Genomic DNA, 72,089 nt, shown 5'->3' on the forward strand with positions numbered 1-72,089 from the left:
CCATCTAGAAATTACCGGTGGTTTGAAAAATGATGGTTTTTTTCAGCTTGGCAGCATCCAAGAGCAGCGTGGTGGAGTTCAGTCCACTACTCAATCTCCACCTAACGTTAGCCTGATGAGAACTCGTATTGCATATGGTACATAAAGTTGTAAGCAAAATATGTCTAGTGCCAGTGGCTAATTTAACCTTTGTTCGCTATCATTTGATTTTTCCCACTAATGTTTACTTTCAAGCACAAAGACGCCTCTATTAAAACTAGTGAAAGGGCTGAAAGATGGAATTCATAGAATACAAAACGAAGAGAAGGTTGTGGGGGAAATCTCAGTATGCTCAGCCAATGTTTCGGCGGAAGAACTTGTCTTTATCTGTGCAGTGCTCTGTAGGTATTCAGAGTTGCTGCTAAAATATTTTGAGTCGAATAGTTTTGCGGCCTCCTGGAGGTGAATGATGTTTTCTTCATTGTACTCGTGCTTGCTTCACAAGAGTACAAATATTCTGTGTTTGCACGTGCCTTACTTTAGGAACCAGCGCACACTTGCACATGCTCTGCTGCCAAACTTACACCGGCAACACAGACCACGAAAGAGAGCCTGCGTGCAAGCGAAAGAACAAAGGAATGCCAGTCTGTTGGTAAGTAAAAAAAATATAAATAAAGCAAGCAGTTTGTTGAGCTAAAGTATTCCGGTACTTTATAGATGTCTGTACAGCTTTAAGGAAAATAATGCCAGCCCAAAGAAGATTGACACAGGAGAGTGGGATTACCAGAGCAAAGAGGTTGTTGTCTTTCGTGTCATCATCCCAGTTGTCTGTGTGCGTCTGCTTTTGGCTGGTGTTATCTTCCTTGACGCAATGCACAAACTAGCCCAACAACGTGTTTTATTTGTATAACTGCACAACTGTACGCAGTAATAATTGTTTTACACTGTGGCAGTTACACAGGTACCTTTGGTCCTGAATGTGCTGGTTTCGGCCGTGACCCAAACTGATCCGCGTGCCCTCCAGGAGGCTGCAGCAGAGAAATTTGTCTGCAACCAAGCCAATAAGCACACTGAGGCACTCTTGCTATCGCCTGCCAGCTTCAGGTCTCGTGGTGCCTGAACACCACTGCCGACCATTGCCTCAGCTACTCAACTGACACCGCTGTCCCCAATTGACTCGGTGCCTGTGCCACTACAGCTTGAGGAATCTTTCTGCGACTGGCAGGAAGATGATGATGAGGAAGAACAGCCGGCAGAGCACGACACGACGTACAGTCTTTGTCAAAAGTATCCAGGCTGCACGTTTTTTTTCTCAGTCGTATATAACAGTGAGCAAGAGTGGGCACGGGAACAGTGACATCGGCATACCTCCAATGCTTCGCTTCTTTACCTTGCAGGCCGTGCTGGCGCTCGCCATATCAACTTCGCCGGCTGCAGGCATTTTACTCGACGTTTTTCCATAGAGAAAGATATTGGTAAAGAGCGGACACTCGGCGAAATCTGGCCCCAGGAAATGACGCGAAATCCTCCTCCTCCAATAGATAATCTGCCGCCTCCAGGATGGCGCCACCAGTTTCTAAACGCGCGCGCGCGCGCGGGCGGGTAGCCGGCGCGGCGGCTCAGACCCATCCGAGCAGCAGACAACGGAGCATCGTGGGGGCAGTTTTGTGCGCGTGAAAGCGTGCGGCGTATTTGTTCGTGCGGACAGACCGCAATTTTTTTCGTCTCTCTTGCCCTTCGACGAAGAACTCCGCCTGTTTATGACGGCGGCAAGGTGAGAAATGTTTATTTGTGGAAGTACGCTGTATTGCATGCAAATTTAGGCGGCCGCGCCGGCCGCCGTTGCCTGTCTGCAGTTCGTGAAGCGGCGCGCTCGCTCTGTGGCCAGCCGGCTGTTCTTCACGGCTTTCTTGCAGTTTGTGACGACGTCAAGGAAGGAATGTTTTGTTTTTGCAGAAGTACGCTACATTTCAAGCACTTCATGCAAAATTACGCTCCATTTCGAGCACTCTAGCTTAGTACGCCGGCGCAGTTGTGAAGGGCGCGCGCACGCTGTGTCATGCTACGCCGTGGGCGGGAGCGGCGGGAGGAATGATGCTGCATGATGCAGCCTCGCCGGTCGGTGCGTAGAAACAAAAAAAACCTGCCCACGGCCTGTGGCCCGACGCGCTGTGCCTAGCGGTTAGTTTTGCTTGGTTTCGCGCTTTCTCGGGACGTCACGTTTTTGTATGGCCCCCGTCAATATGTAACTTCTTTCGGGTGACATTTGTCGGTGTAAGGTTAAAATGTGCTTTTTTGAAAGTGGGCGAACGGCGAAGACGACCGTTCTCGCGCTGCAAGTACGGGACCGTAGTTTTCAAGACTGGTGGAAAAAAAAAGACGCACGAAAAGCTCAAAAACCTTACTCTTGTAGTACGTATGTATGTACTACTTGTGAAAGACTCAGTTATCTGCGCTCGTGAAAACGCACATTTCACCCGTGCATTGACAACACAGGAATGCGCTTTTGAAAACCGGCAAAAAAAGGCAACGCGTCGGGCTTTCTAAACTCTAAAGAGCTTGAAAACCAAGAACTGTTGCGCCGATAGTTTAATTTTCTATGCTTCTTAAAAAATACGTTGCACCCGTGTATTTCTCAGTGCTCCTAACACATTGTGTGCTTCTGGTTCGTAGTCCGCCGTGTTGTGGCCGTCTTTGTACGAAATATTCTCGAACAAACCGCGTACTCTGCTGTCCACCTAGGTTTTAGAAGGTAGACAATAACGTCAGGGAATGTAGAAATGCTTGCAAAAACTTAATTGGTATCTGCCGTGTAGTAGGGTATGTGTATTGTACTTTGCCCAACGACGTTCAGCACGCGAGGTTCGCAAGAACATGTTGACTCCGCTCGTAATTTCTTTCCCTCGCCGCTTTCGCACCTTTTCACTGTTTACAGAGTTACAATAAGGAGACTGAGAATGACCACACTTGCGAATTTTTCAGGTGATGCCACCCGTCGGCAACACCTGCTGTGTGCCGTGGTGCCGAAACAGGATCACCTTGAGCAGGAGGCCAGGAACCATCTTCTTCCGCATCCCACGGCTTTGTTTATGTTGCACAAAATAAATGTTCTCATTTCACACAACACCTGGTGTCTTTTGTGGAGTGCTATTATTTGGCAAAGGCTGTGATGCAGCTGCGTTCACGGCTTGTCAAAAGCACTCGAAATCTATTTAATTATACGCTGCCAATGGCGCAGCGGGGCGCGGAGTATGCTAACATTCAAACCGCGCGCCCCTGAAACCGGAACCGGAAGTCGCCCCAGGCAGCGAGGCGCAGCGCATGCAGACATTCAAACTGCGCGCGCCTGAAACCGAAACCGGACGTTATGAGACTCCAGCCGCTTGGTGCGCTGCAGTCAAATGGGCCGCTGGGCCCTATGGGAGTGTCCGCTCTTTACCAATATGTTTATGACGGCGAAGATTTCTCTATGGTTTTTCCTTGGTATGGTGGTTGCAAGATCTGGGCTTCGTTTGACGGACAACTTCAGCTTTCCACCCGGCCAGGCTTTCCTGCTCATCGAATCCCTCGTCTACACCCGTCCAGCGTCATCGACGATGGCATCACCACCCACACCGGATTTAAAGAGACGACACCATGGAGGAAGAAAAACTAGGAGGGACAATGACGTCACAATTTTGAAGCCTAGTCATAAAAAATATAATGGAAAGCATCATGGGAAATAGGCCCTCACGTGACAAGGCAGTGGTAGCTCTTAGCTGGATTTCGGTTTCGGTTTCGCTCTCTCGCTGTACGAGCAACTAGGCGACCATCTGCTTGCGTTCACTGACGGCTCCGTGGTGAGCGCAAACTGCTCGCTCGCCGCAGCGGCCACCATCCCCGAGCGACGCGTGCGCTGACTGCGGCGCAGTGGAGACACTTGGAGCACATGCTCCTTCGCTGTGCCGCTTCTGCAGTGCCGCGTCGCGAGATTCTCGCGGCCTGCAGGGCGCTGGGAATCATCCCGGACAGTCTCGAAGCGCTCCTGTGGCCGCGCGGCACTGCGCGGACCCGTGATATTCTAGCCTCTATACCCGTGACAGCACAGTGGTGAGCCTCTGTGCGTTCATCGAACAGGCGGGCTTGACTTCCCGCTCGCTCTTCGCCAGGTAGTGCACGCGTGACACGAACGCTCCGTGGGTGCTACCTCCGACGGTATACGCGGCCGGGCGCCCCACCCCGGCCGCTAGTGCAGTATGCCGCGCGCGCGATTAGTCCGAGACAGGACGCTACGAGCGCGCGGCTATGTATACATACAGTTTACTTCTTTTTGTAAGTGATTGTGCGCAGTGGCCGGGAGACCCCGCGCAGGGGCAGACGTAAAGCCGCCGGCACTCTCTCTCGACAGCGAGAGAGAGAGAAATACTTCACTGCTGAATTTCACGTCGGAACCGCCTATGTGCGCGCGCGTATTCGGCACGACTTGTGCCTTGAGAATAGCGGAGAACGGAGGGCCCATGGGCGGGACGAAGTCCGCCTGCCCGAGAAATAGAATCTTGCTCAGCGCGCCGGAGCGCTCGTTCAACGCGTCCGTCCGCCGTGAGCGCTCTGGAAGCCGCTGCGCCCTTTTTCTAGAGGCTCGTTACTTCGCCTACTCTCGAGTTCTCCGCTCATAGCATGCGCTGAAATAAACGCTCCGTATGCGTGTATAACGACGAAAGGAATTCCTCTCCATTCTCTTTATGAACCACAGTTGAACAGTGACGAGGTCGCGGCCGCACCCTTTGATGAAAAGTTTACCCGCAGTTTTCTACAGTGCACCCAAAAACTCAAGAGTGTAATCAACAGAGACGCAGAGCCTGCAGACAACCTCGAGCTCGGTACGCATTCCGCCAAAGCGCTGCGCTGCGCTACTTCGGAGCACGGATGTTCACTAAAAAGCACCGCTGGCTGGCAGTCTGGTAACTGTGGAGGAGGGCCTATTTCCCATGAGTCAGTGCGCAAAAGGGCCCTCGGCAGCGGCGTCAGAGGAGGATGGCTTGCAAAGGCTGAGCGCCCTCCCTCCTAGTTTTTTTACCTCCATGGACGACACGCTGGCTTTCCCTTCAGTGGGCACGGGAACAGTGACATCGGTATACCTCCAATGCTTCGCTTCTTTACCGTGCAGGCCGTGCTGGCGCTCGCCATATCAACTTCGCCGGCTGCAGGCATTGACTCGACGTTTTTCCCTGGTATGGTGGTTGCAAGATCTGGGCTTCGTTTCACCGACAACTTCAGCTTTCCACCCGGCCAGGCTTTCCTGCTCATCGAATCCCTCGTCCACACCCGTCCAGCGTCATCGACGATGGCATCACCACCCACACCGGATTTAAAGCGACGACACGCTGGCTTTCCCTTCAGTGGGCACGGGAACAGTGACATCGGCATACCTCCAATGCTTCGCTTCTTTACCGTGCAGGTTTGTACGCACTATTCTTTGCACGCTAGAAAATGCGACGATCGCTGTTTACTTCTGTTCCCGTGCCCGCGGGTGTGCTTTGATGTTGCTTGTGAATGCTTTTCAATGATTTCTCTGCTTTTGCGCTCTGGCGACATTGAATCTAACCCGGGTCCTATGACTCGCTCCCTTGACATAGACAACCTGCCAGACAATCCGTCTGAACAAATGAAAGTTATGTTTAAGCTGCTTAAGGATGTACATTCTCGTACGTTGCAAAGCTCTAAAGATCAGGCCGAATTAGCAGCTGATATTAACGACATTAGGAGTAGTCAGAAGAACATTGAATCAAAGTTAGCTGGCATGCACAAGAGGCTTGATGAACTCGAGGAAAAGGGAAAGAAAATCGACGACATGGATCAGGAGCTCTCATCTTTAAAGAAATGTGTAGAAGACCAACGTACTCGAAATGATTTGCTGCAGTCTCGCCTTGATGAAGCCGAAGATAGATCCTGACGTGAAAATCTAATATTTAGAGGTATACCCGATAAGGAAGAGACTTGGGCAGACACTGAATCTAAACTCCTGGAAGCCTTGACTAAGATTGTCGAAGTATGCCCCTCGAGTTCAATTCAACGTGCACATCGCCTGGGCGTTTTTTCAGATCAGAAGTGTCCACCAATCATAGCTAAATTTTCTGACACTAAAATGAAAGATAAGATATTAACCCTTCGTAACCAATTTAAAACGGATAACATTACAATCAGTGAAGATTTCTCACCGGCTACGCGCCAGTCTCGGAAAAAACTTTTTGAATTCGGAAATATTCACGCTCGCCCTCGCTCTTTTAAGATACGCTATAACAAGCTGCATATCAATAAAAATGCTTCATGTATAACCCTACCAAGGACACTGTTGAAGAAATCGTGGCACGTGGCGAATCGTCTAGATTGGATTCTGTGGCTGGATCTTCCGCTTCACCGTAGGGAATCGCGAGGGGTAGTGTACAGTTGCCATCGTCGATATCTGTTCTCTATACTAACGTCAGGAGCCTACTTAACAAGCATACTTCTTTATCTTCTGCCATAGACACATGCTCAGCTGACATTATAGCGCTAACCGAAACCTGGCTCCCAACGCATGTATCGGATTCCGAAATCTTCCAAAACGCTCATCGCTACTCGGTATATCGTTTAGCCGAACGTGGCGGCGGTGCTTTACTTGCTATTTCTAAAGACATTCCATCTTCATGTATCCAAGTCTTCAGCGAATTATAACTAATATTTGCGTCAATAGTGATAGGTCATCTTAAACTGATTATTGGCGTCTGTTACCGTTCTCCTTCTTATTCGTCTACATTCACTAACGAACTTCACGATGCTATCAATCTTGTTCGCGCACGATTTCCTTCATCACCATCTTTTTTTACTTGGGGACTTTAATTTTCCAACTATTTCATGGACTGCTCAGCCGCCTTCTTCATCTTCCCCTTCGTATCAAGCTAAAGAATTCTTAGAACTATGCACCATGTTTTCGCTAACTCAGTTAGTAACAAAAGCCACAAGGACAGTAAATAACGCTTCGAACACTCTTGATCTAATTCTAGCAACTAATCCAGAGTTAGCTACTGATATAACATATCTTGTAGGCATCAGTGATCACGTTCTGCTCAATTTTTGCATTAATATATCACGTCCAAAACCGAGCAAAATAAAAAAAAATCATTCTAGATTACAAACGCGCCAACTTTGCCGCTATTAACAATGAACTGGGCATGTTTGTTGATTATTTTATTGCTAACTCTGACTACTACTCTGTCGAAGAAAATTGGATATCATTCAAAACGAAGGTTCACGAAGTAACTGATAAGTATATTCCTAAGCGCATCATCACCTCTAATCCACAAGCACCTTGGCACAACTCTCACATCAAATGATTATATAACAAAAAGAAACGTTCAAACCGCCGCGCGAAGCTTTCACCATCTAACGCGTGATGGGCGAAGTACAAGTCTGCTTCCGACGCTTACGTCAACGCGATTAAACGAACAAAGAATACCTTTTTGTCTGCCACATTACCAGCTATTTTGAAAACGAGTGTTAAGAAATTCTGGCGCGTTATACAACCTGAGAACGACCCATTAATTAGACTACAAGATGCCTCCGGTAACCTTATCCCCAGTAATCTTTGTGCTTCCGTGCTGAATAACACATTCGTTGAAAGCTTTTCCTCCGTTTCAAGCGTTAATTTGCCTCACATACAGTACCACAGGTTCCCGACAATATCACCTATAACTATCGATCCACCTGACAAAGCCAAATTAATTGAATCTTTGAAAAATGATTCTTCACCTGGTTCTGATGCGATTAGCGCTAAATTTCTAAAAAATACTTGTGCTTATAGTTCAGTTATACTAACCAAACTTTTTCAACAGTCACTCGACACAGCAAGCCTTCCTAACGACTGGAAAATTGGGAAGGTGGTTCCACTTCACAAGTCCGGTGGTAAGCACTCCCCTCAAAACTTTCGTCCCATTTCGCTCACTAGCACATGCTGCAAATTACTACAACATATCATTTTCAAGCATGTCGTTACCTTTCTCGATGAGAATTCATTTTTCGCACCTGCGCAACATGGTTTTCGTCAAACATACTCGTGTGAAACTCAATTACTTGCCTTTACTGATAAGCTATACCCCATACTTGACACGCATCTTGTGCTGACTGCATTTTCTTGGATTTTTCCAAAGCTTTTGTTAAAGTATGTCATAAATTGCTGCTACATAAATTGAGCCATCTTAATCTCAATCCTAACGTCTTCGACTGGATTAAATCTTTCCTTCTTAACCGTTGGCAATTTGTGCATGCTAATAACTAGAGGCCGGATTTTCAGGCACTAAAAAGCCCGTTTTAGGCGCCATAAATAGGCGGCTAAAATTGCAATTTAGGCACCTAACGGAGAAAAATAGGCACTATAAACTTTAAACAAATGTGCACACAGTTCCGAACTTCAGCGCGCAATATCTGCCGTAAAATAAAACAAAAACACAGCAGGAATGATTTGGGACCTTAAGCAAGGTGTGAACATTAGAAGCCGTTTTTTAAGGCTGTCGCGCAACGTTTCGTACAATACACATGCTTCAAAAGAGCAAAAGGGACGGTTACCAACCCTTTTAAAACACTTTGGTATACATCGAAACAAACAATTCGCTTGTGTACAAAAGTAGAAACAATGAACACCTTAACTGGAGGCCATGTATTTAGAAATTGATTGAAACATTTTCAATTCAAAGCATCTGACAAATGAGTCCACTCTTCGCTCACACAGGAATTGAACTTATTTATTGCAGGCATGCACGATGCTTCAACATTAATAAATATGTTTTCATTTGTGTAAACAGTGGTTTATAGTTTGTGGCTTCGCGTGTCTGGAGCCACGCGACTATCAAATGGTGCTTGCCATTAGAAGGGTCTGGAACCCATAAATACGAGATGCTAGAAAATGTCACACACTGCTGCTTGATGCGGAATATGCCGAAAAGAATCGTAGTTCTGCACGGGCCTACGTACACCCAGGTGGATCCATGGCAAAATAAACATCAACCAAATAGAAATCACTGTTAAAGCTATGGAAGCAGTAGCAGACAAGCACCTTCTTCAGGTTGATGGACTCAAATTTATGCCTCTTATCAGTAAGAACAAGCTTGTATGCTGAAAAGGAACGCTCAACATCAATGGATGTTACAGGAGCGTGCCTGTACTTAGGAACATTTGATGGCTTTACACTGTTCGGTATCATAGAATGTTCACCGGTATAAGTACTCCTGAAATTTGCTTGAGGACTGAGAGCACTTCGTTTATATCCAAGACGGACTGCAACTTTGCGCGGATTTTCTAGGCAACTTCTCCGTGAGAAGAGCAGCGATTCGTTGCTGCCACGATAAAATGGCAGAAAATAGGAAAAAGGTTGCTTCGATATTCTCGGCTGAAGTGGTTGTTCTTGTGTACACAGCCGGCGTAGGTGCTGTGTTCACCACAGCCAACTGACGAGGTCATCTAATGTTGTCACGTGTGTGTTCTACTCAGAACCGAAATCGATTCGAAAGCAAACAGAATCTGAAAGCAAAACCACAGCGTATTTCAGGCCCCTTTTCTGTAAAATAGGACATTTTAGGCACCGACGTCGGAAATAGGCATTTATAGGCACTGACACCCGAAATAGGCATTTATAGGCACTATAAAAAGAGTATTAAGCATATTGTAAACACCTAATTCGTGCTCATATGTAATAATGGTGCGCCTACGCAGAGTTGAAAAAAATAGGCATTTGCCTAAAATCCGGTCTCTACTAATAACACTAATTCACCGATTGCTAACGTACTATCTGGTGTTCCACAGGGATCGGTCGTTAGACCACTCCTATTCTTAATCTATATTAATGACCTTCCTTCTGCCATGTCTTCCAAAATTCACCTTTTTGCTGACGATTGTGTAATATTTCGGGAAATAAATAACGTTAATGATACTGACACTCTCCAGTCAGACCTCAATTTTGTGTCAGACTGGTGCACTACATGGAATAATGAATTAAACATTAATAAATGTAAAGCTTTGCGTGTTTCCCGTGCACCTAACGCTCTTCCTTCATATTATCTTAACGGCACTCCTCTTGATTGGGTAAAAACATACAAGTACCTAGGTATTCACATCACTCAAAATTTAACATGGTCTATTCATATTGACTACGTTATTAATAATGCTAACCGCATGTTAGAGTACTTACGTCCCAATTTCTCAGCCGCTCCCTCATCTCTTAAGCTTATACTCTATAAAACACTTATACGTCCTAAACTAGAATACGCAGCATCAATATGGGACCCTACACATGGTAACCTTGTATATTCCTTGGAACTAGTTCAAAATAATTCCGTTCGCTTCATTCTTTCAAATTACAACCGTACGGCAATCATCACAGCCATGAAATCTAACGTGTCACTCCCACCGTTACAATCTCGCCGTAAAATTGGTCGCCTAACACTGTTTCACAAGCTATATCATCACGTTACGCTTCACGACTATTTCATATCACCCCCAGAATACAATTCACGCCGCATCGATCACCGCCACAAGGTTGGCATCCTAACATGCCACACCAAATCTTCTTTTCAGTCATATCTTCCTCGCACATCTGTGGAATGGAACCGCCTTCCCCCCGATATTGCAGCCATTGCAGATAACAAAACCTTTCACGACGCAATAGCTAACATTGTTTATTCTGAAAGAAGTTGATCATGTGTTATATCTGTTTCCACTGTGTTATGTACATTGATTTTATGTTATTTACGCTTTGTGAATGTTGTTTGTTTTAATCTGGAGAAAACTTATTTTCTATTACCTGTTTTCACTGTGTTATATTCATTGTTCTTTATCCTAATTAACCCACTCCCCTCTGTAATGCCTTTGGCCCTGAGGGTACAATAAATAAAAAAAAACTATTATTCCAGCCTTGAAGGTCGAAATCTCTGTATGGTAAGAATAGCCCCTGTTCTTACCTTCAAAAAACTTTTTTATCTTTGGGGAAGCCGTGCGGTCTCTGTTATACGAATAAGAAGCAAACCATGGAGCCTGGTCTGGATACTTTGGCAAAGACTGTACATGCCATCGTTTAGTGACACCTTCAGCAGGTATGCAAACAGTGCCGCTGCTAACCCAAACTACGAGGGGGTACCCAAAAGAAACCGGACTTATTTTTGTTTGAACTTATTTCTTCACATTTTAAGCACAGACCTTCAATCTCCTTCAAAGTATTCCCCACTTGCAATGATACGCTTGTCGAATCTTTCATTCCATTTTTCAAAACATTGTTTAAATTCATCTTTTGTGATGCTTCACAGTGCCTCCGTCGTTTTTTTCTTCACCTCAGCAACATCAGCGAAACGCTTTCCATTCACCTATTTTTTCATTCTAGGAAACAAAGAAAGTAGCACGGGGCAAGGTCGGGAGAGTATGAAGGTTGAGGAATAGGGGTCATGTCATTTTTGGTCCAAAATTGTCGTAGAGACAGGGCGGTGTGAGCAGGGGCATTGCCATGATGGAAAAACCAGTCACCCGACCGCCACAAATCTGGCCGCTTCCACCGCACACTGTTGCCCAATCTTTTCAAAACATCCAAGTAGAAAGCCTGGCTAACTGTCTGACCCTGCGGAACAAATTCTCAATGGACGACTCCTCTCACGTCGAAAAAACAAATCAGCATTGTTTTGAGGTTTGGTTTAACCTGACGAGCTTTCTTGAGGCGAGGTGAATTTGAAGTTTTCCATTGGCATGATTGTTGCTTTGATTCAGGATTCGATTCAGGAACACTTGAGTTGTCCCCATAGCATCGTCCTTGTACGTCTTTCTTAATATTTCAAGAGTTTCCATTCAACTTTTTCCGAGCAAAAATCGTAATTTCACCGGCGCACGCTGTTCACGAAAATCAGCCATTGCAAAAACGACGTTCACACAAAACAGTCGTCACTCTAAAACTCTGCCTAAGCTAGTCTGACCTCCTTCAACGACGGCACTCGGCTTACTGACTCTGGAATGTTCGTTCTATGCGCTCCTAGTGGCAAAACGCGGTACCACAGAAGCGTTGCCGAGCAAAAAATTTAGTCCGGTTTCTTTTGGGTACCCCCTCGTATATCACCTGCTCAGGCAGTCAGAGTATGCTTGTAGTTAACATAAAGGAGCACTACCTTCTATACAAAATCACATTAGCCATTAGATCTCACTGCATTTGACGATATATTATATTGCCAACTGAACACGAGGCCTGCACTAAGACTGAGACCTCCAACAAGACTTCTGATGTGGTGCTGAATGCAGCACGTTACACTGAGGAATTATGCAGAGTGTTCTCATGACATATTCATGAGCTGAAGCGTTTGTTAATACTCAAGACAGATAACGTGACGTGCTTAGAAGCGCAACATGCCTGGTAGCCTCTTTCCCACTCTTGACGAGTCTTCCTGATCGGCATTGCGAAATAAGCAAAGGCTTATTTTCATGTATTAGTTCCCTTTAGTGTTAAACACCATGACCTACTCTCAGCTTTCATGACTGCGATAAAGGAGATATAAGTCCATACCAAGTTATATGTACATAAGAAAGCCTAGGTGAGCGAAAGGAATGTGCTGCGAAATGAAATGTAGTGTATTTTATTTGCAGTGAACAAGGAATGGATGTCCAGGCACCCGTCCACACTGACCGGAAGTTTATTGTATTTGAGAGCTGTCTGAGAGAGTTCATGAGCATGTGTCGCGTGTGCAGCCAAGTGTGCTGTTGTGACTTCATTGTAAGGGGCACCCTACTGATTTATTTATTTATTTATTTAGAACATACTGCAGGCCTACAGTAGGCCCAAGCAGGAGGGGCGAATACATAATATATGCAAAAAAGAACAGGTTTAGCAAAATTGAAAAATGTTAAATACAAGTTGTCACACAAAATACAGCAATAAATACAAGGCTCAGATGCAAAATACAAAAAGTAAACGTAGAAATAAATGGCTCTCAAATTAAATGCTGTGAAGAAAACATAGAGTCAAAAGAATCAGCTCTGGTTAAGAGATCTGGCGGACACCTGTTCCACTCCTCAATGGTGCGTGGAAAAAATGAGTATTTAAAGGCGTTAATCCTAGCACTGTAAGGGGTTAATGATTGTGTATGATGATTTCGTGTTTGGCGCGTAGTGTTAGGTTTGAGGAAGGGGTCTGCATTCATAGACAGTTTATGGTTTTTTAGTAAGAAAAGTAGTTTCAGTCTTTGAATTTTCCGCCGCAGCTGTAATGTTTCAATACCGTGAGTTCGCATGAGGGTCGTTGGTGAGTCAGTTACACGATACTTTGAAAAAATAAAACGGACGGCTTTGCGTTGAATCATTTCAAGGGCCTCGATGTTACGTTTAGTGTAGGGATCCCAGACGGTGCACGCATATTCTAGTAATGGTCTTATTATCGAAAAGTAGGTTAATTTTTTAAGTTCAGGTGGGGCAAGTTTTAGTTTATGTCTAAGAAAGCAGAGTTTACGAAATGCTGAGGAGCATACGTTTGATACATGTTTATTCCAGCTAAGGTTTTTTGTTATTGTAACTCCTAGATACTTGTACTCGCTCACTTCGGTCAGAAGGTGAGATGAAATATTATAAGGAAATGAGAAGGAAGCCTTTTTGTTAGTTATCGTCATGTATACTGTTTTCTCTAAATTTAGCTTCATGTCCTATTTATTACACCATGTATGTATGTTCTGAAGATTGGAGTTTAGTAAAACTTGATCATCTTGGCTAGTAATTTGGTGAAATAAAACGCAGTCATCTGCAAATAATCTAATTTCAACAGGGGTAGTTATAACGTTAATAATGTCATTGATATATATTAAAAAGAGGAGAGGTCCGAGGACGCTTCCCTGTGGGACGCCTGAAGTGACCGGCAGGTGGTTTGAATAGCAATCATCAATACAAACAAATTGTGTGCGGTGAGAAAGGTATGAGGAAATCCAACGAATTATGAAATTAGGGAGACCAATAAGTTCAAGTTTGTAAATTAGTTTGGCATGAGAAATAACATCAAAGGCTTTGCTGAAGTCTAAAAATATAACATCCATTTGACCAGCGCTATTTAGTACACTTGCAAAAGCATGAATGACAGAAGTTAGCTGAGTGACAGTGGAAAAGCCTTTTCGAAACCCGTGCTGATGGGAGGTAAGTACCTTGTTATCGTTTAGAAATGTAGTAATGTAGTTAGCTATGATATGCTCAGCAAGTTTGCAACATGTGGAAGTTATTGATATGGGACGATAATTAGCAATCAAGGCAGGATCACCCTTTTTCAGCACGGGCACAATCCGCGCTTTCCTCCAGTCGGAGGGAATGTTTCCTGTTTCAAATGATTTGCGGAAAATAACAACCAGGAACTCTGTGATGGCTTCTGCATAACGGCGCAAAAAAAAAAAAATATTTGGTATCCCGTCAGGTCCAGCGGACGCTTTAGGTGTGAGGTTAAGTAGCATGGAGAATACGCCAGATGAAGAAACAATGTCGGGGGTCGAGTTGGGAGACATGGTACTGGGTTGAACAAATAAACTATGATGGGAAAACACACTCTGAAAATACTTATTGAATGCCTCAGAGATTTGCGATTTATCAGCAAGCTGCACACCTTGACATGAAATGCGCGTAATTGCTTTTTTCTTTTTCGATAAAAATTTCCAGAACTTATCTGGTGAGTCACGAAGAAAATTTGGCAGGCTATGCTGAAAGTAATTTTGTTTAGCCTGGCGCAAAGCGCTTGTGAAGTTAGCCTGATGTATTTTAACTATATTTCGACAGGCACCCCCACGCTTCAGACGTTTGATTTTTCTTTTCAAATGTATTATTTCTCGCGTGATCCAAGGAGTTTTTTTACACGTTTTCTTTGTTCTATTAGGAATGTAGTTATCAATGCAGTACGTACAGATTTCTTTAAATTTATTCCAGAGCTCATCAACATTAGTTCCTCGAAACATGTCAAGGTGTAAGCTGAAGTAGTCTAACACACTTTCATCATTAGCTCTGGAGAAGTTTTTCACGGAAATAATTTTTGCAGGTTCACTGTCGACATATTGTTGAATGGGACAAGTAAAAACCACCATGCAGTGATCAGATAACCCAGTTTCAACTGAAACAGTAAAACGTTCTGTTTCTTGGCTGAGAAAGACGAGGTCGAGAATAGATGCAGCTTCACCGTGTATGCGCGTTGGGTGCTTAACTCCCTGTTGCAAATTATGAGTCAGCATAATATCACACATGTATGAGGCATTTATGTCATTGTTTGTACTAGGGAAGGGACTATTCCAGTCAATATTTTGGAGATTAAAATCACCGACAAGGTATATTTTATCACGGCGAAATTTAGACATGTGATCGGCCAGATCACATAAATATTGAGGTGGTGAATCAGGTGGTCTGTATACAGCAAAAAGCACGAACGATCTACCCCCGTACGACAGTTTTAAAGTCACACTTTCATGGTTAGCTATTTGCTGCAACGAGTGTGCCTCTGTGTTTTGATTCACCAGGACCGCTACTCCCCCTCCACGTGTTGCTCTATCACGGCGAAAAACTTGATAAGAGCGGGGGAAAACAGTTTCATCATCAATATCATCTCTCAGCCAAGTCTCAGTTATAACTACGGCGTGTGGATTGTGAATCAACAAGATAGCCTCCAAAGCCTCCGATTTATTTACAATACTACGTGCATTGATATTAAGTAAGCGAAATTCCTTAACACGAGGTTGAGAATGTCAGTCTCTGCTTTGATAACTGTTTTTATCACCGAGTTGAACTCTGCTGTTATCGCTGTCATCCCAGGTGTAAAGCATTTTTTCGATTCGCAGCTTGTCATTTATCAAGGTAACTTTTTTTCCTTCATCCCTTTCTGTTTTCGCGCTGTCCCACAGTAATTTACGCTTCCTAAGTGTGTTTCGTGAATAATCGTTCTGTATTGAAACATTACTGCCTTTTAGTTTCGAGCAGTTTTTAAAGAGTTCTTGCTTTTCGTTATAGTCCTGGAAGAACACAATTACAGGGCGGTTTGTTGCCTTTTTGCCCAGCCTGTGTATTCTGCCCACAGAACTGCAAGATACATTAAGCTTTTCTGCAAAAACTTCAGTTAGAACCTTCTTTTTCAAGTCAGCCTCAGATTCCCCGGGTTCCTCTTTTACTCCAAAAACAATAAGGTTTGAGCGGCGGCTCCTGTCTTCTAAATCAGTTATTTTCGCCTGGAGTTCATATAATGTTTGTTCTAGAGTGTCAATCCTGTTTATCTGCTTCTCCAAGGCTGTAAACCTTAGTCTCATATCATTCATGAGTTTTTCCATATTGCTCTGTTGCTCTCTCAAAGCAGTTACTTCAGTGGCTAGGCCTTTTTGCCCTTTAAGTAATTCTTTCAGCATTTCACTAGTATCCGGACCGGGATTAGTTTCAACGTCTCCACATAGGAGCAGTTTGCACATACAAAAAGCATTGTAGGCAATTTCAACGAACTGCTGTGGGCACGGCAGGACCAGAAGACAGCGGCAATCACTTTTAACAGAACAGTAATCGGTACTAACCTGCACAAGGCAGAAGAGAAGCTTGTGAGATCACATGCCTACGCTGGTTCCGCCGCGCCCACTGAAGACAAATTCTTGTTGACGTTCTTTTAAAGGCGATTCGGACAAGGTCACGTGGTGGATAGGTGGCGTTTCAGGCTTGATGTCACGCGGGAATGGACAATCAAAAGGAAGAGGCTCCAAAGGTGACGGTGCAGCCAGAGAACACGTGTCGGTTGCTGATCCATTTACTGCAGTCGTTGATGCGGCAGAACTGGGCAAGAAAACCTGCACAAGGCAGAAGAGAAGCTTGTGAGACCACATGCCTACGCTGGTTCCGCCGCGCCCACTGAAGACAAATTCTTGTTGACGTTCTTTTAAAGGCGATTCGGACAAGGTCACGTGGTGGATAGGTGGCGTTTCAGGCTTGATGTCACGCGGGAATGGACAATCAAAAGGTAGAGGCTCCAAAGGTGACGGTGCAGCCAGAGAACACGTGTCGGTTGCTGATCCATTTACTGCAGTCGTTGATGCGGCAGAACTGGGCAAGAAAACCTGCACAAGGCAGAAGAGAAGCTTCTGAGACCACATGCCTACGCTGGTTCCGCCGCGCCCACTCTGCACAAGGCAGGGTGCTTGTCCGTAAGGCCACCACTTAAAGTAGAGAAGCCAGCCACTTCTAGGTGGTAACCCAGCTGGCAACCTTTTCTTGGCTGCTGAAATCCTGTTTCCCGGATGTCCAGTGGCGGCAATGTGCAAGTGATATCACATCGCACTTTCTGCAATTACTAGCGGGGATTCCTTCTGCCAGCTATCAGTGAGGTCTGGGTTTTTTCCCACTTAGGCGCTTTCAAATTTAAGCAGTGTCACAAGCACCCCCGTCTGTAAACTGGCATTGCAAAGGGCGATATGTTGTTGTATATGCATAATGGAAACTTCACCTGTTAAGAAAATGTGCCAGCAAATGAACACAACAGCGCATGAACATAAGTAACACACGTATTATAGCAAATCTCTATGCCTGTCTTTTTTACAGACTACATGCAAACAGGCATGCATGCACCTACACTGCTCTAACTGCGGGATCGAAATATGGAGCATGTGATAAATGTAAATATTAATGATATATTGATGTTACGAAATACCTTTTAATAAATTGATTACTTTTGTATTTTGTAAATAGTGTAGAAAGCTCTCCCCTGTCCTTTCTTGCTGTCGCTCCCCTCTATACTTCTCCTCCCTTTCCTCTCCTTTTCCCTTTAATTTCTGCCGGCTCCAGCTTGTGTGCTTAGACATTAGATAGCAATTGCCGTGGCCGGCAGCACTCTTTTCGTCAGCTTCTTTTCTTTTTTTAAAAATGAACCACAACTACATGGGAGGACACTAGAATGTTTCATTTTGCATGCAGCTGTTTGAGCAACGGCAGGCCTTGCTGCTGGTTGACCTAAATGGTGTGGCGGTGGACCTAGCAGGCGATGGGCGGAGGGATTCACTGGGCTACAGTGCCAAATACTTAACATACAGTGTGCTGGCCATGCAGCTTGGGCGCATTATTGATACGGCACAAGTGCAGGTTGGGGAGGTGAGTTTTTTGATATCTCCTCTTTCAAGCAGTGAGATGAACCAGTACAGTAAGCTTATTGCACCCCTTTATGGAGTCACCTGCGGTCCCGAACAGTGTGCCTATGGAAAAGCAGGGGCTCATCAAGTACTTGGATGCACTTCAGGAGAAGGGCATCGCCGTAAATTCTCTAACCACAGGTACTGTTACAGTTGCTGCTTGGTAGCATGAAGAAAAAACTGAAAATCATGCGATAGCACCAATATTGGGAGTCTAGTTAACCATATCCATAGAAGCGACAGTGAATTCGCTAAGCTTCACAGGTTAAACTTGCAGTAAGCCATTCACACTTTAGAGAATTCGGAGTTATATCTATATCCACTTTGGAGACGCACTGTTTCGTAGTGGCTTGGGCCACTTGCTAGCCAGTTTGAATTTTGTGAATGGCGTGAACTTTAACCTTAAATATGCCAACCTCAACTACAGACAGTGGCATAGGATAAAACTGATTTAACTTCTGCCGCTGCCTTTTTGTTTTCTGGCATGAGAAAATGCTAAATTGAAATAAGAACTCTCAGGTGCTGAAACTAACGGCTCTTGGTTTTCTTAATACAGACCGAAGCTTATTGATTAACCCAAAGTTCATGGAGTGAACGTCTACATTTCCAGACCGACATCCTGGTGTGAGGAGCTACTGAAGAGTCAGCAGGCCACAGATGACACACTGGTTTGATGTTTGGCATGTTGCCAAAGGTGAGTTGTAGTGTGCGGTCTCTTGGGTGTAGACGTCAAGACATTTTTATAAATGTGATAATCCCATGCATTCTAGGCCTCAAGAAGAAGCTGTGGGCTTTGAGCAAGAAGTACCCCATCATTGCAGAGTGGGTGCAGCGCATAGTGAATCACTTATACTGGGTAGCTGACGCCGGTGAAGGCAACGGGGTCCTCGTGGTCATGTGGAGAAGTTTCCTCAACCACATCTGCAACGTCCACGAGGGCCATGATGGACCCTACCGCAAGTGTATGCACGGCCCCATGGGGGACAGGCACTGGATGAAGCCAAGTAAGTGACGCAAAAAGCTTCGTACTGAACATTGTTTTTATTTTTTATGCTTCTGATGAACAGCTTGCAATGAAACAAAAAAAAAGCAATGAAAAAGGAGATACCCGACTGCGGGCCGCACTCTATGACAAAAAGAATTTGCATGCGTTGCGCACTGCATCAAGAGTAGGGTTTAGATTTTTCGGTTTTCTTTCCTGAAAATTCGGCACACCTTTTTCCGCAATTACTGCACTAATATTGTGTGATCAAAGGACAATTAATGCACCAATCTTGCGTGATCAAGAGTCACTCGAAGTTTGTCTCTGTATTCTTGCCAGCATTCACAGTTTATACCAGTAATTAACATGTAAATGGTAGTACTTGGAGCTGTAGTACTCTGAGCTAGATGTGCAGCATCTATACTTTATGGAGAAATATGCATGCCAAGTTTTATATTTATTTTTTGTAGCCTCGGAAGCCTTCATGAGCCTCAAAGCACTAAAAGTCTGCTCCGCTGCTACGCGACCTTCACCAGCTCTCTCCAGAGTTTCAGACGTTCTCATTGGAGTCCTTCAACAGCGTGCTCATCTGGTTCGCTCCTAAGGCCAATGCTTTCTCACCGGATATGATGCAGGCAAGGTACAGGGTCGTCCACTTTTAGTTAGAACGCGCTAGCGCGTGGCCGCACTCTTCAGAGGGCCACCGCATGCGACACAGTCGCTCATTGCAGCAAAGTGGCGCAGGAGAAGGTTTACCTGGACATGGTGCTTCGCGTCATCTGCCACTTCGCTTCGTTGCGCAGCCGTTTCGGACGCAGTGACCCTCCAAAGAGCACGGCCATGCGCTAGCGCATTCCAACTAAGAGTGGACGACCCTGTACATACAGCTCTGACAGGTGGTTTGCAATCGTATAATCTCCTTAATACTTCTTAGGACCCAGCTCGCTGTCATACACTTCAATGAGAACACTTACAGAGAAAAAGCTGAAACCAAGGAAGGAGAGAAGCAGTGGAAGGTGAAGTCTTCCAAAGCAAGGAAAGGGCATTTCACAGTATCCCCCCTTGAAAGAGAAGCTCACTTTGTAGGGTCTGCTCGCGGGCAGGTCAAATCTCGCGCCGCTCACCGCGGGTAGCCTCGAACCCTTTCTCCCGAATGGCGGGGCGGGGGGAGCGAGGCTAGGAGGAAGCCTTTTTAAGGCGCGACCACGAAGATGTCCAAGGAGTATCTGTTCTCGCTTCGGCGAGCGCGGCTTCGGCCGCTTATCTGTTTTTTGAGCAGCGTCCGCTCCGGCGGACGCAGTTGTTGCTGCGACGCGCGTCTTTCCTTTCCTCTCTCTCCTTCCTCTGATTTTTTAACTCTCCTCTATCTGCACGTGGCAGCGGTGGTGGCTTGGCTCGAGCCAGTAGCAGGCCCGTGCAATTTCCTTTTCATCCTTCTCTCTGTCACAACAACAACAACAAGGCTAGCTCTCTCTTGGACCAGCCCTGCCAGAGGACCACCTGACCCCGCTGCCCAACGACGACGACCGGCCCCCCCGATGTGAGATTAAACCTTTTCATACAAAGACCTGCCTCGAGTCACTGCCTGTGCGTCCCCGCGCAGAGGAATTGCCCACAAATAATGGCGCCCAGCGTGCGGCTTTAATTAACACCTTGTGGACAATTTTTCTGCCGATTTTGGGACGTGCAGCCGGACTCGTGGCAGGCCCTCTTTGTTCAGGGTCACGCCGGACCGCTAGGGTTAAGGAGCGGGTCAGGCGGAATGTTCGCGGGGTAGCGACTTGTGTAGTGTTGTAAATTTGTTAGGGGTTTTGTGTTATTTATGTAGTTTTCGGGCGTTTTCTGTTGTGTATCTCCGTGTGTTTGTAGATAGATTGTTGTGTATATGAATGTTCTTGTTGCCATGAGCAGTTAGCCGGTGCGGCCGGACAGTTAGCGCGAACTATGCCTCCCAGAAAGGATGTTTCAGCCACGGCTTTGGATGGCGGGGCAGCCGGTAGTGAGACGGCCGACGCGGCGGCCGTAATGGGGCAGGTGACTCAGATGTTTGCCGCATTAGCCCGTCAGCTCGGTTCGGTGGCTGGCGCCAGCCAGGCCGCAGCATCGGTAGCATCGGCGACAACATCGCGCCCGCGGATAAATATGGAGGTCCCCTCCTTTTCCGGGTACACGGACGCGAAATCAGTCAACGAGTTTTTACTACAACTCGACGACTACCAGACGGCTCTGGGCGCCCCAGATGACGTAATGCTAAGGCAGGTCCTGCCTGTAGCACTCGTCGAGAGCGCGGCGCGATGGAGGCGCTGCCAGCCGACTTTCCAGTCGATGGCGGACTTCAAAGACCGTTTCCGCGCCGAGTTCTTGCCGCCTGATTATGAGCGCCGGATGCTGGAGGAGCTCGCGTTGCGCACCCAACACCCAGAGGAAAGCCTCCTCGAGTACGTACGCCCAATGCAAGAGCTGTACAAGAGGGCAGATCCAACGGCAACCGACCGAGATAAGGTTGCGCGTGTGATCAGGCAGTGCCATCCACGCTTCAAGCCGTATCTGCGGGGCCGCAGTTTTACAAACCTCGACGCCCTAGCGCAGGAGGTCAAGACCGTGCAGGTGGATTTACTGGCCGAACTGCGCTAGCAGCCGCCCCCCAGGCCGGCCGAATCGCTGGAACCGGGATGCGCATGGGATGGAGGCCGAGAATGCGCGATGAGGGGTCAGCGCGCCGAGGTAATGGCCGTGGAAAGGCAGGCGGAACCCCCTGTTGTCCCTCGCGCGCTGGACCCGTACGCATTCGAGCAGCGGCGTCGTGCCGGCCTCACAGGCCGCGCGCCGAGCGAGCGTCAGGAAGGCGCGGAGAAAAGGGAGAGTCGTCCCCAACCGCTTCGTGGAACGTGTGGGGTTTAATTGGGGGGGATAAATCCGTATTCCCCGCTTAAGCGCGGCTGACTCAGTTCAAAGCCGCGCGGACCCCACCCCGTGGTCGCGTACGCTACTGAGCGCACGCCGACCACGGCGGGCCGTGCTCTACGGGAACAAAGGAACGGCCCACTGGCTGACACAAACAAGGCATTTATTGCTATAGCAACAATAACGCCAGCTAGCAACAAAATACACTGAGGAATCTAGGATGTCCGACTCACCAGCACGGCTACGAGCGAACGTCCGCCCACGGTAGGGCAAAGGGAACTCCGAGATCGAGCGGGACGGGCTCGGCGGGAGTAAGTTCCGACCGAGGGGGCGCCCGTCGACGAAGAGCGAAGCTGCGAGCGAAACGTCTGCTCGCTTCCCGATGCCGAGGGAGAAGACCCCCCGTAGCTCCCCGCGAGCGCGCAGCAAAACGCCATCCGTGGCGCTGGTGTCGCTGCGACGCGAGCGCCCTCCCCTGTTAGTGGAAAGTCACCGAACCGAGAGGAGTGCTTTGCGGAGGAGCTAACCACAGGGAACTAGCGCGTTGAGGGAAAGCGAACGCAGGGGACGAAAGCGTCCCCACATCCCCCCAACCTTAAATAGACCCACGCGCCTGCAAGTTACATGCTATGGAGGAGTCTCCTGGTCTTCATGCACTTGAGGCAGGTCGTGCAGCGGAGGTCACGCCGACAGGGTGCACGCAGTCTTCCGCGGTATTCCGAAGGCGGCGTGAAGGTCTCCGCTGGGACGACTCGCATGGCCCGCGGGCTAAGTGCCCGCAGGCCCGCGAAGAGGAGGGCCGGTTGACCACTGCAGGCCAAGATTCCGCAGTAGTCGCCAGGGCAACAGCAGCCAGACGTGGCTGCTGTCTGGTCTCGCCACGGCTGCCCCGGATGGATGCGGCGAACAGGATACAGGCCGCTCCGTCGCAGCAGGCGGCAGCGAGACGATGTGCACAGGACAGCAAGCCGCAGTGGCTCCAGATCTGTAAAATTTCCGAAACACACTCCGCATGCCTTTAACGTAGGTCACGGGAGGGGAAACGGTGTACACAAGGGCCTGGTGACTCAATGCTCCACTCGCTAGCAAAATGTGTCGGGCGGCTGTACAACGCAAAGTTCGAGTGAACAAAGCCCTTTCTTGAGTTGAACGAGAATGCTCGGTTCATGCGAGGTTAAAAAAAACGGGTGGGCCAGCAAAGTGCGCCCCCTCTCAATACCACGGTCCGGTGGTCGTGTCACTTTTGACAAGGTGCAGGCAGCTATGAATAGCCTTAGGCCTCACTACCACTGTGAAGGTCGACGACCCCCAACAAAAGAAAGACCCGAAACGGGTTTCGTGCGCGCAGCCGCGAGGAGACATCAGCGTTGTGGGGTGGTCCTCCCCGCTCACTGCACGAAGCAGCTGCTAAGTGATCGGCGCCCACCGTATCGGACGGTGTCGGAACGCCCGGTGCCGAGCTGCAATACCAGCGAGCTCGTTAAGGCACCCGTGGCCCCAGGCCACCCGGCTCCCAGAGCCGCGACTCCCAGAGTCGAAAAAGAGACAGCGAGAAAATATATACAGAAAACTCGGACCACCCACGCGGCTTCCGTACTCACTCGCTTCGGGCTCGGCAACTCCGCGGGCGCTAGGCCTCGCGCTCCCTCGATGCGGACCAAGTGGTTCTTGAAGAAACTCCAGGAAGAAAACTTCACAAAAAAACATGCTGAGCATGTCGAAAAGTTCAAACATGCTGCAGCGCAATACACCTCGCACTCAAGAAAGCATGCCGCAGGTCCTAGCGATCAAAATTCACTCTAGGCCTAGCACTTGTCAAGTCCGGACAAAGAGCGTTCCTCGAACCGAACAGACTGTCGTCCAATGTTCCAAGAGCAGGCCCCACGTTGGGCGCCAGATGTGGGGTTTAATTGGGGGGGGGATAAATCCGTATTCCCCGCTTAAGCGCGGCTGACTCAGTTCAAAGCCGCACGGACCCCACCCCGTGGTCGCGTACGCTACTGAGCGCACGCCGACCACGGCGGGCCGTGCTCTACGGGAACAAAGGAACGACCCACTGGCTGACACAAACAAGGCATTTATTGCTATAGCAACAATAACGCCAGCTAGCAACAAAATACACTGAGGAATCTAGGATGTCCGACTCACCAGCACGGCTACGAGCGAACGTCCGCCCACGGTAGGGCAAAGGGAACTCCGAGATCGAGCGGGACGGGCTCGGCGGGAGTAAGTTCCGACCGAGGGGGCGCCCGTCGACGAAGAGCGAAGCTGCGAGCGAAACGTCTGCTCGCTTCCCGATGCCGAGGGAGAAGACCCCCCGTAGCTCCCCGCGAGCGCGCAGCAAAACGCCATCCGTGGCGCTGGTGTCGCTGCGACGCGAGCGCCCTCCGCTGTTAGTGGAAAGTCACCGAACCGAGAGGAGTGCTTTGCGGAGGAGCTAACCACAGGGAACTAGCGCGTTGAGGGAAAGCGAACGCAGGGGACGAAAGCGTCCCCACAAACGAGAGGTCCTCCGTCCACACGGCGGGTGAACGACCGGCTTTGCTGGAATTACAACCAGCCGGGCCACATGGCACGCGAGTGCCAAGCTAGGCGTATGCAGGGAAACGCCAGACGCTGGCGGTGATGTCTGGTGGCACCGGCCTTTCACCGTCAGCGGGGGAATTTCATGGTTGTCAAGGCGCTAGTCAGGAAAAGAACTCCCGCGCCGGTGACGGGGAGGCCTTTGTCCCGCTCGCCTGTAGAGCTCAGGGAGTCGTTCCGTGCTCAAGCCCATTTATGCTAGTGCAGTTAGCGGGTCGATGCTACTCTGCACTCGTAGACACGGGCTCAACGCTGTCACTGGTCGGTGACGAGGTGTACGAGGCCTGCCGGATAGGTAACATCCGTGTCAGACCGGCCGAAACCCCGTTAAGCTTAGCAGCTGGGGCGGCAAACGCAAAGGGAGCAGTGCGTCTTACGATGCGCTTTGACGGCAGAAAGCGGAGACATCGCTTCGTCTATCTGCCTGGCTTGTCGATATCAGTAATTCTGGGAAGGGATTTTCTCTCGAGCGAAGGCATTGTGCTCGACATTGGGGAGAATGGCTATCGTTACAGCCAGCTCGCCCCCCTCATTCCCTTCGAAAGCGCATCCTTGCCCGGCTGTCCTGCACAAAAGGTGGGTGTCCACACCTCTTCGACAGAAAGGCAGGGGAGCTCCCTCGAGATGCTGAGAGACGGTGGCCCGTTAGAAGCGATTATTGCGTCTTTCTCAGGACCCAGTAGTCAGCGCCGAAGGCTCGCGGAAACTTTACTCCCGTTTTCGGATTGCTTCACGGAGAAACCGGGCAGAACCGACCTGCTTCAGCACGAGATTCAGACGGATGATACGCGCCCTTTCAGGTGTAACCCGAGGCCGTTAAGTGCGCATAAGAGGCAGCTTCTCGACTGTGCCCTTGACGAGATGATTGACACCGGTGCGGTGAGACCCTCACAAAGTCCCTGGGCGTCACCAGCGGTTCTAGCGCCGAAGAAAGATGGATCAGTCAGGCTGTGTGTTGATTATCGTAAGCTCAACTCACTGACGCCTACGGTTGCGTACCCTTCTCAGTCGATCGAGGCTGTGATGTACGCGTTAGGGAACGCGAGGTTCTTCACAGTCCTAGATGCAAGCAGAGGGTACCTGCAGATTGAGGTGGCCGAAGGTGACATTGAGAAAACCGCATTCACCTGCCACCGCGGGCTCTTCGAATTTACTAGACTCCCGTTTGGTTTGTCTAACGCCCCGAGCACGTTCATGCGACTGATGGACATCGTGCTGGGCGATGCAAGGTTCAACTACGCCATGGCGTACCTCGACGACGTTGTGATATTCTCACAGTCGTTCGAGGAGCACCTCATTCACCTGAATTCCGTTCTCGATAGAATGAGACGTGCCGGTCTAACCATCAATCCAAAGAAAGTGCAGTTGGCATCGAAGAGAGTGAACCTCTTGGGCTTTGTCGTGGATGATGGCACACTGAGACCGAATGATGACAAACTGCAGGCAATTCTGAGCAACCCCTGCCCCATGGATGTGAAAAGCTTGCAGAGGTTTTTGGGGATGGTTGCGTTCTACAGGCAATTCATCCCGCGCTGTTCGGAGCTTGCAAGGCCGCTGAACCTGCTGTTGCGTAAAGGCTCGAAGTGGGTCTGGGGCAAGGAACAGAGTGACGCATTTGTTGCCTTGGCTCGCGCGATAGCGAATACCGCTAGTCTGCGCCTCCCCGACCTGAACAAGCAGTTTGTCTTGCAGACAGACGCTAGTGACTACGGTGTTGGAGCTGTTTTGTTACAGGAACACGAGGGCAAACTGCGCCCTGTCGCGTTCGCTAGTCGCACGCTCACATCGGCGGAGCGGAATTACTCCGTGACCGAAAAGGAATGCCTGACGATCATGTTCGCATTGTCGAACTTCGACATGTACCTAGACGGAGCGGTCTTCACCGTGCAGACAGATCATCAGGCATTGTCTTGGTTAAAGAGGCTCAAGAACCCCGCAGGCAGACTCGCGAGATGGGCGCTGACGTTGCAACGTTACGCGTACGCCATCGAGTACCGCCGGGGCAGCTTGAACAAGGTGACCGATGCTTTATCGCGCGCACCGTGGAATGCTGGCGGAAGCGCTTCAGAGGCGCAGCCCAGCTTTGTAAAAAGCGGCGTCACCGCTGTTGGAGAGGAGGAGAGGGCGGACGGGAGTGTCGCGCCCGGTTTGGAGAAAGAGGAGACGGACAAAGGTCCCGCACGGTGCTGTGACGGAAGGGAAACACAGCAGCTCGTGGCGGCGACCGCTCGCCTGCCTAGGAGCGAGGCAGAAAGAAATCTGTCTTGGGGAGTAGCGGTCAGTAGAGAAGAGCTGATCGAGGCCCAGAAAGCAGACGGTCTTTGCCAGCGGGTGCTGAAGGAGCTTGCGAGCAGCGCAGCTTGCACCGGGAACGCTGAGGGCAAGTACGACGCGTATCTGCTGGGCGATGATGGCTTGCTGCTCCGCTATATTCCCCAACTCGACGAGGAAGAGGCGATAGCATCCCCTTTCCGAGTCGTGGTCCCGAGAAGGTTGCGGAAACGGTTCCTGCAGTACTTCCATGACTCAGCGCTGGCAGGCCATGGCAGCGGCAGTAAGACTTACGACAAGTTATGCCGTGTCGCGACCTGGCCAGGCATGAGAAAGGATGTGCTGGGATACGCCCGTACCTGCCCGGTATGCCAGGTAGCCAAGCCTCGGGCGGGCAAGCCCGCTGGCATGATGAAGGCGGTAGTTAGCAACTACCCGTGGCAAGTGGTCGCGTGCGATATCATGGGACCCCTCCCTCGGTCCGCGCGCGGAAACCAATTCATCCTGGTAATAACGGACCACTATTCCAAGTGGGTTGAGGTTTTCCCCCTTAGGAAGCTTGTGTCGGAACGAATTTGGGAAAAACTGTTGGAGACTCACTCGTTTCGGTTTCCCTTCCGACCTGATTACAGACAATGCTTCTTATTTCACAAGCAAAGTCTTTGTAGACTCTTGTCGGGCGCTTCAAATCTGCCACAGGAGAACGAGTCCCTACCACGCTCAGAGCAACATAACCGAGCGGGTGAATCGAAATCTGAAGAGCATGCTGGTCGCGACGACCGAGCAGCACAGAGATTGGGACGCGCGGCTGTCCGAACTGGCGTTCGCTACAAGGACAACCGTGAACAGGTCAGTGGGTATTACACCCGCTTACTTGAATTTTGGGAGAGAGATCGCTTTTCCGCTAGAGAATGCCCTACTCGACGCGGCGGGGCCTGCGCCCCCTCCGCTTTCGCAGTACGCGGCAAGGCTCCGGCAGCGCGTGGAGGCAGCGCAGCGAGCAGCCCGCGAAAACCTCGATGTTGCGCGCATGGAGCAGGCGGATCAGTACAACAAAGGTCGCCGTCACGTCGTTCTCAACACGGGCGATTTAGTACTAAAGAGAACGCACCCACTTAGTAACGCAGCGCGCGGTTTTGCCGCGTCGCTAGCGCACAAGTGGGCTGGGCCGTACGAAGTTACGGCACGGACTACGCCGCTCACCTACCAGCTGCGGTTGTTTACAAACGGCGAAACCGCCGGTCCGGTGCATGTCGCTGATTTGAAGGCTTTCCACCTTCGCAAGGACGATGACTGCGAAGCGGTGGAAAATCAGCGCGATGCGGCGATCTCACCCCCGGGAGGACGAGCAGGTAGCGGTGCGGTTCGCAACCGACGCTACAACCTGAGGACCAGGGAGCACCCGTGTCTCTCGATTAATAATCACTCGCCATGCTCTCGCCCTCTCAGTATGTCTTCTAGGAAGCTCCAGCGGACCGACGCCCGTGGCTCGGACTCCAGAAGGCAAGGCAGACCACCGTCGAACGGTGACCGCCATCAAGGCGCGCCACCCGGCTGGCGGCAGGAGCCGCGCGAGTAGCGCAGGTTCCACGGCCGCGGTGGCCCCCACCGCCAGCCAAACCACGTGCCTAACTACTGGAGAGCACCTCCCAGTGGTGCAGGCCAACGCAAGGGCGCCAGGGATCATCAAGCGCAGGGCACCCTTCAGCACCCAGCCGGCGCTTCGGCCGCCGAGCAGCCGTAACCCAGGGGGTCCAGGAGCCATCGGCCGCTTGTACAACGACGAGGAGCGGGCCGGCCTGTGCTCGCTTTGCGGCACACTTGTCGTGCACCGGCTCCGCCATGAGGCCGGTGCGTTGCATACCTGGCATAACGGCGACTGCAGCACTTTTCCCCGCCGCTGCGCCACTGCAGAGGGTCAGCCCGGAGGAGGCGGCCCTCCGCATCCTCCAGTCCAGCCGCCCAGACCTGCTGTCCCCGGCGGCTGAGGAGCTTTGGAGGGCGCTGCCGGCAGGGCCCCCAGTGGAGCCAGGCGCCTAGCTCCCCCAGGCGGCTCGTGAGGAGCCCATCCAGCTAGCGGTGAGCGGCCCCCCGGTGAGCACCCCTCCCCCCTGCGACGACTCCATGGATAACGACCCGGACCCGGAGGTCATCGAACGCCTACTGGCGGACCCCGGGACGGACGTTTGAGGGGGGGGAGATGTAGGGTCTGCTCGCGGGCAGGTCAAATCTCGCGCCGCTCACCGCGGGTAGCCTCGAACCCTTTCTCCCGAATGGCGGGGCGGGGGGGAGCGAGGCTAGAAGGAAGCCTTTTTAAGGCGCGACCACGAAGGCTAGCTCTCTCTTGGACCAGCCCTACCAGAGGACCACCTGACCCCGCTGCCCAACGACGACGACCGGCCCCCCCCCCCGATGTGAGATTAAACCTTTTCATACAGAGACCTGCCTCGAGTCACTGCCTGTGCGTCCCCGCACAGAGGAATCGCCCACAACTTATGGTAAGTGGTCATTAAACCTGTGGGAAACTCAATGTCCACTTTGAAAATGCAGTGCAAAAAACAGTGTCATGCTAATGAGCAATTTTTATTGGCTGAACGTGGCTGTATCTGCTCCAGAAATCAAACCCTTCATTTCTAGGCTGTTGAATAAAAGCAGCTGCTAAGTCCACTAACTTTAACTAAAGGGCAAGGATCAAAACAAGCTAGAATAGAATACTGCAGTGTATAAATGTTGTACAGGGGATTGTGATGTGAAACAGCAAGGATACTGTAATTGGAACATGTTCGTAGACACTAGCGCAACGGCCGTAGGCCAAAGAAGAAGAGCACAAAAGGAAGGGCGGAAAGGACAAACAGCGCTGTGTTCGTCCCTGCTATGCACCAGAAACTGAGAGCCCTGTTTTATTGATAAGGAGATAAATAAATAAATGCACTATATCTCCTTGCAGATTACGTCGATGTCTTGCTGCAAAGCTCAGTATCCCACTGCAAGGAACATTCGTACAGGGAAAGCTTCGACAGTTACCAGACCCTGCCGACTAATTCTATGTCCAGTGTCTATGAAAGGCCAGCAAAGGAAGATCTAATTATATCACATCGTTGCCGTTTCAAAACCCCAGAAGCTGAGTGCAATACCTGGGCACTCTTCACGTGGCACAAATTACGCAGCCTCTCACTGTTTGACCGAGCAGAGCTGCTGACCCGACGAACCGCAGCGGTGGCCTAGTGTTGAGCATCCTTGCATGCGGGAGGTGCTGGGTTCGATCCCCAGTGCTGCCTTGTATCCATCGATGATACAATGGGTACATGCTTTCCCCTGGTTTGGTTCTCGGCTTCTAATAAGGTGAAACACTTGGGAAATGGGTCTTTGACCCCACCTTGAAAAGTTGAAAATATATTGTGCTATGGTGTTCTCTGATCCATAGATGCTCTTGCGCCATAAGAATCTATAATCATCAATCTGTTGACCTGGCGAAGGCACTGACCATTGCTTGTCAACACAAAACAGGAGATGCTGAGGTGTGACAGCTTGCAAGAGGGTGTATATACATGTGGGCAGCTGCCATGACAGAGGCTGAAATAAAGTGTTGTGAAAGCCAATAGTTATGTTGCTATGTGCCACTGAGAACACAGCTGAACAAGACCAGCCACTCCGTCTTGTGAATGATTTATACATACTACAACTCTAGCTATACCTAGCTGCAAATGAGTTGAAAGTAATTTCACAGTTAAAACCAAGTACAAAATAAATCTTGGTTCCTTCATCTTTCCTGATAAAATAAGATCAGTTTAGGGGCAACCGCTCACAGTCGTAGCTAAGTGGTTTTGATACAGGGATGTCGCACACCAGGAAGCGGGCGGAATCAAACCCTGGCCACATTTCCACGAGGGCGAAGATCAAAGATGCTGCTCCTCAACTGCAATCGAAACATAAGTCACAGCGTCAGCACTCACACCGGCTTACAAAGCATACAATGCCCGTCCTGCGACAGGCTTGAAATATTTTGGCACCATATATGAATGAAATGCCATTCCTCCCACATTTATATATGGCACAAAGCAGGCAAGAATCCTGATGAAGAAAATGAGTTTTTTTATACTGGGGCAACTTAAAAATAAAGGGCACTGACATGCAGGCACAGTGATAAAATTCAGAGGTCAGTATACAGAGAAGCGACGTTCACCTTGAACTAAACGGCAGGGTGTCGAACCCTACGTAGCTGGCAGATGGGAATATGCCCCTAATGCGAGCGACGATGGAGGCTGGCAGCACCACTCTGTTCCCTATGCTCAGCGTGCCCCAGATCCAGCGCGTGAAGAGCCGGTAGGCTACGTAGCGGTATTGTCTACAAAGAACAAGTGTTACGGCAGGGCATAAAGCCACGTTTTTTTTGCGTGACACTTCACTGCTACGTACCTATTCAAATCGTCGTCCCCCTCGCCGTCAACACTGTTCAAGAATTCTAAGAATACAGCCCGCAGCACCTGCGGGGTGCAGCACAGACTGTCGAACGCAGGGTGCTCGGTGATGTAGCCGTCTTCAGGTACGGACACACTGGCGGCAAAACGCGCGGCATGCCGCTGGCGGCGCCACCCGCGCCGCGAAAAGGACGGCCACACTCGGCGGCAAAGAGTATGCGCGAAAGAGCTGCCGCGCAAAGCTCCCTTTATGCCAAACAGGTCGAGGTCCGTGATTCTGCAGGAACGCGCGCGCGGCACCGCCGCCGCCGCTGGCATGTAACTTTGCTAGGAGCCAAGAGGTGGCGACACAGACGCTCCCCACGTGACAAAGCCGGGCGCCCCTCATTGGTCTCCCCTCTCCGCGGCACGCGGCAAGCCGCCGAAAATGGCTCCTCGACCCATTCGCTGTGCAGCAGATAAACCCGCCGCCGCGGCAGGTGGCGTGCTGCGCGCGTTTTGGCGCCAGTGTGTCCGTACCTTTTCTGCTCGTTCACTGCCTCTGGCTCGCCACGGCAACACAGTAAGTCGTCGTTTCCTCGCAACGGCCGCAACTGCACCTGCTGATACACAATATGACGAAGAGCCTAGGTGCGTCCGCCCTATCCTCTCGTGCACCGTTTGCGTTAAGTGGACATGAAACAGGTCTTCGTGAAATAGAGCTGCGATATCTGTTATCTACCTTGGCGCATGAAATAGAAGTTTATGACAGACGATGCAAATATAATCACCCCCGCAGGGGCGTCTGATTCATGCAGACGTTGGTGATTTGCGACACCACGGGTACCTGAGCATTCGCAGGGACATCCCAGCAGGGGCATGATGGTGAGCAGTGCGCCACCACGGACCCGAGCACCCGCGCCTAGCCGTGCGTGGCATCGCCGTGCCCGGGGAAAAACGGGATCCTGGTGGTTGAGCCGATGCCGAGCGTTTGGACCTTTAAGGCCCCTCGGCGGAGGCAACACACCACTTTGGCCCCAGCTTCCTGTAGACGGCACCTCCGGCCTGACCCGACCGGGGGAAATCGGCAGTCGCTTTTTCCTGTTCTCTCCAGCAGTCGTCCTTTCCTGTTCTCCTCTCCATCTTTCACTTTCCTATCTCTTCCTTACAACTCTCCTGTCTCCTCCTCTCTTCCTGGTTGTTTTTCACTTTTCACAGGCGGCTAGGGTTAACCTTGTGTGGCCAACTACCCTGAGTTGCGTCATATTTGGTTAACGTTTAGGTGTACAGCTGGCGTGTCCAGGACTTGCTTTGAAGTTCCTGTCCCGTCCCCTTGTTGGGCTCCATGGTGGGTGGCTGGCACCATGATTGAAAAACTTGAATTTTTTATGGCTCCCCCCTCCCCTTTCCAAACCTGATCGCTCTCTCAAGAGAGGGCGGAACGATGCAGATCATTTTTTTCCAAAAAAGAACGGTCAGTTTTCCCAAATATCATGTCATCCATACTGAAGTACAAAATAAGCAAGCAAGAATCCTGTCTCCCTTCCTAGTGTCAAAGTGTTTGACAGAAGCCTTGGGCATTGGCTACAAGGTATAAAAATGACCAGCGGTGACTTACTGCTCGAACTGCAAGACAACGTCCAGCACTCAAAACTCGTAAACATTGTGTCTGTTGGCGATATTCCTGTATACGCGACTTCACACCGAACTTTGACCACTGTCCGGGGCGTAATATCCGAAAATTATTTTGTCCACATCACTGAAAAAGAGATGCTCGAAGGTCTGAGTGACCAAGACGTCACAGACGTTCGCCAAATCAAGATCCGGAGGGATAATAAGGAAATAGACACAAAGCCCATGATCCCCACGTTCAACACCAGCACACTCCCCGACACAATCGAAGTAGGATATCTGAAAGTTAACATAAGACCATACATACCCAACCCTCGCCGATATTTCAACTGTCAAAGGTTCGGCCACGGCTCACAAAGTTGCCGCGGTCGGAAAACGTGCTCGAAATGCGCCTCGAAGGATCATTCTAATCAATGTGACGCCTCCCCGCACTGCGAAAACTGTGAAGGAGACCATGCAGCATACTTCAGGGCGTGTCCGTCCTGAAAAAAAGAAAAAGATATAATCACCGTAAAGACAAAGGAAACCATTTCATTTAAAGAAGCGAGAAGGCATTTTGCACTCACCAACTCATTCTCATTCACAACAAAACCCAACTTCGCCGATGTGGTGCGTGGGCGCGGCGCACCACACCAGGCTTCGGCACCCGTCCAGGTCACACGCAGTGAGCCTGTGGCGGGGCGATCCGCGCCCCAAGGTGGAGCAGCTAACGCTACTCCGCCTACTCCAAGTCAGGCTGCGCAGACCCCCGGGTCGGCGGGCCTCAAGACCTCTTCCCAAAGGTCGAGGTCAAACTCGAACGTGAACGTGCCTCCTGCACGTTCGTCCAGCGCCTCCCCATCGGAGAGTCGGCGGAGCTCCCTGGATGGGTCAAATAAAGACGGGCCCCGAGTCACGGGACCATAAACAACTTGATCTAGTTTTTTCACTCGATAGAAACACAAAAATAAGATGGCTTTCATAATACAATGTAACTGTAGAGGACTTCTAAGCAATTACAGTGACGTAAAAGACATACTAGGAACACACGCTCCCGTAGCCTTATGTCTACAAGAAACAAATTTAGGTCCCCCCAAAAATAACTTTCTTAAGAATTACAGTTTTCCGCCGCGATCGAGAGCAGGCGACCAGGTTGTCGGGAGGCGTAGCCATCATAGTGGATGGATGGAAAACTTTATTAAGCAAGCGAGTTTGGACCGTGCAAGGTCTCAGGGCCACCGCACAGACCTCACATTACGCGCCATGTGCCCAGGCCACGTAGGGCCATGGCACTGGCACCCCGGTTCACACAGCGCAGTTGCGTCTCCGAGTCCTGCGACGCAAGGAGGGCCTCCCACTCCTACCATGTACCGATGGCGGGCTGTCCCTGCGGGGGAGGATCGGCAGGGCAGCCGAAGAGGATGTGGTCCAGGGCGGCGTGCGATTCTCCTCAGAGAGTGCACTCTGGGGAAACATGGCGGAAGTAGGATAGACGCTGAGGGGTAGGAAGAGTTCGGGTCTGGAGTCGCCTCCAGAGGATTTGTTGGGAGTGGGATAGGCGGGGGTGGAGAGGGGGATAGAGTCGACGAGCAAGGCGTGCTTGTTGAGTTAGTTCTGAGAACGTGTGTGCCCGCTCCCTGGAGAAATCCCGGCTGGGGTCGCCATTTGCCCGGCAAATAAGTCCTCGGGCTATGTTATCGGCGGCCTCATTTCCGGGATTGCCAGAGTGAGCCAGCACCCACACGAGCTCAATACGCCTATCGTGATTTAGGGTGCACATTCTCAATATCTGCCACGCGGGGGGATGGACGCGTCCGCGGGCGAAGTTAAGAATGGCTGTTTTGGAATCACTAAGTATATAAGCCGCATTGGTTTGTGCAATGGCTATTGCTATAGCTGCTTCCTGTGCTTCTTCCGGGCTACAAGGGGAGTCTATGAAATGGGTAAATGGGGGGGGGGGGGCTGCTGGATGGTAAGCCACAGCTACTGAACGGTCTGGAGCACACGCGGCGTCCACCCAGCGCATATCCTCTGAAGTGCCATATTCTTTATGGAGAACTTTGGCTCGCGCGACTCGGCGGGATTGATGGTATTCAGGGTGGACATTCTTAGGAAGGGGTTTCAGGATAAGCGCGGTGTGTATGGCGCGAGGGAGAGAGATGAAGTCTGTCGTGTGTGCCGGTATGCGAATTCCCAGAGAATCCAGTGTATCGCCCGATTTCCGTGCGTGCCAGACGAAGGTACTGTGTATAGCGATGTGCATCTATAAGTTCTTGTATAGTGTTGTGCATTCCTAATTTGAAGAGCCTGTTCGTGCTAGTGCTCTTTGGTAGGTTCAGCGCTGCTTTGGTAGCCATGCGGATTAAAGCATTGATCTTGTCTTTATCCGCACAGGAGAGGTTCAGGTAAGGAGTGGCGTAAAGAATGCGGCTAAGCACAAAGGCGTGCAGCACCTTGAGATTGTCTGCTTCGTCTAGACCGGCTCGTGAATGTGAAACCATTCTAAGAAGATGGATGACGGAGTAAGTGGACTGTTTTAGTGCTTTCAGGGTAAGGTTGTTTTTTCCCGTGTCCTGTAAATGCAGGCCGAGAATGCGGAAGGTAGGTGTTTGCGGTATGGGAGTGTCATGCAGGTAGATCGTGATGGTGGAGTTAGGGACGCGCCGCGGGCGGATTATGAGGAGTGCGGACTTTGTGGGGGAGCATTCAAGCCCAATGTTTGCCGCGTGAGTGGCTATAGTTGTGGCAGCTTCCTGAAGGGTCGATTCTATGTCGCCATCCGAGCCGTATGTGGTCCAAACCGTTATATCATGCGCGTAAAGTGTGTGTCCTAAGTGCAGAATGCGGCTGAGAGCCTTGGCCAGGGGGATGAGGGTGAGGTTGAAGAGGAAGGGAGATAACACCGCCCCTTGCGGGGTACCAATGTTACCAAGCGTGAAGGAGGGGGTCTGTATATCATCTATATGCGGTGAGGCTGTGCGACCGTTTAAGAAGGCCCGGATATAGTTGTAGGTCTTAGGCTCTAAATGCAGCTCTTGGATGCCCTGCAGGATGGCGCTGTGCGTAACTTTGTCGAATGCTTTGGTGAGGTCGACTGCCAGGTTTGCTCTGGTGTGATGTAACATGTCATTGAGGATAACGTGTGAAATCTGCAGTAGGGCGTCCTGTGCCGAGAGGTGGGCTCGAAATCCTACCATAGTATGGGGATATAGTTCATGGCATTCCATGTGTTGCGTGAGACGGGTGAGGATGACATGCTCAAAAAGTTTGCCCAAGCACGAAGTCAGCGAAATGGGACGGATAGTGAAAAAAGGTGTCCCGGTTCGAGAGCTTAAACTAAAAACAAGACTCGAAGCTGTCGCAGCCACTCTGGTTGCTCGCAAAACCATTACTGTGTGCTCACTATATATCGACCCTACATACACTACATAGTTAACACTACATGACTTAGAGGACCTTTTAGAGCAGCTACCAGAGCCATACCTGGTAGCTGGAGACTTTAATGCACATTCATGTTTTTGGGGAAGCGAGAAAACTGACGCTAGAGGCCATCTCATAGAGGATTTTATTCTATGCAATGACGTCTGTTTACTGAACTCGAATAAACCCACATACTGCTCCCCAACCTCGGGAAAAATGAGTGCTTTAGATTTGTCTTTTAGTTCACCGTCTGTTTTTAATGATTTTAACTGAAGCGTTTTAAACAATCCATATGAAAGTGATCATCCCCCTGTCGTAATAAGTCTCCCATCCTCGCCAACAGTCGTTCCCACAAAACCACGGTGTTGGAAGCTGCATTTAACTGACTGGCAACTTTTAGTGCAGAAGCCACATTAGAGAAAATAGTTTTAGAAAATATTGGCATCAATGAGATCAATGAAAAATTCACGGATTGTATGAGAACGTCGGCTTCATGTCTCTGCAGTTTTTTTATATTTTGTGTCATAATTAGGGAGGCGCGCCACTCCCTTTGTGTCACGGCGATGGAAGTGGAGGCCGCTGTGCCTTCTGTGGATCCCGGTGGGTCGGCAACGGCCGCCCAGAGGAAGCGCCTGTACGCCACGAGTGACTCCAGCAGCCAGGACACCGTTGTGTACGGTGATGACTCCTCGAAGCGATGACTCCTCGACCGACGATGGGTTCGTACCCGTCGTTAGTAAGAAGGTCAAGCGCAGACTGCGCAGACAAAATGAGTCGACGTCAACGACGTCCTCAAGTACGGATACGGTCATCAGGGCGCGAAGTGCCGAGGCACATACAGCCTTGTTCGTGTCATTGGAGTCTACGGACAACGTGAATCTCCTAAACAGGCAAGCCATCTCCGTGTTTCTTGAGAGTCTCGTACCAGGAGGGATTAAAGACGTTAGAATAAACCCCCACAAGAACATCATTGCCATTGATGTCATGAAGCGAAGCGAGCTAGACAGTTTGGCTGCCATCACCAAACTTGGCTATTTCAGTGTACGTCCTCTTATTCTAAAAGACAGCGGAACCACGGCTGGCGTAATTTACAACGTCGACATCGCCATCCATGACGTCGACTTGCCCATCTTAATCAAGCCGGCAACCAACAGCATTTCCATAATGCAAGTTCAGCGCCTTGGAAGGTCTACATACATCAAGCTGACGTTCAAGGGTGACTGCTTTCCATCATATGTGAAGGTGGGGCACTTTCGTCACCCAGTTCGTCCATTTGTACCTAAGCCGCTACAGTGTAGGAAATGTATGAGGATTGGCCATGTGAGCGGCGTCTGTCACAACTCTATCGTGTGCCCAAGATGCTCTGAGCCACACAGCGGCGACAGTTGCCGCGCGACTGCCTTGATGTGCGTCAACTGTCGTGGCCCTCACGACTCTTCCTCGAAGGACAGCCCTCGCCTTAAGGCCGAGAGGGTGGTACTGAAGCAAATGGTGCGTGACCAATCCACCCACAGAGAAGCCGCTGCAAAGGTGCGACGACGTCGTTCGCGCCGCCGCCGAAGGTCGTTGAAGGAAACAAATACCTTCGAAGAGAAGGAGCATTCATGGAAGTCCTACCTATTGCAGGAGGCATTACCATAAATCTTCTCATGTCCAGGAAATTTGGAGCGCTATAGATCCATTAAGAACGACACAGTGTGGCTCAAAAGCAAACCCCCTGGGCTCCAAACTTTTGACAAAGGCTGTACGTTCGAAACGGTCTAAAGTGCGTAGAGGCGAAAGCGTTTTCCGCACCACTTTGCCTATGTGACACTGGTGACGTCACTACTGGATTAAGTCACACATAACCGATGACGAAGTAATGACAAATTACTAATTAGTGAGTAATTAGTGATGAATGGATAAATACTAATAAACTGCTAATTAATGACTCTTAAGCTTCGCCCTTAGGAGTGGAACGCGACAGCGTGTTGTAACGTTGCCAGGCAGTCCAGAGAATGCCACCACCCGCTCGGCGCGATGCCTTGCCCTTTGAACGCGGTCGGTCGGTCGGTCGGTCGGTCGGTTTATTAAGCCAGAAAAACCATGACTTATTAAGCGAGAAAAACCATGACTTATTAAGCCAGAAAAACGTAAAAAAAAGCGCGATTGGTCACATAAAAACACCTGAAGAACACCTAATGAGCTAAATATAACCACCTTCTCCCTCCCCGAGGAGCTCGGTGGCTGTGCATGTTTTCTTTGATTGCACAAATGCTACCCACAAGCACGGTTAAATCCTCTCAGAGTACAGCAAAGGCGTGAATACAAAGGGTCACCTGTGGTTGAAGCATCCTCAACTCGCGTCAACAAGGGCAGTGCTTCCAGCGTTGATAGAGCAGATGAGTATATAAAGTACGTTTGTCTAACAGTGAAGAGGCGTAATCTCACGTTTACGCTTGTGGGTGCGTATTTGTCTCCATCACGTCGATTTGACGCCGCACGACTGAGTGACCTGATTGCGCTTACACCCGGCCCTTGGATCGTCATGGGTGACTTTAACGCTCACCACACCATGTGGGGAGGCGTTAGAATGAACATTAGGGGACGGAAACTTGTGTCCTTCGCTTCTGACCATGATCTTCAGTGTTTAAACGACGGCTCCCCAACTTATATTCGAGGGACAACTTACAGCAGCTGCCTTGACTTGGCGTTCGTTTCTCGATGCCTTATCAGCGATGTACGGTGGTTTTCGGATATTGAAACCCGCGGCAGTGACCATATCCCTACATATCTGACCATTACTGGCCTTTCCACATGCACCTCTGCCACTCGCATGCGACGCATCGATTGGTCAGTGTTTCAATCACTTATGGAAGATGCATCCAGAGAAGGTTCATCCGCAAGTTTTGAAGGGAAAGTTAAGGAGGCCATGGAGAACGCGACACGGTTATTCACCCCAATTAAAAAGTACACGGAATTCGATATGGAATTGCAGCGCCTGCGATCACTGCGGCGTAGGGCCGAGCGTAGGTACCGACGCACAAAGTCGAGCCTTGACCTCAGAGATGCGAGGCGCATGCAAAAGAAAATTCAGCGCAGAATTCAAGCAGTACAGGCACAACGTTGGAGGTCATTCTGTGAAACGCTTGATCCACGGAAACCGTTGTCACGCATCTGGAATGTAGTTCGTGGCCTTCGAACATCCCCACACCAGCTGCACCCTTTCAAGTCTCTTTCACTCTTCCAACGACGTGGCGAGGTCGAGGTAGCTGAGGATTTCTGCGCTAGGGTAGCAGGACCATCTGCCCCATCTGCGACGCTGCATTGCAGCGATGTTCCTGCTTCTCGAGATTCTCGGATGGACCTTCCCTTCTCCGTGGAGGAACTTGATTCTGCGCTGGCTTGTTGCAGACGATCATCATCGCCGGGACCCGACGGTGTGCCATACACTGCACTTGCAAACCTTGGACAAGAAGCTAGGCGTGTCCTTCTGGAGCATTACAACAAATCTTGGAATGAGAGCACAGTCCCAGACGATTGGAAGTCCAGTCGTCTAGTTCCGCTCCTGAAACCAGGGAAATCGCCTCTTGACCTGACATCATACCGTCCAATTGCGCTGGCTAGTTGTGTTGGCAAAGTACTGGAAAGGATGGTACTTACACGCATTGAGTGGTACCTGGAGCGCTACCGCATATATCCGGATATAATGTCCGGGTTTCGACGTGGACGCTCTTCAATCGACAGCGTGGTCGACCTAGTGTCATCCGTCCAGCGCCAAAAACATTTGAAGCGCTTGACCGCGGCGTTGTTCCTGGATGTAAAGGGCGCATACGACAATGTAACCCACCAGGCTATTTTGGACGCTCTGGAAGCTGCCGAGCTTGGTGGCCGCGTATTCTGCTGGATACGTAGTTATTTATCCAACAGATCTCTCTTTGTGCAGACAGAGGAAGGCCCAACATCTTCTCATTTCACTTCCCGTGGAGTCCCGCAGGGTGGAGTGCTCAGCCCAACGCTGTTCAACCTTACACTTGTCGGGCTTGTCGATATACTACCACAGTCGGCGCAACTCTCAATATATGCGGATGACATCTGTATCTGGGCATCTGGAGTTACGCGCCCACAAGTTCGAGCGAGACTTCAAAAGGCGTCAAGTATTCTTGCTGCCTACCTTCGCCAGCAAGGCCTACAGATTTCAACCGAAAAGTGCTCGCTGGTTGCCTTTACACGAAAGAACATGTCTCCTTATACCGTATGCATAAACGGCACAGCAATACCCTACGTAAAGAGCCATCGGTTTCTGGGAGTAATCATCGACCGAAATCTATCATGGACCCCTCATATCTCATACATGAAAAAGAGACTGACAGCGATTTCTCACGTTCTCGCCTTTCTTGGGGGAAAGTCGTGGGGAGCGTCGGTGCGGTCGATGATGCAGCTCTACAACGCCTTATTCATGGGATTTCTTCGCTACAGCCTCCCTGTACTTGGAAATATTCGAAAAACAAACATAAGAAGTCTGCAGAGCGCTCAAGCTCAAGCTCTCCGCACTTGCCTAGGATTGCCAAAATGTGCCTCTACGGCCGCATCTGTACTTATCGCCCAGGAGCATCCAATCCCTACCCACTTAACAGTTGACGCACTGAGGGCACATTTCCGGCACATTTCCCGGGTTCCCTCTCACCATCTTGCCAGTCTTCCTATTACCAGGCCGCGCACATCGTTTACAGACGTCATTGACGCCAATCCCGCCATTCTGCCGTCCCAGTTTACACCTGCCTCTAGACCGTCCTCGCCACTTTGGAGCCTGCATAATCCCCGTGTGCTTCTTTCGATACCTGGCATCAGGAAGAAGATAGACTTATCGCCGACAGAACTACAACAAGTCACCCTTGAATATTTACATGAGCACCATGCAAACCGGGTGCACGTTTACACCGACGGCTCAGTGAACCCTGTCTCTTCTTCTGGCTCCGTCGTCATACCCGCAAGCACTACAGAAATTAGAGTTAGGACAGGTCACCGCACTTCTTCGACGGGTGCCGAACTCACCGCTCTTCGTGTCGCCATTGAATGCATCAGTCAGCAGCGCCCTCAGCGGTGGTCTATTTTCACCGATTCGAAAGCTGCCCTCCAAGGCTTACAAGCTGCTCTTCGCCGTGGAGCCCATGAACAACTGGTCGCAGAAATTCGACAGCTACATCACTCTGCCATCAACAAAGGACATGACATTATCTATCAATGGCTACCGGGGCACAGCGGCATAGCAGGTAATCACCGCGCGGATGAGGTCGCGCGAACTGCGCACGACGACGGTGATTTTGTATCGATCCCCATTTCGAGATCGGATGCAGCGAGCAGGCTTCGCGCACTTGCGCGGGACATCACGCTTGCCGCGTGGAATTCCGGCCAATTTTGCAATTCCCGTTTACAATCCTTGGACCCAGACCTGAAGCTCCGGCTACCATCAGGCCTACCACGACGAGAAGAAACTTTGCTGTGTCGCCTCTGGCTTGGTGTAGCGTTCACCAATCACTACTCATTCTTAATCGGTATGGCTGATAGTCCTGCATGTTCCATCTGCGGGCAAGACGAGACCATAACCCACATTCTTTGTGACTGCCCTGCCTACACCACCGAAAGGCAGTCTCTCAGCCGTGCGCTGGAGCGCCTAGATACACGCCCTTTCACGGAAATGAAGATTCTCGGCCCCTGGCCGCGGCGGTCGTCGGCGGAGAAGGCCTGCAAGGCACTACTCCGCTTCTTGAGAACTTCTGGCCTGCACGATAGGCTGTGACTTTAACGAACAGTGACGTTTTATAGTGACTTCAATTTTCTGTTACTCTCCTTTCTCTTTCTTTTTTTTATCCCCTCACCCCCTTCCCCCCGTGTAGGGTAGCAAACCGATTATTATTTCGGTTAACCTCCCTGCCTTTCCTCTTCTATATCCTCCTCCTCCTCCTGCTGCAGTTTACATTGTGGCGAGCTAGCTGAGCTTCGCTCAAGCAACAACCGGTCTTGATGTCACTCTCTCATCGTTTTTTCGCCATTCGCGGAGGAGTTCCGGCATAGCTGAACTCACTTTATCCGCTTTCTGTTGTATTGCTTTGTTACAGGGACGAACAGCCTCACAGAACCGGGCAGCGGCAGCATCAATAAAAAAGCCATCTGGATACCCCGACTTTGCAATAGAACCGCATCACATGACAAAGCGCCCTGCATGATTCTGTGGACTATAAACGCAGTGACAAATCCTAGCTCACGAATGGTGAAACTTGCTGTTGTACTTTCTCATTGGTGGAGTCTCCCATACCATGCTGCGGGAAATAGCGCATGTCTAAACTGGTGAGCTCCAGACTCCCGGGTTTAAGCACAGGGTCTAACTCCGCGTGCTCTGTTAGGCAGCCCAGACCCGAATGCGTCTGCACGGCGGTTGGGTATTGCCAGCAGCAAAAGCTATTCCACGGCGTTGGCATGACGGCACAGCCAACAAACGGGCAACTTCATAGAAAACGGAGGTCAACTATGTATGTTAGCGGTATATTAGGGCTCATGTCTCAACAGTCCATGTCGCCCAGTCGTTGCCGGCTGTACGCTGTGTTCTCTTCGCCGGAGGATATCTCGCTGACATCGATATCTGAACGTCGAGGCCGGAGAGGCTGCCATTAGAGCAACTATTTCTAATCACACTGACGTCGGCCGCATCCCGCAGAGTCAAGGCGTCATATGATATTTTCACGTAGTGGTGACTGCTCTCCGAAGAGCAGGAAGACGGCGAAAATGGCACCGAAATAGTATTTTTTTTATTTGGACTGGCTTGCGCCCGCAAAGAACTGCATCACTCGGCGGCGGCGGAGCGTAAGAAGCGTCCTCGGTGGTCGTCGAACCAAATGTGCAGCGCTCTCGGCCATGGAGAATTTAAAGCTGATAGCAAACTTCTGAGATACAGCGTGCAAAGTTACTAAAACATTCTGGAGCAACGTCGAAACGGCTCCGCCTGGATGCGATCAATCGAGATAAGTCTGGTTGCTTTTTGCATCATAAACGAAGCGATAACGCGGCGCGCCGGCAGCTTTGAAGAATGAACAAACAATACAAAGATTTGCGGCATTACTCCTCTCTCAAAGAAGCATCGATCTGATGCTTTAAACCATAAGGCGACTAGAAACAAATAAAACGGATTGTGCAAAAATAAACACCGAGTGCGGAAGCACCGCGTCCTTTACGGCTCCAGGCGGACGACATGCACAACTGCTCGTACGCGGCGTCACTGGGATGCAGTCATTTCTTCAGGGATGACTTCATGGCCCAGTTCACCTAGCCGACGAAGCACATTGCATGGGTCGAAATAGCGGCGCAAAAGCTTTTCACTCAATCGCGGCGGCGGATGGTCGTCCAAACCTGGACTCGGTCTCCTGGTTTTTATTCCGCGTTGCGTCTTTGTAGGTTGCAGCGTCTGGTCGGTCTGCTGCAGGTCTTTGATCCGTAATCGGGCAAGTCTTCGAACTTCTTCTGCGAGTTGAAGGTAGGCGGCGACATTGACGCTATCTTCTTCGGTAACGTTGGGCACCATGGCGTCTAGCGTGGTCGTGTCCTCCCTGTCGTGGTCGAGCTTAAAAGGCGTCTTCTGGGTGGTCTCCTGCACCACGGTGTTGCAGGCGAAGGCGTTGTAAAACAGGATGATGTACCAGGCCTCGTGTTCGGCATCGATGTACTTGGCGAGCATATCGGAGAGGGTTTTGTTTAGGCGCTCGGTCAGTTCGTTGGTCTGCGGCTGGTATGCAGTTGTCCTCCGGTGGCTGGTTTGGCTGTAACGCAGGATGGTTTGCGTCAGTTCCGTCTTAAATGCTGTTCCTCTGTCTTTGATGAGCACATCTGGGGCGCCGTGTCACGGAAGAATGCACTCCACGAAATATTTGACAACTTCTGCAGCTGTTCTGTTCGGTAGGGTTCTTGCCTCGGCGTTGTAAGTCAGGTAGTCGGTCGCTATGATGGTGCACTTATTTCCAGACATTTAATTCGGGAAACGGCCAAGCAAGTACATGCCGATCTGCTGAAAGGGCCCTGAGGGGAGGGGGGGGGTCTTGTTACGCCAGGACACTAAGTGCAACGTGAAGTTCCGGAGTTCTCATCGAAGGGATGGCCTCGTCCGTGGAAAGCGTCATCAGCTTGGATCACAGGTCGGTGATCGCCTGATGCTCATTAAGGAAATCCATGCCCAAGATCACTTCGCGGGATCATTTCCGTAGCACAATGAAGATCGTGGGATAGGTATGTCCCTTCACATTCACTCGCACTGTGCATCGTCCTGATGGCGTAATGAGGTGGCCCCCTGCAGTGCGAATTTGTGGTCCGTCCCAAGCTGTCATTACTTTCCTCAGCTGCGCAGCGAATGGTCCGCTCATCACCGAATAATCGGCTCCTGTGTCGACTAGAGCAGTAACTTTCCGGCCGTCGATAACCACTTCTAATTCGGATGTCCTGGATGTGGCGTTGCTCGTCGTCCTCGGCGTCTGGTCATGGCTTCGTCGGGTACGTGACCCGTGGGTGGGGTGCGTGGTCGAACCTTTTCTGTATGGCGGCGTCGTTTTGAAGGCGTTTCGCGTCGTGGTGGAGGTTGTCATTGTATGCGGCGTCGGCGTAGTGCGTCCTGCGTCTTCATACGGCGTAGTCTCTGGAGGATCTTTATAGTTTCCTCGGCAAGCAACCTCACCTCCACAGGTTGCTTTGTTTAGTTTCCCCTACGGGGCTAGGGGACCTGCCTCGGACAGCCATGGCGTAGCTGCGGCGCGGTGATGCACATGCACTCCCCTCAGTGCAGGTAGTCGTCGATTTCCCGTGGTCACTGGCCGGGGAGCGGTCGTGGGGCGTCGATGGCTAAACCCCGCAGGCCGATGCGTTTGTATGGGCAGTGACAAAGTATGTGTCTGACTCGGCCACAGTGGAAGCAGTGGGCTGTTGTCGGGAGTCCTCCACTCGTCGAATTTTCTAGAGCTGTTGCGTCGCTCGTAACGTGGGCGTGCGGGAGCTAGGGGTTGTCGTTCTTGTAGAGCAGGTGCCCGCCGAAGAAGGCTGGGGGGTCTTGTCGGGGAGGAGGACTGCGTAGTGCAGCGGCGTAGGTCATTGTTTCAGCTTCGTTTGGTGTCGTCGGTGACGGGGCGCCGAGTGCATGCTGTACTTCTTCACGGATAATGTCCGTGAGTGACGCTACCTGAGTCTGCTGCGTCTGCTGTGTTGGGGACGGCAGCAGCCGGCGAAGTTCTTCGCGAACAATTTCGCGCATCAAATCTTGCAGGTTGTCCCCCCTTGTACGAATATCTTCTGGAGGGCTTGCCGTCAGCACTTGACGGCAAGGGTCTTTTCGATTCTAGAAGCTTCAACAGCGAACTCGGCGACGGTTTTTGAAGTATCCCTGATCAGGCCGGCGAACAGTTGCTCCTTTACGCCAGGCATCAGGATGGTGAGCTTCTTTTCTTTAGTCATGTAAGGGTTGGAGCCTGAAAAGGCGTTTCATTTCTTCCACATCCGCTGTCACAGCCTGGTTTGGATGTTGAATTTGTGACTGTAGCAGGGCCTCCGCTCTTTCTTTCTGTACGACGCTAGTGAACGTACCCAGTAGCTGTTTCTTGAAGGTCGCCCAGGGCGTGAGAGAAGATCCGTGGTTCTCAAACAAGGTTCTGGCAGGGCCGTCCAATGAAAAATAAATGTTTCGAACCTTGTCACTGTCGTCCCAGGCGTTCAGCGTTGACACACTGTCGTACATGTTCAGCCAGTCTTCTACATCTTCGTTTGGTCCTCCAAAGAAAGTGGTGGCTCATGGGGCTGGCGAAGCACGATGGGAGTTGACTGTGCACCAAGTTTCATTGTGGAAGGCATAGCAGGTCAGCACCTCCACCAGATGCCACGTAGTGGTGACTGCAGTCCGAAGAGCAGGAACACGGCGAAAATGGCTTCGAAACAACTCTTTATTTGGGCGGACTTGCGCCCGCAAAGTACTGAATGAGTCGGCGGTGGCGTAGCAACAAGCATGATTGGTGGTTGTCGAACCGAAAGCCTGCCGCTCTCGCCGCTCTGCCTCTCTGCTGAAATTAAAGCTGATAGCGAACTTTCGATATACAGTGTGCAAAGTTACTAGAACATTCTCGAAAAATGTAGAAGCGACTCCGCGTGGATACCGTCAATCGAGATACATCTGGTCGCTTTTTGCATCACAACCAAACAATAAAGCGACGTGCCGGCAGCTTTGAAGAATGGGCAAACAAACACAACAAAGATTCGCGGCAGTATTGCACCCAGATCGGCTGATAGCCGCATTATTTCTGTTTCTAATGCACTCAAGTTTATCAGCTCCATACCGCTTACTGGAAAAATACGTCATGACTAAACATACTTCCAACCAGCGACCCTCAAATTTTCGAGGATCACTGCGGGGATTATTAGGAGTTATTGCATCAACGGCAAGCCGCGTTGCGGTATGGCTGAAAGACACTCCGCGTGTTGGTTTACCACTCCTGTAGTGAGTTCAAAAAAATAAAGATTCGGTTGAGACACTTAAGGCCGCCTGCGTGTGAGAAGGCGGTAGCCCACCCGATCCTTTTGTGAACGCAGTTGACACGCTTCGTGACGTAAACGGATGTCACGCCAATCGCAACTGTTATCTCTGCATGGCTCTATGTAGCCGCCGCCGCACCCACTCACATCTGCGCGCTGATCCGAATTAAGGGTGTGACACGATAGCAAATGGGTTAATACCCATATATGCAGAATTGTCCTTTCTCATCTTAACATTCACATATCCCTGGGAGTCCTCATACTCCTCATGACGCAGTAGCGCAGCAGTGAAGCGGTGCGCCACGGCACTGCGATGGCAGGTGCTACCACACACGTATGTAATTTGTGCGATCCAAGTTGTCCGGATAAGCTTGGGGCGGCCAATCATTAAAGCGACTTTCACCTGCAAGGCTCCGTAAGAACGCCGTCTTATGTGGGCAACATTCACTGTTAACACACACTCACACGCGCGCACGCACACATGAACTCATGCAAGCACACATAAACACACACAAAAGGGTTTTCCCTTAATGGGGCAAATAAGGCCTACGCCTTGAAAAGAAAGGCAAGAGCCGGGACGATTAATCAGAATTAGGAGAGAAATCAGCCGCACACAACCGTAATTCGAAGTTTCTATGAGTGCTCGGAGCATGTAGCTCGTGTGTCCGTGATAAAAAGGTCAACTCAGGATTCTCTTCAATGAGCATTTAATTTACAGAAAGAAAAGCAATGTTTCAACAGTCTCGGAAGGAAACAGCGAGGTGCTGGAGTGGTAAGGGATTGCTTCTACTTGGGGCAGGTAAGGAAATCAGATTCGTATCACGACAGTCAAGTAACTAGAAGAATAACAACGGAGCGGAGCGTATTTGGTAGGTTCCTTTAGGTCATGAATAAAAGTCCACCTGTTTCTTTCAAGGCAAAAACGTATAATAGCTTTAAATTACCGCTAGTCACATATGGGATAGGAACGTGAAGGCTAGCAAACAGGGCGATGCAGAAATTGAGGAGAACGCAGCAAGCCACGCTGAGGGAGCTGATAGGTGCAACCTGAAGACACAGGAAGAGAGCAGAACGGGCGAAATCCCACCAACCTTAACTTAGCTTAACTCTAAGAACGGGTCAGCAACCAAACGCGGGCTAATTACATCCTAGTAAAAAACAAGAACAAATTGGTTGGGCGGAAAATGTATAGAGAATTAGGACATGATAAACGATGGTCATTGAGGAAAACGAACTGTATTCTAAGAGAATGCAAGAGTAGCCAGGGAGGCCGAAAGTTAGATGGGCGGTTGTGCTTAAGAAGTCTGCTGGGATGAGGTTGACGCGGCTGGAACAGGACAGAGTTAACTAAAGAGATGTAGGAGACGCATTTTTCTTTCAGTCGGCGTAGTTAGGCTGATGATGAAGACGATGATGCCTAGACACAAGTCCGAAATGTGTAATTAACAGTGTAGTTTTACGATTTTACGACTCAGTTTCTTCGCACGCACACTAAAAAGTACAGAACTATTCGTTAATGCTAGTGTTTTTCAACTAAACGTATTACAAAAAAAATTGCGTCAGACGCTAAAAACTGCGTTTGTTTAGCGCGTACAGATACAGATACGTCCACATATCATGACTGTATGATGAAGACGTAGATGTTTTATTATATGTACTTATATTCTGGAGCGCAAATGCCGCCGCGGTGGCTCAGCGGTTATGGTGCTCGGCTGCTGACCCGAAAGACGCGGGTTCGATCCCGGCCGCGGCGGCTGGAATTTCTTTGGAGGAGAAATTCTAGAGGCCCGTGTACTGTGCGATGTCAGTGCACGTTAAAGAACCCCAGGTGGTCGAAATTTCCGGAGCCCTTCACTACGGCGTCTCTCATAGCCTCAGTCGCTTTGGGACGTTAAAACCCCATAAACTAACTAACTATCTGGAGCGCAAATTCATCACCTTATGCGCGATTAAAAACTTCACAACGCTGCTAGGAACTACCACGGTGGAGTAAAAGACAAGTGTGAACTTTCCAGCTATCATCGTATGCGTCTAAATCTGTTTTCTTTTTTTTTTTTTTCAAAACAAAATACATTCATCATGCATGCTACAGCAGATCGGCCAGCGAATGGCGTATATTATAAAGAAACAAAGAATTCGTCTATTTTGCCGCAGCACATTCCATGCTTTTTTCTTTGCTTACGTTATGTATTTATTTATTTATTATTACCTCAAAGGTCCTGATATGAGACTTTTCATGTGGGGTGGGCGGGTGTACAGCGATAAATTGTGACAGACTTGTGGTATACATCCTTAGGATGAGACAGCTTCTTCGAAGGCATTCATGAAGCGTGCCGTATGCGCCCTTATCACAGTTTAGTTGGAGATGTTGATGCATCAGATTTCGATAGTTCGCTACTGTCTTCAAACTGAACACTGTGCAGAGGGATCGGCGGCATTCTGATGTTGGACGACCGCCGTGCACGCTTGGCGCTATCGTGGCCGCCCTGTTTCTGCAGTTTGCAGCCACAGGTGAGCTGAATAAATACTGCGGGTCTCACATCAGTCTTTTGTTAGCCGTCAACGTGCGCATCTGTACGTTAACGCAGCCGCGTGCAAAGTTTTTCTCATTGAGCAATTTATTTGTTGTTGACAATGTATGCATATTTTTCGGACAAAAAAGCCATTACATGCACACCGCCTTCAAATATTCTGGAACACTTCTCAGCAAGGCTGAACGGAGAGGAAATAACCATATCATAAAAGTGATGTCGCTGGTGCTTATTCTATATAAAGACATCGCAAATCAATTTAAAGAGCCCTTTACAGACTTTGGCTTTCCAAATTCATATCAATTGCTACTTTTTTCCTTTCCAGTTTGCCCTGAAGCAGCGATGAGAAAAAAAAAGATAAGTACTGTGTTTATATAATTCGCATAAAGCCTAAAGCGCGCGTTGTGCATATATCGGTTATTGAATAGTAAACAATTCTTCTGGTGCCAGACCTTTACCTCCACAATATCTGCTTGTAGTTTTCCTACTTTCCTGCCAACTGAGATGAAATATTCCTTAGCATATTAAGCCGTATGCTGATAATTTGGGGCCGCTACGCAGTATGCCGTTTTTACGCATGAATCACTTCACATGAGCATTGTTTGACTCATATGCGCAAATAAAAGATAAAAAATGTGTAAGCTGTGTTTCTTTGATCTTATTTCTGTTACAGATCACCTTGGATCGCTGAGCCGCGACAGGGAGGCACGAATTTGAAGATACAACAGATACCATAGTATCAAACAACATAAACTGTTCATGCGCCGAAGCGAATTCTTGAACTCATAGCGACAGTCATGAGAATGAAAAACAGGAAACTGCAGATATGGCAAAGCACTTCAACTATCTCCTTTTCTTTTTCTACTACACGCGTGCAGTTGTGGTACTGCCTGATGCAAGCGAAGTCAAGAAGTACAAAAAGAGGAATGAGGATGGCGGACACAATTTCGCGCATTCGCTTGTACACCTTGTGCCTGTAAGAATTGACGATTAAGAGTGCAGCTGTGATGGAAGAGAAGATGAGTATTCTTAGCCTGGAAGATTTTTGTTTTGTGCTCGGTTTGACCTACAAAGGTGGGAAGCGTTCGTCCACTTCCCCCCCGGTGTTCTCCTGCGACAAATGCGCCAGCCTGTTCTCTTCTCCAGAGCTTTTGGAAGAGCACCGGCGGAGCAAGCATCCTCAGAAGCCGCAAAGAAGGCGCCGCTGCGTCTACTACCGCTACTCCAGCGATCACAGGTAAGCCGAGGTTTGACCAAGCCATTCGCTTTGCTATTGTTTTTTTGTATGGGTTCGCAACAGTGCGGCGTCAGACGGGAGTGAACTTTACGCACTGTCTGACCGCGTTTGGCCTACAAATGCACATACCCACCTACGCAATGCGAGGTGTCTGAATGCGATAACTAAAGGACTGAGTGCGATAACTTATTATTCTGTTCATTGAAATGGAAAATTAGCCCTTACAACAAGATGCATGTCGTTGTATTCCGCGACGATGCCAATCATGCGTCTTCCTTCAGATGGTAGAATTGATTGAAGAGGCGTTTGTATGGCTCCGACGTAGAAAAAAAAGCAGTTTTTCTTACGGCGACGAGATGTGAACAGTTCACTTCGTTACGTAGAGGCATCGAGTAGCCCGAGCAGGCAGAGCTGGCGAGAAACACGAAATCGTTGCGCCCAGATGCTTACGTCTTGAAACAGCGCCCTGAGTTACCGGTGCGGCACAAAGGGCCACGGCTAGCGTCAGTGGGTATGTAAGCGAATCGGCGAATTCTGCGACAACAGAGCACAAATCTTTGCTTTTCTCGCTGCTACAAAGTTCTATGTCTAGCAAAGAGCGCGTACACGTGACCTATTTTGGCTGTTCCCAACGACAACGCATGCATAATGAGCAAAATGTGTATGCCCTACAGTTTTTTTTTTTCTGGATTCGAATTTCAAGAAATGGACGCGTTTTAAGCGCTAATGAAAACTCCTTAAAGCTGTCTCATCGTGGGAAGCGCGCGCCTGCTTGTAACGCGCTCATGTCGCAGTCCTTCACACGCTGCTATAGATAGCTTCAAGGGCGCGTGTGGCAATTTTATGATGCAATCGCGGTTTTTCTCTGTCTCCTCTGAGCCCGCAATGACAATGGCACGCCCATTGTGCCACCTGACTGATTGAAAAATTTATTGGCCGAACTATTTATACATTGCGCCCCCTGTCCTCCTGTTTTAATTTTTTTTTCTCACCCAGAGGCAACCTCACCAGACACGAGCGGAACCACACGGGCGAGCGTCCTTTCGTGTGCCAGGTGTGCGGAAAGGGCTTCATACAGCGGCAAGATCTCGCCGTACACCTGCTGGTCCATTCTGGGGAGAAGCCACACGAGTGCGCTTACTGCGGACGCCGCTTCACTCGAGCTTTCAACCTGCGACGTCACTGCGCAGAGCAGCACATTTCTGGTGCCAGGTCAACGTCGTTTGTGTGTCCCCAGTGCGGAAAGGGCATTGCCCAGAAGCGCAACTTCAAGAGACACCTGTTGAAGCACACCGAGGAGAGACCCCACGCCATATTGCATGCCGCGCCTGAAGAGGTTCCCACAGCACACCCAAGCCCAGAAGAACGAGAGTGTGATGCATGGCCGCCGACAACCCCTGTACAGGACGAACTGTAGGATGCGCTTTTATAGCTTCAAGTACCTGACACGCTATGCACGTGCGCTTTAACCACGGTTCCGCGGAAAAACACGCACCCCAATGCAGTGACTATCAACGAAGACGTAGGTGCATGGGCACTTATATAAAAAGGTCGTGAAAAAGAGCCTAGGATGCAAAGCCGATATGACCGAGATCAATATAAAGGTACAATGAACTGCATACTGAAGGCCTGATATTTTCTTTATTGATACTGTAGTAATTCGAGACGAATAAATATACATTATTAAATATACATACATTAAAACACAGTCCCGTAGTGAACGCTCAGTTGCCTGTAGGAAGGCCCTGTGTACTGCCTTGAGGAAAAATGGAGCGAGGACAGAAAGGGTACGATAACGGCTTCCCAGCACTGACTGGAGCAGCGTTCGTGTTGTGGGGATACACGCAGTATGCAGTCCGTAATATGCTGGTCTATTCACACAGACATTTCCGCTGGGCACGGCTTCTTTGAGAATTGAACTAGAAGAGAATGCTCATCACTTCCGCGGTGCAGGATTTCTCGGCGATTTAGACAGTAACCGTGACCAGTTTTATCCCTATACCTATATTACAAGTTGCTAGCACGCCACACCTTTGAATGCATGTTCTGCAATGGTTATTCGCGAGAAATCTGATAAAAGATTGTGTAGGGAAAAATTTATACGCTGCGTACCATATTGACAACTGCGCTCAGTGACACAGCGCCATGAGTTCGCCGGCACAGGCAGTGATTTTCACAGGCCACACAGCTCTGCCGGCGGAAGCGTCACGTATACATAGCTTTCAATCTGTAGTATGGTCACGTGGGAAGAACCATCGTCTAGCGGAAGCCGCGCGTCGCTTTAGACAGCACGCAAAACCAACGTGCATAGTTTGCTTCTAAAAAGAACTGAGACGGAACCTGAACGATTAAACGGTTCGCGTGCTCTATCTGGTCACCTAGACAGCCTGCACGCACGGAAGAGAAGACTGGTCCCACGACGGATTATCCGTTTAAAAAAGCCATGTCCAGCGGAAATGCGTGAGCAAGAGCAGGTCACCACATTAAGAGGGCGCACTGCACGTATTTGGAATAACGCCCTGAAAGTGCGGAGAATAAAGTGGAGCAAAATCGTGGTTTGAGCTAGTTGGTACATCTTCACAACTTCACCAGCACTGCTACCAGGAACAAAGAGAGAGAGAAGGAGCAAGGACAGAGACGGCATGTCCTGCATGCCAGACGTGCTCTTTGCCCAGTTGAGGTCCAGGTTATGTGCGGTGGCCTGCTTCTGACTAAAGGGCACAGCCGCAGGATTTGTCGGATTGCGTCTTCAGAGTGGTGGCGTCAACATCGATACTACAAGGATTATCCTCTGGGTGGCGTGTGGGAAGGACAGGAATCGTGTGCGGCACTTACATGCGAGGTGCGAACAAGCGAAGAGACACACCGAGTTCCTTTGGTACTCCGCCCGCCCGTGGTTTCCCACCAGTAGTGCGTCTCCGTGCTCCGAAGGAAAGCTCTTGATCCTGGGTGATCAGCGGGTGCCAGAGAAGTTTCAAAAAAGCGCTCGTCCCTGTCCTTCCTTCTCTGTCTTTGTTCCTCGTCGCAGCACTGGTGAAGTTGTGGAGAATAAAGTCTTCCTCTGAACTTTGCTGCTTTCCCGCTCCTTTACACGCGGTCACGTCTTAGCGCATGCTTTTTTGCTCTGCTGTAGACGCTGGCTCTATTCCGCGGTGTCGTTTGCTTTTTTTTTATGCGCGCACTGCGACGTCACGACTGTTTTTTTTTTAATTTTTTCTTCATTTATTCTCAGAAACAGTACACAAACTGTTGGTTGGACCCATAGCCTTTACGTCTAGTGAGGGGTCCAAATACAGAACAAGCACAATACTACTGCAGGCCGTGTAAAATAAAAAACTTCAAGATTAACACACACAATTGATTCCTACATTTCCATGGAAATTAAATAGTGTTTTAAAGATGCCGAAAAGTTATTTTTTCCTTTAACTTCATTCGGGATTTTATTCCACACATGGGCTCCGCTGTATTCTAGGAGTCTCCGGCCGTACATATTGTAACAAGGTGGTAAATTAAATAGATTGTTAGTTGCAGCTCTTGTTTGTTTCATTGGTAATCTAAATAAACTAAGGGGCAGGGGGTTGTTAGATTTTATTACATTGTTTACTATTTCAGCTATCTTCAGTTTATATGCCATTGATAGGGGTAAGATGCGAAGCTGCTGAGAGAGTGGCCTCCTGGGGTATGTATTATTTGAATAAGTTATCATACGAATAGCTCGTTTTTGAAGGCGAGAAACAGGATATAGGTATGTTTTATATGTACCACCCCATGCTTCCAATAAGATAAGTGACTGTGCACAAAGGCGAAATTCAGAATGCGTAGAATTGGAAGATCAAAGCAGTCCCTGGCCTTTAGTAAAACATGACAACCAAAGGCTAATTTGGAGCAAATATTATTAATTTGTTCTTTCCAGTGCATATCAGACGCGAACAGGACACCAAGATACTTGTATTGAGGCACCCTCAGCAGAGACGTGTTGTCGATTGTTACAGATATATGTTCGTAGTTCATGTTCTTCCTGCGCGAGTGAAACACGGTGTACTTTATTTTCTCAGTATTAAGGGTTCACCGATTACTTTTAAACCACTGCGAAACTTCACTAAGCTCTTCATTAATTATACATTTAAGTGCCTCTAAATTTTCCCCTGTAAAAAGTAATGCAGTGTCATCGGCATATATTACAGCTTTCGAATATTTCAGCGTTGATGGAAGGTCATTAATATACAGGGAAAAGAATAGCGGCCCAAGCACGGAGCCCTGAGGCACACCTAGGTTAATGCTTTGCGGTAGTGAGGCTAAATTGTTCACGACAACATATTGTTTCCGTCCTGTAAAATAAAATAGCTTTTAATTAGATCACAAATTTTCCCTCTTAAACCGTAGGTTTCCAATTTCTGATGTAGTATTGTATGATCTACCGTATCGAAAGCTTTTGATATGTCTAAATATACTACTATGGCCAGCTTGTTATTATGCAGTGCAGAATTTATAAGTTGTGAAAGAACAAGAACTGCGGTTGACGTTGACCTTTGGGGCCTGAAGCCATGCTGATTATGACATAAAATGTTATATTTATTTAGAAAATTTTGTATACGTTTACAAAGAACCTTTTCAAAAACTGTATTAATTGCATTTAATACCGATATTGGTCTGTAGTTTCGCGGATCAGATCGCTCACCGCCTTTATAAATAGGTACAACCCTTGCAACCTTCAGCTCGTCAGGATATATTCCATTTGCCAATGAATGGTTAAAGATGTGTAGTAGATGGATTGCTAGTATATCAGTGTTGTTTTTTTTTCTCAGTCTAACGGGTATTGCATCAGGTCCTGCCGCCTTGCCGGCTTAAAGGCTGCCGACTGCAGTGATTATTTCTTCTATGTCTATGTCAGGCAGAGCAAGACTGTTGTTAACACGTTCCGGCATCTTCGCCGTAGGTGCGTCAGCATGAACCTGCGCGGCAACCGTAGTCCCAATGGAGGTAAAATAGGTATTAAATGATTCTACTGTGTCTTCGTCAACTGTCTCAGGGAGTGTTGCTGTACTAGATCGCAGGCCGATTGCGTCGTTCACTATATCCCAAACTTTTTTTGTATTTCCATGCGCCTGTTTCGCCAGTGATGAATAATATTCCTTTTTTCTTTTTCTCATAAGAGATACAGACAAGTTCCTGCAACGCTTATACTGGGTTAGGTAGTATTCGTTTGATCTCAACTGCTTCAATTTGTGATACCATTTGTCCTTATCTTTTAACACGGCTAATATTTCAGTATTCATCCAAGGACACGTTGGCTGGCTGTATTTATTAGTGTTTGGCATAGAGCTCTGTTCAATGGCATTTTTAAGGATGTCTAAAAAGTTCTTACACTCAGTATTGACGTTTTCATCATACGCCGTAGTGAAGTCGGCTTGTTCTAATGTTTCACGTAGTGCTACATAATTTATTTTACTACGAATTTTACACTGTGTCAACTGCGCTTGTGGAGGCAGGTCATTTTCTATTACAAGAAAAATGCGACGCAGTTCTAGCGGCAAGCGGTTCGCCGGCGCTGGAGGCTTTTATGTATTGTTGCGATGCCGAGCTTATGTGTGCCTATGGGTACATCAACTGAGGAGAGAATGGTAAAATACTTTTCGTTGTACTATCTGGGGAAAAAAAAGGCGACTCGCCGCAAGTTTCAAACTACGCAATCGGTCGGTCAAACTTGGAAAATGCGCGAATCCGCGCGACTGTGAGATAAGTGTCTGTTCTTCACCAATGATTCGTGTTTTTTTCGAAAGGTAAGGTGTGCAGCGCGAGTGTCTAGTTTCTCTTGGCACTAAATGACGCTCGGCATGGTTGTAGTCGGACCTGTTCGCTCACATGCTATGAAGGCCGCGTATCATGCACTGCGAGAAGCGCCGTTCACGCAGCTAGCTGTGCGGATCAAGCGTTGATGTGGGGGGAATCGCCTCGCATATTCGTTTGGCTGTAGTTGAAGTTCGGCGGGCTCGACTCGAAAGTTGCGCTTCATGTTCTTCGCGCTCTACAGTTCACGCTGCTCGCTGTAAAGGTCGATCTTTGGTATGCGCGTTTGCGGATGTATTTGTTTTCCTGCAGTCGGACACCTTCCTTCACGAACTCGAGACTAAAGCAACGGTTCTCGTTGTCTCACCGCTTGGTGACATGCTGGTTGCGGTGCAGAGCTACCTTGAGTGTTGCGCGCTTTCCTCATCATATTTGTTCTTGTGGCGTCGTTATAAAAGCCGACTGCAACTCTTCCTGGGCGCAGTAACAGCAGCTATCTCTTGAATAAGCGTTGTCGTCGTGCATAATAAATGAGTGTGCAAAGGAAGAATTCCATTAAGCATGGTCGCAAACATGTTCAAGGACGTCGGTGCGCACGTGTAAGTCTAGAATCTAGACAATCATCTAGACTCTAGATGATTGTACCTTTTGTAACGTAACGGCGGGAAAAATAGCCTAAACCATTGTCAACGTTTGAAATTGCTAATGCTGTTATGGCCAAGCATATGGTGTGCTGAAGTGTTAACAGGTGCGTTCTTTGTAAGTTATTTATTGAAGTTCAGCTGTTTTTTTTTCTGTGCCTGTAATCTTTCTTGATAAGGTTGTGCCATACATAATCTTACTTTTTACTGCAGTAGCACAGGCTGCTGAGCATCATGCATTAAAAACACAGCAAAAGCCATGTCATTTTGTGAGCTATGTGACCGTGCGCAGCGCGTCTACGGATGGCCGCTATCTCCAGCAACATATTCCCTATGTGGTGCCCCGGACACGCTTGCACAAGAGACCTTATGGCGCCAGGTATCGTCGGGAGTCGGGGGCCAAGGCTCATTATAGGTCTGAAGGTTCACAGCCCTGCCGTCATCTCTATAATCATTCAAGTGGTCAAGCACACACCCGCAAGAGTGATAGTGGCGCCGGCCATAGAATAAAATGCCCGAGCCGCAGGGAAGATGCGAGCGAAGACCGGGAATGCCCCAGGTGACGGCGCTGAGATGAGGGCAAAGGAGACGCTCCAGCCTGGAAAGAAGGATCGCCCTGCTGGACAGGAAAAGGAGAAAAAAAGCTGGGGGGGTGACGAAGCAGGCCCGAGACGACAACGCTGGCAGTCGATCCTCCTACGACCGAAGCACCCAGGCCATCGTTGAAGACCAGCCTGAGCGAACGACCTAAGTCCAATCGGCAGTCCCTCCGTTCCTTCTGACGAAGACTGCGGAGCCAACGTAGCAGCATGCAAACTATGGTATCCTAGCCTTTGCATTATTTACTCGGTAATATATAATTCTTGAATATATCTTCTTTGTTCCAACTCAAACGGAGTCTCTATGCCTCTCCGTACCATGTGGACCAGCGCAGTATGGGAGGTCGTCACACGTGGTGTCAAAAGTGGTGTCTCAAAAGCGAAGGTTCTTTTTTAGTAATGCAACATTTATGACTTCAAATTTTTAATCCAAGGAAAATGACGGAACTGATTGTGGGGCTTTTACCCCTGTTTGAGAGGCTTGAGACGCCGAAGGGCTTGAGCGGAAAAAAATGTCTGTATCTGAGGGAGCTCCCAATCCGTAGCCGCCGCTCCGAACAAGCATGCTGGCATTAGGGAGCGTAATTTAGACATTTATGGGTGTTAACACGGTGGTTCCTATCAACGATTTCTGTTCCATGCCGGAAGAAATTGGGCAAATGAGAGCATGGTCCAATGCGCAACAGCTGGCAATGGCAAGGTACAAGAGGGCCGGAGCTGCTGGTGATTTTGCGCGGCGAGAGGAAAAGTATAAATAAATAGCAGCGCAAGGAGACAAGGACAAGAAGAGACAACAAGGACGGCGCTGAACTTCCAACTTTTATTTCTAACGAATCGTGCGAGCATATATGCACTCTGAACAATCCGGTGTCATCGTCAGTGCATGCGCAGATATGTCAGCTCTTTATCAGAAAGAGTGATAGAAGCGGAGCTAACACATGCTTCTCCCCGATTATAAATAAACTCTGATTCAATGATTTCCCGCGTTACACGTTGATTATTCTTTTTTCTAATGACGGTGCTAGCAAGGTCTGGGGAACGTTCTTCACACGTAAGACAGTGGGCGGCCAGAAGTGCTTCAAAATCTTTTCCTTTAAGGACATTATCTACATTTTTGGCATGTTCCCTCAACCTGTCATTCACGCATCTCCCAGTTTGGCCGACATAAGTTTTGCCACAGATTAAAGGAATTTCGTATACCGCGCCTTCTGCGCATTCAACAAAGGGCCGCCGATGCTTCTTCCCACAGTTCTTTTGCTTCGCTGTCTCGGGATCTGTCATCTTGCACAGCTTTGACAGCTTGTGAGGAGCAGAGAAGACGACTTGCACGTCGTACCGCTGCGCTACCTTTTTCAGATTGTGTGACAGCTTGTGAATGTAAGGTATCACAGCTACCTTATGCCTACGCTGCGCGTGGGCGTCACAATTACTCACGTCAGTGCGTAACTTGTTGAGTAGGCCTTCAGCAACCGAAATGAGAAGGTGCTGCGGATACCCGGCACCGCTCAGCCTATCGGCTTGATGGTTGAACGCTTCTGCGGCGAGATGCGGGCAACTTTTGCTAAGAGCGTTTTTAAAGCAGGAGGTGGCGATGGCTCGCTTAACGAGCTTTGAGTGCGCAGAGTTGAAAGGCAGAAGCGGTTTATTGGCGCGCGGATCATAGCCCCAGCAGACACCATCATCTTTAAAGTGAAGCCTAATATCTAAAAATCTAATTTGGCCGTTCACTGGGAGTTCGTGGGTTAGGTCAAGAGGCCTCATCACTGTTCCAAAGGTGCCCAATATCTCTCTAGCAGCACGTTCAATTGCCTGCTTTGCCTCCTGCTTTAAAAACGCCCTTAGCAAAAGTTGCCCGCATCTCGCCGCAGAAGCGTTCAACCATCAAGCCGATAGGCTGAGCAGTGCCGGGTATCCGCAGCACCTTCTCATTTCGGTTGCTGAAGGCCTACTCAACAAGTTACGCACTGACGTGAGTAAGTGTGACGCCCACGCGCAGCGTAGGCATAAGGTAGCTGTGATACCTTACATTCACAAGCTGTCACACAATCTGAAAAAGGTAGCGCAGCGGTACGACGTGCAAGTCGTCTTCTCTGCTCCTCACAAGCTGTCAAAGCTGTGCAAGATGACAGATCCCGAGACAGCGAAGCAAAAGAACTGTGGGAAGAAGCATCGGCGGCCCTTTATTGAATGCGCAGAAGGCGTGGTATACGAAATTCCTTTAATCTGTGGCAAAACTTATGTCGGCCAAACTGGGAGATGCGTGAATGACAGGTTGAGGGAACATGCCAAAAATGTAGATAATGCCCTTAAAGGAAAAGATTTTGAAGGACTTCTGGCCGCCCACTGTCTTACGTGTGAAGAATGTTCCCCAGACCTTGCTAGCACCGTCATTAGAAAAAAGAATAATCAACGTGTAACGCGGGAAATCATTGAATCAGAGTTGATTTATAATCGGGGAGAGAAGCATGTGTTAGCTCCGCTTCTATCACTCTTTCTGATAAAGAGCTGGCATATCTGCGCATGCACTGACGATGACGCCGGATTGTTCAGAGTGCATATATGCTCGCACGATTCGTTAGAAATAAAAGTTGGAAGTTCAGCGCCGCCCTTGTTGTCTCTTCTTGTCCTTGTCTCCTTGCGCTGCTATTTATTTATTCAAGTCATGTACCAACACGCCCAATTTTCCGCGTTAATCGAGAGGAAAAGGTTAAGTACACAAAATGATTTTAGGAATCGAAGAAACTTGCGTTTGTGTACTTCGACACTGAACTCCATAATGCGCGTTTGCAGCAGTTCCGCGAGGCCGGACAGGTGGTAGTGGAGGACGTGTGAACGTTTGCGTCGCGACTTCAGTTCCTAAAACGGGATGCACTAAGGAGGGAGTAGGAAGGATGCCCGCTAAAGAAAAAATACGGGGAGGAGCTACTAAAAGAGCAAATAACCGCCTTGCTTGTGTCCAGTTTGCACGACTCCGTGCGCCGGTTCATGCTCTCGCGTAAGCAGAGCGATTTTGAACGTGGTGTGGAGGTTGCATTGGACGAGGAGCGAAATTTATTTATTTGGGAATACTGTAGCCCTCACTTGAGGGCCATAACAGGAGAGGTTTTTATTTCAATTACCGAGGAACAAAAACGTCAGGCACCGACAAGACACAAAAAACATAATCAAAACACGAATACTTAAAGGGGTCGTGAAATGTTTTCCGAAAATTTTGAACGACGTGTGCATTTGGAATTCTGACCCCTCATTCTATAGTATACCTTGGTTCGTTTCATCGTCTCGGTTGATTGAATAGCGAAAAAAAAACTAAATTTAGGTTTCCCAGCGCGCGTCCCCCTCAACTCACAGCAAACGTCATTTTAAGAAGCCAATCAGAGGCTTCTGTCGTCAACACAACATGGCGGCTTAGCGAGGCCTGTTTAGCCATAGTTGACCGAGGTTGCAGCACGCATATTGGCTCGAATGTGGCACCGTAGTCTGCTCAGAATGGAATCTGCTAGATGTCAAGCTGACACATATGTGCGAAAACTTGGCCGGCGCGCCGCACCAGTCGCCGCTTGGGAACTGCCGCCTACTGAAAGCAGGGACACGGAGCGGCAAGCATCTTTGCGCCGCTAGACTCATGCCCGGCCCACATCCGGTGTAACACTTTGCCAACGCACACCAGCGCCTGCGCGCTGCTTGGCTACTGAAGTTCGCACCAGAAAAGGCAAAATAGCCATGTTATCAGAAAGACTGCCGGCTGTACTCGGGCGGCGACAAAGCATGCCGGCCCACGTAGCGCGCTTTCGGCAACGGCGCTGGACGCGGGCGCGCCGGGCGACGAACTGCACTGCTGTCTGGCTGCCCTGGTCGTCGCTAGGCCTGTTTCGCATCGAAGCCGCGGTGGACAGCGCTTCGGAAGTTGCCTGGGTTATAATAAAATGCCTGCTTTTGGCATCGCTTTACTGTCAACAGCATCGTCTCACAACAAAAAATATGGTCATTGTTGCGGTGCGCTCGGCAGCGGAGCTATATAGCGGACGCCAGGCGCGCAAGCCGGACCGCAACGGCCGGGCAGCGGCAGCTGAGCGGCGGCTGTGGCAAGAAATTTGCTCGTATTACAGTTGCTGCTTCTATCAGCAACTCGGCATTGTTCAACGATCCTCAAAAATGATCTATTTTCCCCACTTCTTGCTCCCACAGTTTATTATTTACGTGAAGAAAAATCTTTAGCTCATTTTTATGACGCCAGCGGACGGGATCCAGGTTTGCCGGCCGGCCTGCAGACTCGCTGTAATTCACATTCGCACCAGAAAAGACAAAATAGCCATGCTATCAGAAAGGCTGCCTGTTATATTCGAGCAGTGGCAGCATGTCGAGCTTTCGGCAACGACGCCGCCTGCGGACGCGCCGGGCGATGAACTGCGAGGCTGCCGGCGGCCCTGGTCGTCGCTAAGCCTACCTGGTTTTCAATCGATACTGTCGATACCACAGCTGAGGGAGCTTCGGAACTGGTCAGCGCTGTAAAAGGTACTACTCTCGACACCTCTTTAACTGTGAACCTGTCCCATAATAAGATAAGGATATGCTCGATTTCCGCGACGCCAGCGGAGCTAGCAAATGCCAGCTATGCGAGCGGCGACCAGGCAGTAAATAAAGCGGTCATGGGATGAAATTTGCTTGAATCGCCGAATTAAATACTGCCAGCAACTCGGCATCAGCCAACGATCCTCAAAAATGATCCATTTTTGGCGTTCATCTATTCCAGTGCTTGTTATGAGCGTGAACAAATATTACTAGCGTGTTTTTCTGACGCCGGCGGCCGGCATCCAGGCTGACAGGCCGGCCCCGAGAAACGCGCCCCCACGTCATTATGACGCTGGCGCTCTGCGCGCTCGCATTCTGTCCCTTGTCAGCGCGACGCGCCGCGTGCGGCCTGTCATTGACATCGGATGGGCGCAGGCGGCGAGCTGCTGTCAGTTGTTGTTACGCCGCTCGCAGCGGCACGTCGCGCGCCAGGCAAGTAGCAGTCATGCCGAGAGCCCGCGACACCTCTGCCTGCGGGAGCCCCGACCGTGAACCTCCGAACCCGCGTTGACTCGAGTCTTCATCTCTATCGCAAGGGGTGGGTTGACTCGCAGCCCCATCTGCAAATTTTGCCTAACCCTCTTCACGCTTCTGGAATATATTTTTCTGCAGCAAAGAACAGAAGCACGGAGCTGATGCGCGGCGCGATAGCTGACTCGTTTGTACCGAGTTCATGTAAACAGAGAGTCGTCGAGATGGGCTGGCCTTGCTCAGCTCGATTCTCTGACTCAAACCACCGCTGTCAAGGAACACCACCTAGATAGGTTCACGTAAGCAAGGCTATGTCGAGCCGCTGATACTGAAGCCAAGGAGGATGGAGAAGCAGAACCTAAACCGAAACTGGTCCCAGATCAGTGATTGATGTATGACCACGCGCTGCAGTTTAAGAGTGCAATTACGCGTGCAAATAATTGGAAAACCTTGTTTCAGTTTCTGAATTTCTCATAAAGCTATTATTTTAGGGCAAACGAAAGCTGAAGATATCTGTATGTTTCTGAAGATCTTAAAATGGCGTAGTCGAGTAGTGGGTGTGCCAGCCGTCGGCGGCGCATGGTCGTTTCATGAGGACAAAAAGGCAGCGATTTCGAACGGGCTTTATTAAATGCAGACTCAATATTGAGTCGAAATATTTCGGAATCAGCATGTCTAATGTTTATGGAAGCAGTAAAAATTAAAACCAAGTTACACAATCCATTCACCAACTTTGCACAAAATACCCCTGTCCTGTGCGTATACACTGGATTCGCGGGCATGCCCAGGATCCGCATAATATTCATGTGGATGCAATGACACACCTTGACACATCCGATATCCCGCCACCTTCCCCTCTTCCCTCAGATCCGTTCCTGTCCCATGTTTCCGAGAAACAGTCTTTGCGTCAGCGAACACGCGCTCTAATTCCTCCGTGTTCGTACCCTCTCCCCCGGAGTCTCACTCGGGAGGAGGAGGTATTTGTGCGCCGGATTCGGGCAGGAGCGGCTCTGACTCCTTCTGTGCGTCATCGGTGGCGTGACAAACGTTACGAAGTGACAGACAAGTGTCCCCATTGTGGTGCTGCGCCCGACCAGTGTGATGAAAAACACTTGCTGTGGACTTGCCCGGCTGCAGCTTCCGTGAGACGACGTTTACTAAGAAAGGTTGGCCTGCGATGGGACGTTGCAGATGACTATACCAAGTGGACTCTAGATAATCGCTATATCACGAACTTTTGCCGCTTTTTAAGCGAGGCTTGTTTGCACTCCTTTTTATAACTTTCTTTCCTTTTTCATTATGCCTGATGGCAAACAGCTCGAATAAAAAAAAAACCGGGCAGCTTCATTTTCTTTTCACAGCCCCTTTAACAACGTAACAAACAAGGATGAGGGAAATCATAACAGCATGATTAGTTGTCAATTCCCCTGTTGCCTGTAATATAATTCCAAAAGGTTCTCAAAATCTGACATTTTGAGCTGTGACAATGAATTCCGCGAGACCATTCCACATATTAATACATGAAGGGAAAAAAGAGTTTTGAAATGCACATAGGTGGGCTCTGTACGGCCGTACTGCGGCACTGTGGTTTAAACGCGCACTTTGTTTTAGAGGGTGGTGAATATATGTTTCTTCGTTTATTTTTAGTTGATTCCTGGTGATTTGGAAAAACAGTTTCAACCGTTGTTTTTTTTTTTCGTCGTGTTTCTAGCAGTTCCAGGTCGCAAGATTTAAGCATGTCTGTTACAGAATCGGTCTTCCGATAACGCGAACATACAAAACGCACTGCGGTTCTGTGAATTTTTTCGAGCTTATCACGCAAGTACACTTGGTGGGGACTCCAAACAGAGGAGGCATACTCCAAAACCGGGGCGGATAAATGTCTTGTATGCATTTAACTTCAAATTTTTTGGTGCATGCTGTAATTTTTTTCTTAAATACCATAGTTTTCGATAGGGTTTAGAGCAGACCTCCTCTACATGAATGCGCCAGCACAGATCGTCCTGAATAATTACTCCTAAATACTTAAAGCTGCGTACATTGCACAAGGAGTTTTCACCAATTTTGTAATCAAAGCAAAGCTTCGTTTTCTTTCTTGTGATATGAGCAAACGTCGACTTAGAGTAATTAATTTCCATTCCCCATTTTACGCACCAGTCATATAAACATTGCAGGCATCGGTTGATTTTAATTTGATCAGTTGAATCGGTCACTCTAGAGTAAATTAGGCAATCGTCAGCAAAAAGTTTGATTTTTACAGGTGATTCAACAACACTAGGAATGTCATTTATATAAACCAAGTACAATAACGGCCCCAATACTGACCCTTGTGGAACCCCAGACAGAACTTCCAGTGAACTAGACATGTGGTCTCCAATGCGAACGGGCTGTACACGGTCACTCAGGTAAGCTGCAATCCAGTTCACAATATCTCAATCAATACCTGCATTCCGAAGTTTAAACAGCAGTTTACTATGCGGAACCTTATCAAATGCCTTGGCAAAATCTATGCAGATGACGTCAGTTTGTTCGCGGGCATCTAAAGCTGCACAGAAGTCATGAATCGTTTCAATGAGTTGTGAAACAGTGATAAACCACTTCGGAATCCATGTTGTGACGAACAGAAGAAGTTATTCGCCTCAAGAAAGGTTGGTTGGTTTATGGGGTTTAACGTCCCAAAGCGACTAAGGCTATGAGAGACGCCGTAGTGGAGGGCTACGGAAATTTCGACCACCTGGGGTTCTTTAACGTGCACTGACATCGCACAGTACGCGGGCCTCTAGAATTTCTCCTATTAAGAAATTAAACCGCCGCAGCCGGGATCGAACCCGCGTCTTTCGGGTCAGCAGCCGAGCACCATAACCACTGAGCCACCGCCTCAAGAAAGAGAATGACGTTGGTTGGTTGGTTTATGGGGTTTAACGTCCCAAAGCAACTAAGGCTATGAGAGACGCCGTAGTGGAGGGCTCCGGAAATTTCGACCACCTGCTTTGCTATAGCGTGTTCTATAACCTTGCAAGTCACCGAAGTGAGGCGCTAATGGCGATCACCAAGAGAGCATGTGTGATCGAATAAAGAGAGCCAAACCCAGAGGTTGCTCTTTTCACAGAGCGGCTTGACCACTTAAAAAAGCTGCTAACGCAGGAGGTGGAACTCAAGGATGAAGCGGTGACTAAAGGCGCGTTCACACTTGCCCAAAAATCCGGCGAGCGAAGCTGATTCGCCCGCCGCAAGAACAAGGGCCTTTTCTCACTTGCTGACGCACGGGCGAGGCGTATCCACCGCGCCGCTGCTGTTTCTCGCTCTTCGGAACTGCGTCGCTGCAAGCGGCATACACAGATATAGTGAGAAAAGAGCATAAATTTACGCTATCTACGTGCTATAAGCGTATGCACGCTTACGTACGTTAAACGCAGGCGCATTCTCACTTTTAGTTCAACGTGTGCTAGCACAGACGCAAAAATAAACTCAGCCTATAGTGGCGCCAAATGGTTGTCAGGGCGGGAACCATTACTGTCAACAAACCGACTCTGCTGTTAAACCTTGAAGCGGCAGAATCGTCACACTGAATAAAAAAAAAATTAAGTAAATGTATAACTTATACGTTTTCTTAGAGGCGGGGTGAGACGAAGCGAAAGACCTGCGCCGCATTTATTGCCAGTGAACGCACTGAAAAAGGCAGCAACAATGAGAATTCAATCCGAAGCGGCTGGTCCGGCTTCGAAGGGCGCCACCATGTTTGTCGCCGCGCGGCGGATATGGGTCCAGCCCGATCGCCCTCGCCGCGCCGCGCCGCTTTCCGCCTCGCTCGGCGACAAAAGCGGCCGATTCCGCTTCGCTCGCCGGATTTTTGGCCAAGTGTGAACAGGCCTTAAGAAGGGCCCATTCGCTAGTAACCGGAGAACGCCACAAAGCTTTAGGAGCGGCATGAGAGGTTTTTAGGAAACAGGATGCTTCGCTTGCCAGAGTCGCGGTCACATTGCAAGGTTCTGCCCAAACGAGCGCAGAGGGGAGGCACGAACCGAAGCAGGTGAGACCTGTCCCAAGCAAGAGTATAGAGAGGCTCCACGGGCTGTGACAAAAAACCAGGGAGTCCTCCCCAGGTTCAGGACCGTGATAATCAAGTGGAGGTCGTTTGTGTGGCCGCCTAGGCATGGACTGTTGTGCGCTGCAAGATAAATTGTTTTAGCCTGGAATGGCTGATAGACAAAGGGGTCAAAGGTGACCTTGCTTAAGGAAAGTGGTTTTAACACGCTTCGAAGGAAAGGTGTATGCGAGGTGTTGAAAGTGTCTGGCAGTGTTCCAAACAGGTTTGTAGACATAGCGGGGGATCCTCTTGGCGTAAGCGGGCTATTGCGGTTATACTTCACTCTCGGCGGACTTCCATTACATCACCTCTGACACATATGCCCAGACACAGTGTCTCTGCCGAAACGGACAATAATAAAATCCATTCCTTGCATATCAAGTTCATTTATTCTGGCAAGGCCGAAAGGAGGGGAATTAGAAATATATCAAAGTGATGTCTTTAGTGAGTAGTAGTAGTAGTAGTAGTAAAAGACTTTTAATCGACCATAATTTACAGGCCGAGCATTTCGACCGCCTGGGCGACCAGAAGCCGCTGTTCTTCTTCCCCTTCAGCGCCAAGCCAGTCGAGCCAGGTGGTGATGGATAGAGAGGGTGGGGGGAAGGAACCCGACTGCTGAGCAGCCGGGCAATAGAATAGGCAATGGGCCAGGTCCGCATAGATACAGGGGCAGTTGGGACAGGAAGGGTCCGATCGATAGCGATAGAGGAAGAGGCGGGACGGGGTGATAACTGCATTCATCTGAATGTGCCGAAGAAGGCGAGACTCCGGCACCGTGAGTGATGGATGAGGGGGAGGGTAAAGGCGTTTGTCGAGGCGGAGCTCAAGGTAGACCTCTTTTATGGTGCGGCGAAGGGTGAGTCTCCCACCGTCCTCCGAGGGCTTGGGCCAGGGGATCAACGGTGCCCGGAAAAGTGTGTCGCGGGCGAGCTGATGGGCCAGCTCATTGCCGTCAATCCCTGAATGCCCAGGGACCCAGCGGAGGAAAACGATGGAAGGCTGCAGTGCGGAGACCGCTCGTTCGACCTCCTGTTGGAGAGAAGGGGTCAGGGTGCGTTTCTGTATGTGGTGTATACCGGCTTGTGAGTCCGAATAGACTGTGTACTCTTGGAGAGAGGGAAGGAGGGAAAATGACTGGAGGGCATGCGCAATGGCGAGGACCTCGAGGGACAATGCGTCTGGAGGGTGTAGATACGGCCCGCTGGTGTGGGTTTCAGGAGCAGGGAGGTGTGGATGGTACAGGGCGTAGCCGCAGGAACCTCGAGGAGCCACGAAGGAGGCATCCGTGTAAGCTACACCCTGGGTATCAAAGAGAGGGGAATGGTGCTGTGCGGCCGCATGACGACGTCCGGCGTGCAGGACGGGGGACATGTTGGTCGGGAGGGGAAGGATACGAAGATTGGGGGCGGGGGTGGGAATAGGAGAGGTAAACGGGGAGATTGGAATGGGCGAGATACCCGCTTGAGTCAATAACCACTGACCCTGACGGGTAAGGGAAAGCCGGGCAAGCTGCGAGTCACGATGGAGACTGAGAAGAGAACGAAGAGGATGGAAGAGGCCTGTGGCAAAGAGCTTAGTGGTGGAGGTAGTGATAGGGAGGTTGAGAGCTGCCTTGTAGAGGCCCACAAGGGCAGTCTCGAGAGCGTTAAGTTGAGTCTGAGTGAAGGAAGCGTAGGGTGCAAAGTACAAGACCTTGTTGAGGGCCAGCGCGTGGGCAACTCGGCACGCGTGAGCCTCGTGGAGACCTGAGCGTCGAGTGACCACGCGCCGCAGGAGGTGAGTTACAGAGTGGCAGGTGGTGACAGCGCGGTGAAGGGATTGCACATTCTTAGCCGCATGCAAAGGGAAGCCAAGAACTTTGCACTGTGTGACGACAGGAATGGGAGAGCCAGAAAGGTGGAGAGAGACGAAGTGGTTGTGTGAGCGCTGGTAGGAGGAATGGTTGAGAAGGAGAAGCTCGGATTTCTCAGGAGCAGGAGAGAGGCCAGCGGTGGTGAGAAAGGAGTCGATGAGATCTAGGCCACGTTGCAGGGTGTCCTGTACGTGACCGGGAGAGCCAGATGAACACCAGAGAGTGATGTCATCGGCGTAAAATATATGATGCAGGTCGGGAATTTCAGCTAGCTGGGAGGCGAGAGGGGCCATAGCAAGATTGAAAAGGGTAGGAGAGAGAACAGCACCTTGAGGAGTGCCTCGGGTGAGGTTGTGGGGGTCGGACAGATAGGTGTCGACTCGAAAGCGAGCGACACGTTTAGAGAGGAATGAGCGGATATAACAGTACATGCGGGAGCCACAGTCTAGGGAGGCGAGTTGGGAAAGGATGTGGTCGTGGCAAACACCGTCGAAGGCCTTGCGAACATCGACGGTCACAAGTGCGTGAATTTGAGTGGGGGTAGGTGACAGAAACGTGTGCTGGAGAACCAGAAACATGTCCTGTGCACAGACGTGGCGTCGGAAGCCGATGAGAGAATGAGGGAAGAACTCCCTCGTCTCGAGAAAATTAGAGAGGCGAGTCAGGGCCATTCGCTCAAGGGTCTTACCAACACATGATGTCAGGGAGATTGGGCGGAGGTTAGAGAGAGAGGGAGGCTTGCCCGGCTTTGGAATCATAGAAATGAGGGAGGAGGTCCAGGAGCTGGGCAGGCAGCCGCTGTCCCATGCATCATTGTAGGTTTTAAGGAGGAATTCTTTGGCGCAGTCAGGAAGGTTGCGAAGTGTGGTGTATGTAATGGCATCCTCACCGGGAGCCGAGCGTGTAGCATTAGCAGCCAGAGCCGATTCGAGCTCCCGGAGAGTGAAGGATTGGTCCAGATCGGGGTTAGGTCCACCGCAGTACACCGGGTAGGAGGGTGCCAGAGGGGGCGGGAGATAGAGAGAGGCGAGCTGATCAAAAACATCGGAGGGAGTTCCTTGAGTGAGGGCTTTAGCTAGAGTGGGAGCAAGGGCAGGCTTAGTGCCAAGGAGGGATTTGAAGAGAGACCATGTGGATCGCGAGTGCAATGCACTCGCGATCCACAGGAGCACTCCAACGAGAGTGCTCGAGTGAGGCGCAGTGGGCGACGATCTCGGCCCGCAAAGCAGTGATCCGGGAGGAAAGTTGGGCATTGTGTGGTTGGGAGCGAAAGGAGCGTTGAAGACGTTTACGGCGACGCCATAAACGGAGAAGGTGAGGATCTGGGTCTTGGATTGGGTAACGAGAGCGAACGCGACGGGTACTGGACGTGAGCGCTGCAGAGACGCGCGACGTCCAGTCGTCGTAGGATTGAAAGGAGTCGGAGGCGAGATTAGTGCGAAAAGCATGCCAGTCAGTGTGAATAATCGGATGACAGCGAGGGATGTGGGAGAGAGAGGTGGTGATATGGATGAGAAAGTGGTCACTTAGAAGAGTTTCGGCTGTCACCTGCCAGTGAAAGGAAAGTGAACCCCGAGAGAAAGTTAGGTCGGGTGTCGTAGGGCGTTGTGAGGCAGTGCCCGCTCGAGTAGGAGAGCCAGGAGTATTAAGAAGGGTGAGGTGGCGTTCCTGGGCCAGACAATGGAGGAGGCGGCCGGGTTTGAGGGTTTGTGGGTAGCCCCAGAGTGTGTGAGGGGCATTAAAGTCACCACCAAAGAGGATATGGGAGGTAGAAGAAAGAGAGTGAAGGAATTTGCCCAGAGCAGAGAATAAAGAGGAAGTGACAGGGGGGTTGTAAAAAGACAAAAGGACGAGTGAGATGCGGGAAGAAGGGTGGTAATAAACCACGCCAACTAAATATTTAAGGAGGGTGGAGGGGATGTCAATTTGCTCTACGAGCACGTCACTGCGTACATAAATAGACGCAAGTGGTGTGGCCGTAGTGGCATGGTAGGCGCGGTAGCCTGGGACATTGCGGGCCGTCCGGGTCTCCTGGAGAAGGAGAAAATGAGGTAGGGAGGGGCGGGTGAGTAGATACTGGTGGAGGGGGGTCTTATTGTGGCAAAGATTTCGGCAGTTCCACTGCACAATCTCGAGGTCCTCGCCAAACGCCATTATGATAGTGGAGAGGAACGCGATGGTACGCGTTCCTTCTTTTTTGCCGGGGGCAGTGACTCATGGACGGATTGGAGCATAGATGCGAAGGATTCCAATTGCTTTGATTGTGCTTGGAGGGTGGTAAGGATCTGGAGAACCGAAGTTTCCAGCTGAACCAAGCGAGTGTGGTGTGCCTGTGTGGTGGTTTCTACAAGGTCAGCCAAAGGGGCGACCTGGGCGCTGGAGGAAGGAGTGGTGAACGTGGCAAGGTGCTCATTTAGCTTGCTAAGCTGGGAGGTAAGAGAGGAGGTGGTTGTCTGGAGAGTTTGAGTCAAGGCATGTATCTGCTGTTGTAGATCGTGGGAAATGCGCTGCTGCTCTCGCTGCTGGCGTTCCAGCATTGCGAGCCGGAGGTCGAAGGAGCGGTTCTCGTCAGTCAAGGATGGAGAGGGTGGTGTAGTGGAAGAGAGGGACGCTGGCACCGAGGATCCTTTAACTATGGCGGCGTAGGAGCCTGGTGGTGACGTGATCGGAGATGATGGAGATTCATGATTAGAGGAGGAGGAGGCGGGGGAGGGGGGAGGGTTGGTGGGTTGAGTGGCCCGGCGCAAAGCTAGGCGTCGGAGGTATGCATCTTTAGCACACTCGCGTTGCTTAGCAAGGATGAAGGGGCAAGTGGGGTCGAGGGAGGGGTGGGTGTTCACCTGGCAATGAACGCACCAGGGCTGGGCACACGCATGAGCGGAAGGGTCAGCGGGTAGAGGAGCAGCACAGCGACGGCACTTGGCCGGAACGCTCTGCTGGGGGCATTGGTGGGCGCGATGGCCAAGAGCGAGACAACGGGTGCAGGTGGGAGGCTTAGGTTTATGAGGACGGCACCGGAAGGCAACGCGTTTGAAATAAACAAAGTGGGGTATGACGGTGCCAGCGAACGTTATGAGCACTGATTGAGTGGATCCCATCATGCGAGCAGCGAGAATATCTGTTTTGAAAGATTCCAGGTCATGCATGAGGTCATCAGGAGTGAAGTGGCCCCCGACGTTATGGATGACGCCGAGGCATGAGATGGGAGGATGGGGGGTGTAAGTTTTGATGGTGACAGGCTTACCATGAAGCTGAAGATGCGTGACAGAGAGTAGGAGGTGGGCGGTGAGAGGAGAATGAGTCTTTAGAAACACAAGGCTTTGGGCTGGCTTGGCCTGAAGGGTGATGTCGGCACTGGTCTTGGAGGAAAGTTGTGCAGCGGAGGCGACTGCGGCGAGTACGTCGTAGAGAGGTAGCTTGGGGGTGAGGGTTCCAGGGGGAAGCTGGATGGCAACTGTGATCAGCTCGGCGCGGGGTCGGGCTGCGGTGGCA

General features: G+C 49.8%; 1 pseudogene; it reads left to right on the forward strand.

Moving 5' to 3' along the window:
• Positions 1-17,237: 17,237 nt before the first annotated feature.
• On the forward strand, positions 17,238-52,008 carry LOC149327218 (uncharacterized; annotated as a pseudogene).
• Positions 52,009-72,089: the final 20,081 nt, after the last annotated feature.

The sequence above is a fragment of the Amblyomma mixtum genome, chromosome 10, assembly GCF_055824585.1.
Source record: "Amblyomma mixtum isolate Tamu chromosome 10, ASM5582458v1, whole genome shotgun sequence".
Taxonomy (NCBI): Eukaryota; Metazoa; Arthropoda; class Arachnida; order Ixodida; family Ixodidae; genus Amblyomma; species Amblyomma mixtum.